This window comes from Pinus tabuliformis, chromosome 5_2 (assembly GCF_031772625.1).
Source record: "Pinus tabuliformis cultivar Carrire ecotype Pingquan chromosome 5_2, CPIR1, whole genome shotgun sequence".
NCBI lineage: Eukaryota > Viridiplantae > Streptophyta > Pinopsida > Pinales > Pinaceae > Pinus > Pinus tabuliformis.
The window spans coordinates 551,553,782-551,625,870 of record NC_142306.1 but is presented as its reverse complement, the minus strand read 5'-3'; the positions used below and the strand labels follow the sequence as shown (position 1 = coordinate 551,625,870).

The 72,089-nt window shown below is 38.6% G+C and overlaps 1 protein-coding gene across 1 annotated transcript; it reads right to left on the bottom strand.

The window, feature by feature from the left end:
* Positions 1-50,817: 50,817 nt before the first annotated feature.
* On the bottom strand, positions 50,818-53,426 carry LOC149160132 (bidirectional sugar transporter SWEET4-like). The gene is made up of 6 exons (XM_089434517.1): positions 53,384-53,426; positions 53,115-53,184; positions 51,982-52,198; positions 51,735-51,896; positions 51,136-51,255; positions 50,818-51,008 (listed from the first exon to the last, which is right to left on the bottom strand). The coding sequence occupies exons 1-6, from the start codon at positions 53,424-53,426 to the stop codon at positions 50,889-50,891; spliced, it is 732 nt and encodes a 243-aa protein (XP_089290643.1). The 3' UTR covers positions 50,818-50,888.
* Between the last annotated feature and the right edge of the window lie 18,663 nt (positions 53,427-72,089).

Sequence of the window (72,089 nt, the reverse complement as noted above, 5' to 3'; positions counted from 1 at the left end):
CACAAATCCCTGGACATGATGTGGGGCCCTGTATAAATACAAATGCTGAAATTATCCAAAGAGCCATGAGAGCATTGGAAGAATTAGAGCACACTAGAGATGCCAAAGAAGAACTCAAAAGGCAACTAAAAAGGTCAGCGGAAGGAAGTGGGCCAAGTGGCACTGGTTCTACTGCATCATCAGTCAATCCGGTAGATGCATCATCATTTTTTGTTTCTCAAACCACCCCTGGTTCACAACCATCTATCGGTTCAATGCTAAAAAGAACTGATAAAGAACAATCTGACAGGTTGATGGAAAAATTTCTCCTCTGGAGTGATATTCCTTTCAGCGTTGTAAGGAATAATCCATTTTTCCAACCTACTGTTGATGCTATTGCCAGTGTTGGCCCGGGGTACAAAATCCCTTCTTATCATGATTTCAGAGGCCGGATTCTTCAAAATGAAAAGCGTGACTGCACCCAAATATTGGAGGATTTTAGGGCATCATGGGCACAAACAAGATGCACCGTTATGTCAGATGGTTGGACTGACCAAAAGGGGAGAACCCTTATAAACTTCTTGGTTAGTTGTCCCAAGGGGACAATGTTTATCAAATCTGTTGATGCATCTCATCAAATCAAAGATGCAAGAACTTTATGTGATTTGCTGGATGTGTTTATTTTGGAGGTGGGTAAACAACATGTTGTCCAAGTCATAACGGACAATGCTGCAAATTATGTTTCTGCTGGTAGAATGCTTATGGACAAGCATCCTACTTTATTTTGGACACCTTATGCTGCCCATTGTATTGATTTGATGTTAAAGGACATAGGGAAAATTCCTTTTGTCAAAGATATTGTTGACTCATCAAAAAGCATCACAAAATTTATATATAATCATACATCTGTGCTTAGCTTGATGAGAAGATTCACCAACAACAAAGAGTTGGTGCGCCCCGCCATTACATGGTTTGCCACGAGTTTCGTATCTCTTCAATCCCTCATGAATTCTATGTGAGATGTGAAGAGAATGTTTCTTTCAGAGGAGTGGCGTGCTTTGTCAATGAGCTGCAAACTAGAAGGAGAGGTCGTATGCAGACTAGTTTCATACCAGGAAGACTTCTGAGCGGGAGTGCAGGAGGTGTGCGCCGTTACTGAACCTTTGGTAAAGGTTATTCGGTTGGTTGATGGTGAGAAGTCCGCAATGGGCTATTTGTATGAAGCCATGGACAGGGCCAAAGAAGCCATTCGGGCCTACTATGATGATAAGGGAGATGATGGGTTTCAGAAACAACTCCTTCTATGGGGAGTGATTGACGAGCGATGGAACAACACACTCCATCGTCCCATTCATGCTACTGGGCTTTTCCTGAACCCTGCATTTTCTTATGCATGTGGGTTTGATTTTGATGTTGAGATCATAGATGGATTCTTATCCTGTGTCCAGAAGATGGTGTGATCTCCAGAACAACGTATAGAGATCTCTAAACAAATTGAGACATATAAGATGGCAGGTGGCACATTTGGCTTTGAGATGGCTATCACTGATAGGATGATTAAAATGCGAGGTATTTTTTAGTTTGTAACTTTGTTTCAAATTTCATTGTCTCTTCAAATTCCATTTTTTTTCTTATGTTTATTTAAAATTTTATTTGTAATTTTGTTGTAGATGCATGGTGGAAAATGTATGGTGGCAGGGTACCCCTTTTGCAAAAGCTTGCCATTCGCATCCTCAGCCAAACATGCAGCTCCTCAGGATGTGAGCGCAACTAGAGTGTATTTAAAAAAATACACAACAAGAAGCGCAACAGGTTAACACTTAAACATTTAAAATATTGCAAACTTCCAAATAAATTTTTGAATTCATTAAACAATATTTTTTTTATAATATTAATTATTAATTATTATTTCATGATCTTTGTACAGGTTGGAGTCCCAGCGACTTAATGACATGGTCTACGTCTACTACAATCTTCGATTGTGGGTGAGGCAACTTGAGAGGACACGTGATGTGGATGCCATCTCATTGGATGGGATTGACACCACTGCTGCATGGAGGGTTGAGGCCGAGAGGCCTCTCATGGATTCTACTGATGATTGGTTAGTGCAAGATGTAGTGGAGGGGGAGGAGGAGCAGGGGCAGGAGGAGGAGCAGGTGGAGGAGGAGCAGGAGCAAGAGCAGGAGGAGGAGGTGACACCGCCTGCCCGGGCTACCACTACCACCAGTAGAGGACGTGGTCTACCTCCTATAGCTCTTACTTCTAGTTCTTCAGCTTCTAGAGCACATCAGACTCCACTACCATTTCCACCAGCACGGGCACCAGCATCTACATCTAGAGGGAAAGGGAAAGCTGTGGCATTTTCTCGCAAGAGGGGCAGAAGAAATCAATAAGATTATACTTTCATTTTATTTTATATGACATTATGACATGATGAGCTACATTATCATATTTTTTGTTGATATTTTGAGGTTGAGTTGGGACTCAGGAGTCAGGACTTACTATTCAGGACATGATTCAATGTTATGTGTGATTTTAGCGCTAGAAATGATATTAAACATCTTATATATTAGTTTTTTAATCATATTTATGTGTCAATGTATTTATTTTATGTTGTAGATGGTTTAGATATTAAAAAAATTGAAAAAAAAAATGAATATTTTTTTACCAAGCTATTTTTTCCCGATTTTTTTCCCAATTTTTCTGATTTTTTCCAATTCGTTCCCCGCGCCGATTTAATCCGATCGCGCTTTTCACAACACTGCTTCAAACCTTCACAACACATAGTAAATACAACTTAAATTTCCACGAACTCTATGCTCAGACCCAATTCCTAGCCTCCCCTCGTTCTTCTGCTCCGGAGGACCACCAAAATGATCGACGCTGGCTTTTGCAGACTACGCATCAGACGTGGCCCACGACATGCGGCGCCGATTGAGGACAAAGAAGAAAGTGAACAACAGTATTGTTGCTAATCCCACTACGATCTCGCAACAACATAGAAGACTCAACTAGCGGTTCGCTCCTTTGATTATCGAACTCATGATACAAGTTAACAATGGGACTCAAGGTGATTCGCTTTGACATAATCAATATCTAGATCAATACCAACGGTGTAGCCTCAAACGCAACTACACCCAATTGAGGCAACAAACCCCATGAATCGAACTTGGCCTCCCCCTATGCCATTCATGTTCGCCATGGTATTGGGAAAGAATCTCTTTCTTTAGGAAAACTCCAATGAAATACACAGCCACGGGCATGAGGGCCTTTAACATAGATGGTATCTTTGTTACACAGCAACAGGTAACAGCAGATTTCTCAATGCACAACAAAACGCTGACGACGCTCCATGCTGACCACAACAACCACACCTCACTAGACCAATCCACGGAGAAACGCTACCTTCGATCCGATCCTCACAGACTTACGATCCAGGGCTCCTGTTGTAATGATCCATTGCAGGCAGCATTCACCATGATCCGGTTCTGCCCTCCACAGGCCACAGGTCACGCAGCCTAGCAGGCAGGCCACCAGACGCGAAGAAGGCAGCAACCAGCATCCACACCAGCGTGTCAGACGTCTCTCCACGCAGTAGCAGATCTCAACACCAGTAGCCACACCAGATTCGCAATACCACAGATCACCAGATCCACGACAGCGTTCCACAACTCTCAGGTGAAATATTGCGGCCACACCAGTGATCCACCAGCGACAGGCACACTCATCCACCACAGCCCGCTATGCACCTACTTCAAATTTGAGCATGCGACAAAACTTTCTTTCACTCACCGTACATAGATATGTCAGTGTCTGCAAACAAAGATCTATTTCAGTCTCTACAACTCCACAGATCAGGTAACAAAGATGCCACGGTCAGACCACTTAAAATTAACCACAGGTTTTGAAAGATGATGGACAAATTTAAAAAAAAACTAAAACAAAATATGCTTTTCTTATTTCCGTCGGCCCGCAACGGGCCAAGCTCTCAGGCCTCTCCTACCATGATATATTTCCATAAGGAAATCTCTGTCACATTATTAATATTATTAATCAAATATGATATTGCATATATAGGAAGTGTTGTTTTAATATAAGAAAACTATCTTGGACACAATTGGTTCGTTGAGAGAACAATTCAACCACACACAAATCTAGGAAACAGACTCTTTTAGATAGAAAGAACACAATTGGGACAAGTAGGAATTACATATTTCGACACATTGATGACTCGGCTGCGGTCTTCATGGAAAGTCTATGTGGTGGCACAATGTATGGTGGATTGACACAAATGGTGGGTGTTATTTAATACCGACAATTTGTTTATTTGTATATATCATGTGATGTGGATTAATGTAGGTTAATGGTTTATATATGGTATATGTCGTGGATATGGATATACAACATGTTTATATATATATAAAACGAGCATTGTGGATCATTTTGTTTTGATACATATACTGTGTTTGCTTATTAGTAGGGTGTGGATTTAATTTATGAGGTATGCTTTTATATATAAAGAGGGGGCGCTTTATAGGTCTCAAACTAGTATGATGGGATTATTGATTCACAATGCAGCCAAATCAAAAAGAGAAATTACAAGGCGTTGCATGGCATGCTAGTGTTGATATGGCCAATGTTAAGAAGGAAAAAAATTTTAGAAGCATAACTTTTAATCTATGTCCCATATTGCTGAAATAATTACATTTTCAAAAAATTATCATCGAGCTAGACATAATCATAACATTAGTATCTAATTCCACAAGTTTTTAGAAAATGGCATTTTTGTAACCCCAATACATTGTCAGTGATTGAGAAATTGAAGTTAAAACATCAATAACACCTTCCACGACCCACATCATTACTAGTGGGTGGTAGGTAGTGTTATATTTGGACCTACTCCTCTAGTTCAATTTTCAATATCATAAAACCTACTATGAAAACTTCATAGGTGCACTCCACTTTCTTCCTCTACTCTTCTATTTTTTATTGATTAAAATCTTACTCGGAGAGATATTATTAGATTTTTCATTTCTATATATGACTCAACAATATAATGTACTATCATGGAAAGATCATATCCCATTTGTATTAGGTTGTTCCTACCATACTAAGTAAACATTTCTAAAGCTTAGTCCCTATAATAGCTAGAGGGCATTACGTGGGGTGAAAAAACCCACAACAAATAAATGACATTTTTGGTAGGAGAGAAATCCTAATAGGATTGGATAGGGACAATGTTTGATCTACAAAAAGTGACCAAGCAAGGACATTTTAATTATTTTATGGTGACCAGGTTTCCCTAATATATGCGATGGTAAGTTTGATGAACAACATAAGATTGAGCCAAAGTATAAGAAGGAAGATAATTTGGGAAGTAAAAAAAGGATATTGATAAAAGTCATAGGTGGAAACACATTATATAGAGGACATCGAAGGAGTGACCTCAAAATTTGGGAAGGTGGATGTATGTTGAAGAATCCAAAGTGAACGTTATGATGGAAAACTATTGATGATATTTTATTACCCTAGTGAGAGTATATATGAGGTTAAGTGCATATGTAATGGGTGTCAACCTTTAATAAAAGACCCACATACACAATGAGTTATAATATGTATATATAAAGGTTAATATATTCATTATTTAGACATAAACTTATGGATTGGATTATAGATATACTTGTGTTACATTACAAAATAAGATATGGAAATACAGTTGAGTATTAAGTTAGCTAACCATAATAAACTTGTCGTTAAGTTAGTTTTGCTTTGAATACTTGGAATCTCACTACATATTTTATATTTATATCTATGGTGTGACATTATGATTATTCGTTTAATTTTTAAATTTAAATCTACATTGTTTATATATAATTATATTTAATACTAAATTAAAAATAAATAAATACTTTAATTTAAATATTAACTTTAACTTATAAATTTAAAGAAATCAAACAAAACACTATTATAGCAAAACACCATCATCTTTTAATAAATTAAACAATCTACTTTTAAACATTCTCATATCTATATCTAATAAATATATTGTATTCTTCACACTTTCCCTTTAAACATTCTTGTATCTATATCTAATCAATATTCTACACAATCTCCCTTTAAACATTCCCATATCTATATCTATATCTAGTCAATATATTGTATTGTTCACATTCCTTTTTGACAATTCCATAAACTCACTCATAATTAGCTCTTCAAAAACATAACCTCTTCAAAATACATCTCACTCAATGTAACACGTGTGAGTGACCACTTTAAATTAAGTTAAATATATTTCAATGTCTTCACAAATCCATAAAAATAAAAAAAAATAAAAACAAACAAAAAACAAAACAAAACACGAATTATTTAAGTGAAGTGTACTAAATAAATATGGAATAATAAAAAAGTAATTTCGTACCATAAAAAATTAAAAACAATATTTAATAATAAATAAATAAAACCACATTAAAAACTACATGAAGCATCTAACTTACATTTACCCTCGCCCTCCTCTCTTCACCAATAATTTTAAGTTTGGTCACTCACTATGCTATTGATTTTAAAATCACATGTTTTCATATTCACAATCTTTATATCTCGTTTGATTTGATTACATAGAAAGTCTTAGGTTATATATATATATATATATATATATATATATATATATATATATATATATATATATTTAATTTTTTAATTTATAATATATTTAATTTTTTTAATTTGTTAAAAAACTTGAAAATATCCTAGAGTTGAACCACTAGTTCGTAAGGCCGAGGGAAAAAGCGGGAAAAATGAGTTGCAATGAGAAAATTTATGGGCAGATGGTCTCGCCTAAAATTTCGAAACCTTGATCCCAAATCAATGGGTCCCACACATGGATATTGTATTGAGTTTATTTTAATTCTAGATTTTGGGAATTTTGAAAATGATTAAATTTTTAACCTTGCTATGGTCAATCTGATTACCAAATATTTAGGGAATCTGCAATCCCATAAAGATGCCTTCAGAATCAGTATCTCAGTACATAGTCATGATACAATAAGCTTCAAGTTGATAAGTGAACACTAATTGAATTAGGAGCCTCCTAATTCAAGAATATATGGCCTTTTTTGCCAACGTTTTCCAAAGAAGAAGAGTTCCGAATAATACTTTAAATGCTCACATAGCTTGGAAAGATAACAATTGGCTACCCTTAAAACCAATGATGAAGTAAAGTCAAGTCTAGGTAATTGCAATATTTTTTTAGCATTGTTTTTCTTGTGAGAAGGGGCATCTTGATGTGGATCCCAAATTTTGAAATATTCTGGAATTTTGTGAAATTCGGTAAAGAGATTAAGTAATTTACCTCTTTCTAAAATTTCAGATTTTTAGGAATTTCGAAAATCTACAATAAACATAAGACATGTTCTAGATTTTAACTTCACTATCAAAACTAAGCACTTTCCCACAACAGATAAAGAAGAGGAAGGAGAGTATATAGAGAAAGACAAGCTTTGTATGGACTCAAAAGAGAGTGACCCCCAAAATCCCACTCAAAACTCAGAATTAGAAGCCGGGGATATTTAAACATTAAGGAAAGAAACCAGTGGAAATTTATGGGTTGCTAAGTCTTTTTCTTTTCTTTTTTTATGGTTAAAATGTTGGAAAATGAGAAAAGGCACAAAATTGACGCGCACAAATAATACAAGTTGTTGCTCTTCTATTGATCACACAAACTTGAATTGAATTACAATGAACACAATAGGGGTATTTATACTTTTTAAGTGGCAACTCGGCTGATACTAGTTTCAACATGAAACCATTTTTAAATTTGACCTTTCCCAAATAAGACTGAAATCGAACTGGCACTCACTTGACTCAATTTACTCACACTGACACTAGTTAACTCAAACTCTAAATTTGGATTGCTCTACATGTGGGAGTAATTAGCTATCTTCAATACTCCCCATTAATTACAACCACTAAACTAATACATGACTCATGATTACTCAAACATGTTTGCTAGTCTAAGTCTCAACTAGGCTTACACCGCCTAAGTTTCCTCTGTGAAACTCAAATACATATTTTTCTAGTGGAAAGTAGTGAATATGTCAGCCAATTGATCACTCGATTTACAAGGCTTCAAATGAAATTCTCATTTTCTCACAAGTTCTCTAATAAGATGATATATTTTATCAATATGTTTTCTCTTTTGATGAAACACATTATGCTTGGATAGTGCAATAGCTAAGGTGTTGTCACAATATATTGTTGTTTATCCTTCTTGTTTATGTTGAAGTCCATCCAAAACTCTTTGTAACCATACTGCTTGACATATTGTTGATGTTGTTGCTACATATTATGCTTTTGTTGATGAAAGTGTCATAATAGGTTGCTTCTTAGATGCCCATGATATCACACCTGAACCAAGATGAAATACATAACCAGAAGTGTCTTTCCTCTCATCCAAAATTCCCGTAAAATCATTGTCATTATGTCCAACCAAATCTTTCTTCTCTATGATTGCATAAAACATTCCACAATTTGTAGTTCGCACTATGTATCTTAGAAATCTTTTACTAGATTTCCAATACGAGTCTTTTGGAGACTCCATAAATCTAGAAATCAAACTAACTCCTTGCATAATATCTAGTCTTTTAGTTGTGAGATACATAAGGCTGCAACCAACCTTTTGAATAGAGTTGGATTGGCATCTAATCCTTCATCACCCTTACTTAACTTTGTACCTATTGCTACTGGTGTAGGAGAAGGTTTACAATTTTTCATTCTGAATCTTTTTAGAAATTCTTTAGGATACTTATTTTGATGAATAAAAAATCCTTTCTCTAATTGCTCAACTTCTATGTCAAAATAATTCATAAGACCAAGATCTTTCATTTCAAATTATTTCTTCAGTGTTACTGTAAACTCATCTAATTCAAGATCACCAATATAAATCATGGCATCGACATACAAACAAACAATCAAAATTTGACCATGCTCATTTACCTTTGTGTATTTGGTTCAATGTTTCTTTTGCAAAATATATTCTTGATCATATAACTATCAATTTTTCTATACCAGGCTCTAGGAGCTTGTTTGAGTCCATAGAGCGCTTTCTTCAATCTGTAAACTTTGTCTTCATGGCCTTCAACTTCATAACTTGGAGGTTGCTGCACGTAGATATCTTCTTCTGGAATGTCATTCAAGAAAGCTGATTTCACTGCCATCTGATACACTTTCCACTTGTTCTGAGATGTTTTTGCTAGGACCGCTCTTACAATATCCAATCTGGCTACCAAATAAAATGTGTATCCAAAGTCTTTTCACAGTTGTTGCGAGAACCCTTTTGCTACAAGTTTTGCAAAAAAATGTCAATTTTTCCTTTTTCTTTCAACTTTGTCTTGTACACCCATTTCACATCAATGATATTTTTATATTTTGTTAAATCAACCAAATTCCAAGTATCATTCTTTTCTATAGGTTTTATTTCTTCATCCATAGATTTCACCTAATTTTCATCTATGATAGCTTCTTCAAAAGATGAAGGTTGAAATCAAAACAATGCAAAATTTGAACTAATATCAAAATCATCATAAATATCTTGCAGGCTTCTTAGTTTTCTCTTACCATTGCTTGATTCATCACTTTACTGATAACTATGAGCATTTCGTTCTGCTAATTTTCTTGCAGATCCATGTTGTTCAGAAAATATTGGAGTCCTTGCTGGTATGACTTTGTTCGGTGTCTCCTCATGTGATCCCTACTGCTCATTTTTGTTGAATAAGAAACCAAATAATGAAGAAAACAAGAAAGCAATAACTGAATAACAATTGAATAGCCAAGACACGAAACTGAATGAATTAATAAGAACTTTTATTGAACAAATGATTCTCCACACTACATTTCATGGGCATTCGATAGTTTTATATCACCAACTATCGTTACATAACTAATTATTCGGTATACAACTGTCTATTTACAATTTTACCTAAAGTTACTAATTCGTTGTCAAACTAACAAACTCCACCTTGACAACAATTTTCCCATTCATCATCTTTCCTGCAAGCCAAGAGAAGCTAAACACCACCGCAGCTTCTCTACTGTAACTGGCTTTTTGAATATGTCTGCACAATTTTCTCGTGTATGGACCTTTTTAAGAGCTACTTTTCCGCCATCGATCACATGTCTCAGAAAATGATACCTTACATCAATGTGCTTGGTTCTGCTGTGATAGGCAGGGTTTGTAGCCAAGTGAATAGCGCTTTGACTGTCACAAAGTACATTCACTTTCTCTTGCGTCCTTCCAATCTCATCAAGCAGACCCTTTAACCAGATTGCTTCTTTACTGGCATCTGAAGCAGCTATATATTCAGCTTCCGTAGTGGACAATGCAACCATGTCTTGAAGCTTTGACATCCAACTAATTGCTCCAACTGCAAGAGTAAAGACGTAACCTGTAGTAGATCTTCTTTTGTCCAAATCACCTGCATAGTCAGCATCTACATATCCGCAGACTGATCCTTCACTACCATTAAAGACGATGCAATGATCACTTGTGCCTCTTAGATATCGAAGCACCCATTTCATTGCTTGCCAATGTTCTTTACCTGGATTTGCCATGAACCTGTTGACAACTCCAACTGCATGTGAAATGTCAGGTCTTGTAGATACCATCGCATACATTAAGTTGCCTACCGCATTTGCATATGGTACATGAGACATATACTGCTTTTCTTCATCAGCTCTAGGACTCAAAACCGAAGAAAGCTTAAAATGGGAAGCTAAAGGAACATTAACAGGTTTCACATTATTCATAGAGAACTTTTCAAGTACCTTCTCCACATACTTCTGCTGTGATAACCAAAGCTTACCATTTTTCCTGTCTCTGTGTATCTCCATGCCCAAGATATGTTTTGTTGCTCCAAGATCCTTCATATCAAACGTCCTAGAGAGTTGAGCCTTTAACCTGTTGATTTCTTACATGCTTTTGCTTGCAATAAGCATATCGTCAACATACAAAGCTAAGATAATGAATATGCCATTGAAACTTTTGAAGTTGATCCGGATTTAAACAGGAACGCAACAAATTACAGAGATAACCATATACACAAAGATGCAGCGGAAATAATACTTCATTTCATTAATGGAAAATACTTAAATATGCTTACAACCAGAAATGGAAATAAACCAGCTAGGGCGATGGCAGCTTATCTCTGAGAAGAGATGTGATGGCTACATGCCTCTGAACTGTGTTACAATGAGGCTCAAAGGCCTATTTATTGTTGAGAAACAATGGAAAACCCTTAACATTCCAAAACCTAACCCTAGGAGATGAAACGCCAAACTGTGGGCCCCGTTTGGGGTAAATTGGTACATCAATTTCCCAGGGTCGTAACTTTGGCATATGATCTCTGTTTGACGCATACAATAGCTCGTTAGAAAGATCTATCTGAGTACTACCATTGTTGGAACGGGCAACATCGGTCCATGGAATTCCATGGACCCATGTTGCCCCCGGATTCCCCAAAAAACTTCATTTAGGGCCTCAAAACGGCTCCGGAAGTTCAGGACCCGAAAAACTGCTAAAAATAGTAAGTTGTGCTATAATTAAGGAAACTGAAAATGCTGAGAAAGACAATGGTGGGGGTCCAGGTGGATTTGGCAAGTGGCCACCAATATCCACCTGGATCATTCCTCCCCCCTTAGGAAGCAATGGTCCCCATTGCATTGAGCTCCTCCATGAGATGAGGAAACTTTTGCTGAGCCTGTTCCCTGGTGAGCCACTTGCCCTGCTGAAGGAGTTGGCCTGCTTTGACAACTCGATACAGTTGGATATTCTGTTGGCGAGTGTTTTTGATCTATGTGTCCATGATCCGATCAGTTGCAGCTTGTTCCATGCAATCTGGATTTAATTCTGTGGGTTTGAGCTATTCTGCAATGTCGGATGTGTCTAGCAATGGTGGAAAGTATGGCCGAAGGCGGTCCACATTGAACACTGGGTGCAGGCCCAGGAATGGGGGAATGCTGAGCTCAAATGCATTGTCTCCCATAGCCTTAGTAATGGTGTAAGGACCATATCGGAGTGGTCTCAATTTCCGATAGGCTCCAGTAAGGCGTTCCTTTTGCAAATGCAACCAGACTTTGTCGCCCACCTGAAACTTGTGTGGCACCCGATGTTGATCATGTCGCTGCTTTTACTTGGCATTTAATTTCTCAAGAATGTCATGGAGCTGCTGGCGAATATGTTGGATGCGCTCAATGAAGCTGGTGGCCTTATCTGTTTCGGACTGGACATGAGTTGAATTCATGTGAGTAGCTGCAAGTGGCATGGCCACATCAATGGGGCATAGTGGCTGGAATCCCAAACCCACCTGAAAAGGGCTATGGCCAGTGGAGCTGTGAAGAGCTCGGTTGTAGCTGTGCTGAACATAGGGGAGGCTCTCGTCCCATGTGCGTGCATGCTTTGATTTATACATGCGCAGAATGTGCACAATCATCCTATTGACAACCTTTGTCTGGCCATCAGTTTGAGGATGGAAAGCTGTGGACTTCGTGAGTTTGGTGTCCAGCATTGACCAGAGACTGGACCAAAATGTGCTGAGAAACCGACTGTCCCGATCTGAGATGATAGACTGTGGGATCCCAAAGTGCACCCACACTCGTTCAAAGAAGAGTTTAGCAGTGGCTTCTGCTGTGATATTCTTCTTGCAGGCCACCATAATGGCCATCTTTGAGAACCTGCTGACGACCACAAAAACACAGTCATTTCCATGCTTAGTGGAAGGAAGGCCTGACATGTAATCCATGGAGATGGATTCCCAAGGTCGACTAGGGGTAGGCAACGGGGTATAGAGGCCGTGCTTCTTAATGGTCGGTTTGGCAATGGCACAAGCAGTACATGATCTGATGTACTTCCCAACATCCTGTCGAAGATTCGGCCAATAGAAATAATTTTGCAGTACTGCCACTGTTTTCTCGACCCCGAAATGCCCAGCAGCCCGACTGTAGTGTGCTTCCCAAATCATCTTGGCACGCTCGCTTGAAGGAACACAAAGGTGACCGAGGTGGCATAATAGGGCATTCTGGAGGTGAAAATCTGCAACACGCCGTCCCTCCAAGAGTGTCTGGTATGTGTGGCCGAATTCTGGGTCGCTTTTGTAGAGAAGTGGCCAATCAGAAGTCTCGTGCCCACAAGAGTTGAGCACGGTGGTTAATGCCATGATCGGTGGTCGACTGAGGCAATCTGCGACATTATTGGTGCTGCCCTTCTTATACTTGATATTCAAGTGGAACTGTTGCAGGTATGTAGACCACTTCTGATGGCGATCATTCTGCAATTTCCCTTGGGTCTGTATGAACTGCAGGGGTCGGTGGTCTATGTGGATGACCGTTTCCTTCCCCAAAATGTAATGCTTCCATTGTCGGCAGGCCTGTACAATGGAATACATCTCTTTATCATAAGTGGGGTACTTCCGGACTGTGTCTGAAAGTGTTTCACTGTGATATGCCACTGGATGTCCATGTTGAGTAAGGACTGCCCCAATAGCATAGTCAGAGGCATCTGTCTCGACCTCAAATGGTTGTTGTAAATCTGGTAACGCGAGCACTGGTGTCGTGCAGAGGCAATCCTTCATCTCCATGAATGCCTTCTGTTGAGATTCAGACCAACAGAATTTTGCTTTCGCCCCTCCCTTGGTGACCTGACTCAAGGGCCAAGAAATATGAGAAAACCCCAACACAAACCTGCGGTAGAAGTTGGCAAGACCTAGAAAGCTGCGGAGCTCTGTTAGAGTGGTTGGAGAGGGCCAATCCCGAATGACTTGGATCTTGGCTGGATCGACATGCAATCCCTGTTCATCAATGATGTATCCCAGATACTGAACCTTGGTCATGCCAAAATTGCATTTCTCCAAATTGCACATAGCTTGTGTTGCCGCAGTGTTTGGAGAACCTGTCGGATGTGGTGGAGGTGCTCTTCCCAACTCTGGCTGAAGATCAGAATGTCATCCAAGTATACTACTACAAAGGAGTTGGTGAATGGCCGCAAGATGTCATCCATTAGCCTCATAAAGGTTGCAGGAGCATTCGTTAATCCGAAAGGCATGACCAACCATTCGAAGAGGCCCTCCTTGGATTTGAATGCAATCTTCCACACATCAGAGGGTTCGATTGGTACCTGGTGATATCCTGACTTCAGATCGATCTTGCTGAAATATTTCGTCGCCTTTAGTTGGTCTAGGAGGTCATCAATCCGCGGGATCGGGTACCTATTACGGACAGTGATCTTGTTCAGCGCCCGATAGTCAATACAGAGTCTCCACGTCCCATCCTTCTTCTGTACCAACACGATCGGGCTCCCACAGGGCGATGAACTCGGACGGATGTGACCTTTCTGCAGGAGCTCCTGAATCTGCCTCTTGATTTCATTGTTCTCCAGAACGGAGCGCCGATAAATTGGTCCATTGGGTAGCGGCGCGCCTGGTGTCAGATCGATGGAGTGCTTGACTTGACAGTGCAGAGGAACCCCTGCCGGGGAGGTGAAGATGTCCTCGTACTCCTCCACAATCTTGTCCATCTGTAGTTGTCGTGCAGAGGGACCCCGTCTGGAGGCCGCGGCCACTGTCTTCTTCTTTCCTTGAGGGCGTATCATCAGGAAAACAAATTTCCTGGTTTTGGAAATGATCTTACTGCATTGTTTTGCAGTAATCAAAGAGATGGCGGCAGGTGGTGCTACCTCTGGTATCCTGAACAACTTATTTCCCAATGTAATAATAACAGCACGGGGCCTTGATTCATACACAGCATGTCGCTTCCACAAGTATGGTTGTCCTAGTAATACATCACAAACTTCAAGGGGAGCAATGTCACACAATACCTCATCCGTGAAGGGCTTGATGTTGTATGGAAGGCGACACTGCTGGCTCACGCGAAGATCTCGTCCTTGGTGAAGCCACCCAATGGTGTATGGTTGTGGATGTGTTGTGGTCGGTAAGCCCAACCGCTTCACGACCTCTGCCGAAATGAGGTTCTTTTGACTCCCGCTATCAACAATGAACTGTATCGTGGAGCCCTTTACCCACATCTGAGAGTGGAAGAGACGCTCCTCCTCCTCTGGATCTTCGGGTTCATTTTTCTGGATCTTTGCGGTAGCAACAGTGGCGCTGGGATCCACATCACTGATCTGCTTCCCTTTTTCATACCCCTTATCGGGTTCTGACTCAGAGTCGGAACATGCATCTGATTCTGAAACCTTTAGCTCAGCCACCAGTGACTGCTTCGCCCGACACTCACTTGTGTTGTGAGTGGAGCTCTTATGGAACTCGCACCATTTTCCGGTGTCCTTTTTCGGCTTCGCGGCGTTGTTCTTTGCTTGCAGCTTCGGCTAGTTGTCTTGGGTTGTCCCGCCTTGGCTTTGTCTTTTGTTCTGTGGTTTCGAGGCACCTTTCCCTTGCTTTGGATTCGCAGATCCAAAGTCTCGCTTCTTTTGTTTAAACTTTTGCTCGACCTTGACGGCATATCGGTATGTTGCGCCGAGCGAGGGGATGTTTAGGAATTGTATTTCTTCCTGGATGTACTTGTGCAGGCAGCCACGGTATTTGAGTATCAAATGTTGCTCCGAATCCTTGATACCCAACTTTGTGCGAAGGGTATGGAAAAGATTGGTGAACTCTGGCACGTCTTGGTCCCTTCCCTGCTGCAGCGTGGTCCACTTTATGTATTCATCCTCATAGCTTCCAACAGGGTAGTACTGCTCTTTGACGGCATCCCGGAACGAATCCCGGGTGGGTGCGGCTGAAAATAGTGAGCCAGTACTTTCATCCTTCTGCTCACAGTAGGTTTCCCACCAGTCCTTGACGTGGGGGGCCGCTTTGAGGAGAGAAAAAACAATCTTTTCCCGACTCGAAAATTCATGAACAGAAAAATATCCCTCTAGCAGATTTAACCATTTATCTACGGCATCTGCGTCTATCTGACCCTCGAATATGGGGATTTCAAAATTAACTTGTACCTTAAAGGGTGTGGCATTTCCAGAGTAGCTGCTGGAAGCCGATGCGCCGCTTCTGGGTAGCCGCTGAAGGATCTGGGCAAAGCTGTCCATCATTGCATTCCGTTGTCGCTCGAGGGCTTCTTCGAGCAAGATTTTGATGGGATCTCCTGCCCCCTCGTCTTTCTTCTCGTCCGCCATGGGAGGCCGTCAGGATTTGCGAGGCTGGTCTTGCAAAGGTTCAACCAGTTCAAGCCCTAACTCCTTATATACCGACCTTGTTGGGGACATGCAAAGAAAAACAGAGAAAAAGCAGACCGCTCTGATACCACTGATCCGGATTTAAACAGGAACACAACAAATTACAGAGATAACCATATACACAAAGATGCAGCGGAAATAATACTTCATTTCATTAATGGAAAATACTGAAATATGCTTACAACCAGAAATGCAAATAAACCAGCTAGGGCGATGGCAGCTTATCTCTGAGAAGAGATGTGATGGCTACATGCCTCTGAACTGTGTTAATGAGGCTCGAAGGCCTATTTATTGTTGAGAAACAATGGAAAACCCTTAACATTCCAAAACCTAACCCTAGGAGATGAAACGCCAAACTGTGGGCCCCGTTTGGGGTAAATTGGTACATCAATTTCCCGGGGTCGTAACTTTGGCATATGATCTTCGTTTGACGCATACAATAGCTCGTTAGAAAGATCTATCCGAGTACTACCATTGTTGGAATGGGTAGGGCCCCGGATTCCCCAAAAAACGTCGTTTAGGGCCTCAAAACGGCTCTGGAAGTTCAGGACCCGAAAAACTGCTAAAAATAGTAAGTTGTGCTATAATTAAGGAAACTGAAAATGCTGAGAAAGACAATGGTGGGGGTCCAGGTGGATTTGGCAGGTGGCCACCAATATCCACCTGGATTAGAAGTACACATAATGATCATACTCACTTCTTATAAAGTTCTGGCTCACCATGAAGGAATCAAACTTCTTGTACCATTATCTGGGAGACTGCCTCAGACCATACAATGATTTCCTGAGCTTGCAAACTAATCTTCTACTGCGACCTCGTACAAAACCTTCTGGTGGTTCCATATATATCTCTTCGTTCAAGTCACCATGTAGAAAAGCTGTTTTAACATCTAACTGTTCTAACTCAAGATTAAGCAACGCAGTTAGTGCCAACACAGTACGTATAGAAACAAGTTTTACAACTAGAGAAAAAATCTCATGAAAGTCTATACCTTCAACCTAAGAATACCCTTTTGCTACCAGTCGCGCCTTATACCTTTCAATACTACCATCAACTTTCCGTTTCAGCTTGAAGACCCAATTATATCCAACAACACTTCTCCCTTCAAGAAGCTCTACAAGATCCCAGGTATTGTTCTTGGCTAAGGAGTCCATTTCTTCTTCCATAGCCATTTTCCATTTCTCGCTATCTGTATCATCTACTGCTTCCTGATAACAAGAAGGTTCCCCATCTTCAGCAACCAAAGCAACAGATGAAGCAGAATCTTCATACCTTTTGAGAGTTTTCCTTTCCCTTGTAGACCTTCTCAGAGCGACTAGTTGCTGAACTGGTTCAGAAACTTGCACTGGTTCAGAAGCTTCAACGGCTTCCTTTGTGTCTTCAACACCTTTGTCTCCAAAAGTCTCTCCTTCATTTCGACTGTCACCGAAAGATCTAGCCTCCAACTGAACTCGTTGACTCGGCGATACCTGTTCCTGTTCAATTCTTTCAACATTTGATTTTAACAAAGAGGATTCATCAAATGTTACATCTCTACTAATGACTATCTTCCGCAATGTAGGATCCCACAACCTATATCCTTTCACTGCATAGTCATACCCAAAAAAGACATAACATTTCGACTTTGGATCTAATTTTGAACACTGATTTTTCGGAATAAGAGAATAAGCATCACAGCCAAATATCCTCAAATGAGAATAGTCACAAGACTGACCTGTCCAAAATTCTTCAGGAATTTTACAATCAATTGCTATTGAAGGTGATCTGTTAACTAAATAACAAGCAGTAGATACTGCTTCTGCCCACAACTCCTTTTGCAAGTTAGCATTGCTGATCATGCTTCTGGCTCTTTCCATAAGAGTCTGATTCATACGCTCAGCAACACCATTTTTCTGAGGAGTATAAAGAGCAGTTTGTGTCTAACTATGCCCTCATCCTTACAGTATTGTTCAAATTCAACAGAAGTGAACTCACCACCATTGTCAGTTCTTAGACATTTAATAGACTTGCCTGTTCTTTTCTCTACCATTACTTTAAATTGTTTAAAGACATTTAATACATCAGCTTTCCTTTTTAGCATATAGACCCAAACTCTACGGGAGTAATCATCAATGAATGTTAAAAAATACAATGCACCTCCATATGACACAACAGGGGAAGGCCCCCACAAATCAGAATGAATGTAGTCTAAAACCTCTTTACTATTATGATTTCCAACTTTAAATCTCTGTTTACACTGTTTTCCATACACACAATGTTTACAGAAATCTAAATTCAAGGATGTCAGACCGGGAAGAGATTTACGTTTCATCAGTATATGAATACCTTTCTCGCTCATATGACCCAAACGCTGATGCCACAGACGAGTACCTGCTTCTTCCTTTTCTGACGCAACCGCTGCTTCACTGACCTGAGTACTTCCTTTTAACCTGTAAAGATTTCTGACCTTTTCTGCCTTCATAACCACAAGGGCTCCTTTAAAGACTTTCAAGACGCCATCCTGACCTGTAAACTTATAACCATATGAATCCAACACTCCCAAAGAGATTAATTTTTTCTTCAAATCAGGTACATGTCTAACACTAGTTAACGTCCTAACTGTGTTATCATACATCTTAATCCTGATATCTCCCATCCCAACAGTCTGACATGACACATTATTACCCATAAACACAGAACTACCGTTTACATTTTCATACGAGGTAAACCATTTTCTATGTGGGCACATGTGATGCGAAGCACCAGAGTCTAATAGCCATCTTTCAAAACTCTGAGAGACATTACATTCAGGTGAAGTTTCATCTATCATACATAATTCTTCAGCAGATAAAACTTCATCTATCATACCTGAATCGACCTGATTCACTTCGTTCTTCGGGTTTTCGAATTCCTTCCGTTTCCAACAGTCCTTCTTCAAGTGTCCAACTTTACCGCAGTTCCAACATTTTGCCTTACACTTCTTACCCTTCGATTTCGACCTAGAAGACCCCCTTGGTTTTTCTCCTCTTTCCTTTGAGCGTCCTCTAGTGACCATGGCTTCTGATGCAGTTGTTTCAGTGTTGGATTTCCTTCGTACTTCTTCAGACAGAAGAGCTCCCACGACTGATTCAAACTTCAAAGAATCAGCAGAGCTAAAGCTGATTGAAGTTACGAAGTGATCCCATGATTCAGGCAGAGAACACAACAAGGTTATGGATTTATCTTCTTCCTGTATTTTGACTTCCATATCTGTTAATTGACAAATTAGTGTATTAAAAACATTCAAATGTTCTCCAACGTTTGAACCTTCTTTCATTCGAAGACTGTATAACTGTCATTTTAGATAAATTCTGTTGGTTAATGATTTTGTCATATAGAGGTTTTCAAGTTTTTCCCACAATCCTGACGTCGTAGTCTCTTCAACAATGTTGAAGAGAACTTCATCCGCTAGGCATAACCAGATGGTACTGAGAGCTCGGGCATCCAAGTCCTCCCAGTCTGAAGTAGTCATGGTTGTAGGTTTCTTAGTTACCCCATCCAATGCCTTGTGCAACCCTTGTTGCACAAGCAGATCCTTAACCTTCAGTTTCCAAAGAGAAAAATTGCTCTTTCCGGTGAATTTCTCCACCTCGAACCTTGCATTCGACATCTTGGCCATTTTGTTCTTCTCCTAGGTTTCAGTCTTTCAGCTATCCTTTTCTTAAAGAAAAAACTTTGTTTCCCTTTTTCTTAAAAAAAAACTGAGCCTGCTTTTTAAATAAACAAATTTTACAAATTTCTTTCTACAATTTTTTTTTTAATTTCAAATCCTGTTTCCTTTCACCCTTTGTTTTTCACAAATTTCTGGAAAAGAAAAATAATTCTTGGATTTCTTTGAGTTGCTTTCCTCCAAACTTCAAATTTCTGAGAAAAAATTCTCAAAATAAAAAAAAATTACCCGGTTCCACAAGCCAGGCCTCTGGCAGCAATACGCAGCCTCAGTCTTTTACGCAGAGAATGTCGTTGCACGCTCCTCCTCTCCTTCACGCAGGACACGCAGCTTCAAGTCACCTCTGGACATTCAGCACACCTCTTGACATTCAGCATGCAGATTCTACACAGCCTCAGTCTTTCATGCAGAGATGGCCTCGCACAGAAAACTTCTACTTTTATCAACGCAGAGAGCAGATTTGCTGGTCTTCCAACGCTCACAGCAATGCCTTCAATGCACAGCCGTCGCTCACAGCAATGCCTTCAATGCACAGTCGTCGCTCACAGCAATGCATTCAATGCACAGTGGTTCTTCAACCAGAGGATTTGCTAGTCTTCAGCCGTTCTTCAACGCAGAGGATTTGCTGGTCTTCCAACGCTCACAGCAATGCCTTCAATGCACAGCCGTCGCTCACAACAATGCCTTCAACGCACAGCTGTTCTTCAACGTAGAGGATTTGCTGGTCTTCAGCCGTTCTTCAACGCAGAGGATTTGCTGGTCTTCCAACGCTCACAGCAATGTGGACAGCAACACGCAGATTATTCCCTGGCAACGCTCACAGCACAGTGGATAGCAACACGCAGATTATTCCCTGGCTTTCAACGCTCACAGCACAGTGGACAGCAACACGCAGAGTATTCCCTGGTTATTCGCTGGTCTTTCAACGGCCTCCTCTCAGAGAAAAAACCTTCACGTAGCACCAAATAGGCTCTGATACCATTTGTTGAATAAGAAACCAAATAATGAAGAAAACAAGAAAGCAATAACTGAATAACAACTGAATAGCCAAGACACGAAACTGAATGAATTAATAGGAACTTTTATTGAACAAATGATTCTCCGCACTACATTTCATGGGCATTCGATAGTTTTATATCACCAACTATTGTTACATAACTAATTATTCGGTATACAACTGTCTATTTACAATTTTACCTAAAGTTACTAATTCGTTGTCAAACTAACAATTTTCTGCTACTTCCTCTTTTTCCATGAGTGGTACTCTTACATCAATTATTTTGTCTATACTCCCATTCCATGACTCGTGTTCTTTAAACACAACATCTCTACTGATTATAGTCTTCTTCTTGACTGGGTTATACAATTTATATGCTTTTGATTACCAACTACAACCAGTAAATATGCATTTTTCACTTTTATCATCTAACTTGGTACATGTGCATATGTTACACATCCAAACACTCTGAAATGAGACACGCTGCAAGGCATACCTGGCCATGTTTCTTGTGGCACTTTGTTCATCACCCTCTTTGTAGGAGATCTGTTTATCACATAAACGACACATGCAACTGCTTCTTCCCAGTACTCGTTTAACAAGTTTCTTCCTTTCAACATGCTTCTTACCATGTTCATAATTGTTTTGTTCTTACTCTCTACTACACCATTATGTTGTGTGTATCTTTTTGTAAACTACCTTCTAATTCCACAGTGTTTGTAGTATGCATGAAATGCCTCAAATCATATTCTCCACCATAATCCCTAGGGTTTATAATATTAATCCCTTGAGTTTATAAAATTCATCCCTTAGGTTTATTGATCTCTTGGGTTTATAATATCAATCCACTAGGTTTTTAATATTGATCCCTTTATGAACATTATAATCACTTATGTTTATAATCCCTTTCTTTTATATATCCATTGGGTTTATTCTATTGATCCCTTTGTGAAAAATGCAATCGCTTCAGTTTATAATCGATTTGGTTTATAAATCCCTTTCCATTTACAATATTAATCTCATGGGTTTACAATGTTAATCCCTTGGGTTTATAATATTGATAATCCTTTGCGGTTATTAACCCCTTGGGTTTATAATATTAATAATTCTTTGGGTTTATAATATTAATGTCTTGGGTTTATTAATTTCTTGGTTTTAAAATATTTGGGATAGCATTTGCAGTTGAAGTTGTGAAGTTTGAAGGGTATAGAAATCTATCCAACATTGCATTTTGAAAAACATTATCACAATGTGATAAGCAATATAATAATGAATGTTGGAATCTTACACTACATTACAATTATTTTCAATGTCACATTATGAAAGCACAATAGTGGTCCGTATTGTGACATTTGCATGGTGCAAAAAATCAATCCAACTTCGTATTGTGACAAACATTGTCATAAGATGACAATTGATTTGATATTGATTGTTGCAATGTTACATTACATTGCAATTTATTCAATGTTTCCTCTCATCATTATAAAAGTAGAGTTTATTAATATCTTGGGTTTATAGTATTAGTCCCTTGGGTTTATTAATTCCTTGTGTTTAGAATATTAATCCCTTAGGTGCAAAAAATCTATCCAATGGCGCATTGTAACAAACATTGTCACAATGTGATAAGTAATATGACAATCAATGTTGGAAACTTACACTGCATTGCAATTGTTTTCAACGTCACATTGTGACAATACAATAAGTCACATTTTCATGGTACAAAAAATCAATCCAATGTCGTATTGTGACAAACATTTTTGTAAGATGACAATTGATTTGATACTAATTGTCGCAATGTTACATTACATTTCAATTTATTCAATCTTGCCTCTCATCAATACAAAAGTAGGGTTTACTAATCCCTTGTCTTTATAGTATTAGTCCCTTGGGTTTATTAATTCCTTGTTTTTAGTATTAATCCCTATGGATTTATAATATTAATTCCTCAATTTTATTAATATCTTATGTTTTAATCCCTAGAATAATCCATTGGGTTTATTAACCCTTGGGTTTATAATATTAATCCATTTGGTTTAAAATATTAATCTGCAGGGTTTATTAATACCTTGGATTTAAAATATTAATTCCTTAGGTTTATTAATCACTTGGGTTTAAAACATTAATCCCTTTTGTTTATAATATTAATCCTTTGGGTCTATAATATTAATACCCTGGGTTGATAATATTAATGCCTTCAGTTTATTAATCTTTTGGGCTTATAATATTAATCCCTTGGATTTATAAATGACTTGGGTAATCCCTTGGGTTTATAATATTAATAATTCCTTGGGTTTATTAATCCCTTAGGTTTATAATATTAATCCCTTGGGTTTATTAATCCTTTAGGTTTATAATATTAATTCCTTGGGTTTATTAATTTCTTTGGTTTAAAACATCTAGTATAGCATCTCGGTTTAAAGTTGTGAAGTTTGAATGGTACAGAAATCTATCCAACAACGTATTGTGACAAACATTATCGCAGTTTGACAAGCAATATGACAATCAATGTTGGACATTACATTACATTGCAATTTCTTTCAATGTCACATTGTCACAATACAATAGTGTTTCATATTTTCACGTTTGCATGGTACAAAAAATAAATCCAACGTCACATTGTGACAAACATTGTCATAAGATGACAATTGATTTGATATTGATTTATTCAATGTTTCTTCTCATCATCTTCTCATCATTACAAAAGTAGGGCTTATTAATCCCTTTGGTTTATTTTATTTTTTTAACAGAATCGGTTACTTATATATTATAAAAAGCCTCAGATACAGAGTTCTAGTACATAGACATGATAAATTTGGGCGATGAGGATCAAAACCGGGTTCGCAGACCCTTTTTCCTCATTGCTACCTCTATGATAACTGAAAGTAAAGAAGTAACGGCTATATTGCCGAACAAAAGAACCACCTAACCAACAAAATTTACAATCCATAGCTCCTAGGGAAGTTTCTGAGTGACCGAGTCATCGGGGAGGGGATCTTTCCTGGCGCTGGCTTTAGTTGAAGCCTCCGCTTGAAAACTCTGAGTGAGAGTTCTGATATGCTCTATGGCTTCCTCCAGATGGCTGCACCTCTCCTTCAAGGCTTCAATTTCTGCTTTTCGCTTCTCCAGCTTCTTCCGTTTCGATCTGCTATCTGCCTGATAATCTTCCTTTAGTTCATTGAAATGCTTGACGAATCTATTGATCATGAATGTATGTGTTTTGCACATAGTGCACTCGTTGTTGTTGAAGATCCTGTCTAAAGGATTATTGGCGGCCTCCTGAGCATTTCACTGGTCTTGCTGATCCGCCATCTTGGTGAACTGGGGAAGAGTGTCTGCAAAATGGGGAGACAGGCAAAATCCGGGGAGGAGGGGAGTACCAGGAAGGGAGGCGATATGAGGGAGGGGATAGTCCAGAGAGGGCAGAGAGACATGGGGAGGAATGAGATGACTACGGAGCAGAGGGATTCGGAGAACGCTGCTACATCCAAGAAACCACCCGTTAGCCAATTTTAAAACAGCAGTAAATAAACCAGAGATTACCACAGTCGGGGAACGAAGATCGAGCTTCCAATGATTGCGAGAAGCTTCAGGAGGAAGCCTATGCTTGATGAGAGCGCAATGAAGAGTCCTTGCAGCATTGAAGAATGAGGCATCGCTGAGGCCCCAGTTGCTATAAATAGAGAGAAGGAGGTTCCTCAGATGCTTGAACCATTGCTGAGAGGGTCGGCTCTTGAAAAGATTGAGATCCCCTGAGAAAATCTTACTGCGAGCGGAGGGGGTACAAAGGGGATGGTCCCGAACGCAAAGCCAGAAAATGTCTGCTGGGAACGCATGAGATTCTATGATGAGGCTGGGTGAGGTGATGTGAACCAATTCAGGGGGGCGGATTTGGTTTTTGAGGTACAGTTTTGCGCAGTCGAGGAGATTTTGAAGGGGATAAGAAGATTTGATGAAGAGCCAATTTCGTGGGGAGTGATGCCTGAGGTGACTCGAATTCTGAGATGAGGGGATGGGGTGGGGTTGCTTAAGGTATGGCTTTGTCATAAACTTCATCATTTTCTCTGACCTGGCCTGTCTGTCTGCTTGTTGCCTTGTTGGCCTGTTCATCTGCCTCCGTATTGCTTCCTCTTAGAACGTGCTTGAAGATGACCCCGCTTAAAATCCTGCATTTGATGTTGTTCAGGGCCATTTGCTTGAAATCCTTCCCAGAAACCATGGCAGCTATGATAATAGCTGAGTCTCCCATAATTAGCAGGTTTTGGAGGCCAAGTTTTCTTGCTATAGAGGTTCCCAGGAGGAGGCTATAGGCCTCTGCCTTGTTATTGGACATAGATCCCAATCCCCATTCATAGGTCACTATGGTTTTTCCTTGGGGGTCTCTGATGATTCCTCCAGCTCCAGCTTGACCCGGGTTGTTTTTTGAGGCCCCGTCGAATTGAAGGGAGGGCCTCCTTTGATTTTGTATCCAATCTCTGATTTCCTCTTTGGTCCCTCTCAACTTCCAATCAGAATTTCCTTTTCCTGTGCTTACTGTTTTTTGGATTCTTGCTTCATAGCTGAATTTACTCATCCACTCTTTTTCTCTTGGGTCTCCCGGTTCCGAGTCAACATGGGTTATTCCATTCGCCCCAATGGTCTCTGAGATGAGCGCAATTGCTTTTGCCAAGGTGCTGGAGATGCTGGGATTCTTATTATTGAAAATGCATTTGTTTCTGGCGTTCCATATCTGCCAGCAGAGGTTTGGGGGAATGCTGTTCCACAACCTTTTAGCCAGGGTCTTGCCTTTTTTGGGATGAGGGTAGCTTTTTCCCCAATTTTTCTGAAGGAGTGTAATCTGGTTGGGGAGGTCGCCTATGATCAGCGGGCTAGTGATGAGTTTCCAGCAAGTTCGCGCAAAGGAGCACTCTATAAAAAGGTGGTTACTGCTTTCTTCCGCTGCCCTACACAAGCAGCAGATTGATGGGCCATGGATACCCTTCTTCCTTAGATTTTCCGCTGTGAGAATTTTGCTGTTGAGGAGGGTCCAATTGAAGAATTTTACCTTTGGTAGGCATTCAATTTTCCAAGCCACTTTGTGGAGAGGCCAGTTGTTTATTGCTAAGGCATTTTGAAGAATTTTATAACCCTCTTTGACCGTGTAGCTGCCACCATTGGAGTCCCAAACATATTTATCTTCTGACATTCTGTTAATGGGAGCTGAGCCTATGAGTGATATCTTGAGATCATCCCAAAGATTCTTAAGGTTGTTGGGAAGGGGGATAGATTTCCAGCCTATCCAACTGTTTTGGTCCCAAGAAGAAATGTCATAAAGAGTCTTGAGATTTTCCTCTATCATCCACCGTTGCAAGGGCCTGAAATTTGGAAGAGCTTCCCTTGCTTCTGAGCCCATTATTCTGTCCGCCCATATGTTGATGTTTCTGCCATTGCCCGGGACTCTTGAGATACAAGCTTTGAATTGAGGAAGAGTTTTTTTGATAAGCTTCCATACTGGGGTGCACTGCCTGTCAATAATGATTTCTGAGATGATATTGGAGTTGGCCTCGTTCAGATATTTCTTTTTGATGACCTCTGTCCACCAAGCTCCTTTTTCATTAAGGATTCTCCAGATCAATTTAAAGCCCATGGCCATATTGGCTAATATTGGGATTCTTATTCCGAGCCCTCCTTTCTCGAAGGGTAGGATGACCCGATCCCATTTTACCAGGCTGAACTTTTTTTATTCTTGCCTTCCTCCCTGCCACAAGAAGCTTCTGATAATTAGTTCCATGTGTTTATGAATGCTGGCCGGGGCGAGAGTAGTTGCAAACTGATAGATTGGAAGGGCTAAAAGGATGGCTTTGATAAGAATTGTTCTGCCCGCCAGGTTGAGCCAAGACACTCCCCAGCTCTGAAGCTTCCCTCTCAGCTTCTCAATTAGCTTGACCCAGATTTCAGTTTTGATCGTTTTCTTGGCTAAGGGTAACCCCAGGTACGTGAAGTGTGTCCAATTCCTTTGAGCAGGGATGTCCAAGATTGTGGAGATTCTCTGAATGATATGCCTGGGAACATTCCATGTGTAGATCATGCACTTGTTATTATTTAGCTTACCTCCAGAGGCTTGAAGAAAGAGTTCCAACGTTTTCTTGAACCTCCGAGCCATGAGACTGGAAGCACCTCCAATTAGAAGAGTATCATCAGCGAAGAGGGAGTGGTTTATCCCCTTGGTTCCCCGAACTATGTCGACACCTGTTATTTCTTTTAGCCTGCGCAGATTCTCCAAGTGTATACTTAGAGTTTCGTCCATGATGATGTAGAGGAAGGGGGATAGCGGGCATCCTTGCCTCAAGCCCCTTGAGCTTTTGAAGAAATTGCTGGGCCTGCCATTAATGAGGGGGGCTGTCCAGGTGGATGAAATGCATTCCATGACTCTACTGATAAAGAGCTCGGAGATGCCAAATTTCTTTAGAACTGCTTGGAGAAATTTATGATTAACTCGGTCAAAGGCGTTCGCCATGTCTAGTTTGATGATCATGCCCCTTTCCTTTCTATTTATGCTGTTGTGGATTGCCTCCTGAATAAGAATAACATTGTCCGTTATTTGTCTTCTAGGGACGAAGCCTCCTTGGTTCTCAGAGATGAGGGAAGGGAGAAGTTTTTTTAACCTGTTAGCTAATATCTTGGTGATGATTTTATAGGAGACATTGCACAAGGATATAGGTCGGAATCTATCAAAGGATTGGGGATTGGGGTCTTTGGGAATGAGGGCTAAGTGGGAAGATTTGATGCTGCTGCCCATTTTGCATTTCGTAAAGAATTTCTTTGCCATTCTGATATAATCCTTTTTGATAATTCCCCAATGATTTCTGTAAAATGCCACTGTGAACCCATCAGGGCCCGAAGCCTTGTCCAAAGCCATGCTGAAGATTGACCACTCGATTTCCTCTGTCGTGATCTCTTTATCCAACTCGGCATTTTGAGCTTCTGAGATTTTATTTTCAATTATGCTAAGGAAATCCGAATTTTCAGTATATTGAGGATCAGCTGTTAGGAGAGCTTGGAAATGCCGGGACGCTGCATCCTTTATTTCCTCTTACTCCCTGAGTTCACTTCCCTCCATCATTATTCTCTCTATATGATTCCCTGCTCGCCTGAGCTTAAGGCTGTTGTGAAAAAAAGAGGTATTTTTGTCTCCGGATTTGAGCCAAAGACAACGAGACTTTTGCCTTTGCTCTTCCTCCTCCCTTCTGTTCTGTTTATACAGCTCTTTATACATTTCATTTTCTTTGGCCTGATCTTCTTCTGTGTCCTGGCCTCTTTCTTTTTCTTGGTTCCATTGTTCCAACTTCGCTTGGAGGTCGATTCTTTTTTTGCCTTCCTCTGTTGCATGATTTCTTGCCCATTGTTTAATGGCAATCCTGAGAGATTTGAGCTTAGCTTCCCAGATGAAATGAGGAGAGCCCGAAATTTCTTTTGCCCATTGTTCCTTTATCAGGTTTCTGAATTCTTCGCTGCTGTCCCAGGCCTTGTTGTATTTAAAAGGAAGCGGTCCCATGTTTTTCCCTTTATCCAGTGTCAAAGCCACTGGTTTATGATCTGAAATGTAACCTTGAATAATTTTGCTTTGGATACTTGGGTAATTTGCCACTATTCTCTCTTGAGCCAGGATACGGTCTAGCCTCTCCTTTATGTTATTACTGCCTGTTCTTTTATTCGACCAAGTGAAACGTCCATTTTGCGGAGGTATGTCCACTAAATTATGAGCTTGAATAATTTCTTCTAAAGAGTCTCTTGAGGGATCAGCAAAGAAGTTTCCTCCCAGCTTCTCATCAGCGTTCCTTATAAGATTTAGGTCGCCTCCCAGGAAGATGTTCCTTCCCTGAGCAGTCATTAGATCTGAGGTGATTGAATCCCAACATGAGGCTTTATCTCTATAGTGGTTGGGTGCATAGATGTTGTATATTGAGTATTCTTCTGTCGTGGCTCTATTTTGCATGTCTGATCTTATCCACCATCTGTTCTGCCTTTGATCTTTTAGTTTCCATTTGTTTTTGTCCCATATTGTCCCTATGCCTCCTGAGGCACCAGCTGCGCTCGATGTTGTTCCTTCATAACTTCTGTTTTTTTTCATGTTATTTTGAAACTCCTGTTCCCTGATTTTGGTCTCCTGGAGAAGGAGAAAGTCTGGATGTTCAGATTTGAGAAGATCTCGGACTGCATTTGCTTTTAGGGAGGAGCCCATCCCCCTACAATTCCAGGAGACCAAAATCATCATTTACCTTGTTTATTGTGAGTCCCGCTTTTCTCTTTCACCTTTTCTCCACTTCCTTTAGTCTTATCTAGATATGTGTCCATTGGTTGTTGGGTCCCGGTAGCCATTTCTTTTGCAGCATTCTCATCCCTTATCTCTTTGTTAGATTTCCTTCCAACTTTTCTGGGAGGGTCGGTGGAGAGGTTGTTTTCCTTTGATTTGTTCTTGATTAAGATTCTTTCCACTGTTGGGGGAGGGGAGGGCTGGGGGGGAGAGATATGGGAAGGGGTTACCATGGGGCCTCTCGGGGATGGGGGGGGGATGGGGGTTCCTTTGCAGACAAGGATTCAAAGGGGTTGGAGGAGGAAGGGAAGGAAGGGCCAGATCCAGAGGGTTGGGAGAGGGGAAAGGGGGTTTCAATGGGGGGCTTTGAGGATGTGCCTAGAGGGGGGTTTGATTTTTTCTTTTTGACTATTTCCCAAGCTTCTTCAGGAGCTTCTACATTGCCTTCGGAAACATTTGATTTAGATTTACTACATCTATTGGAAAAATGCCCATATTCGTGACATACCTTGCACTTGAATGGCAGTTGCTCGTAGTCCACTTGCTGTATGTGCGTCCACTGATCAACTTTGAGTTTGATTGCTTCCGGCAGTCCCTTACCCAGATCTACTTCGACACATATCCGTGCACAGGCATGCATGTTCTCCCTTGGTTCAGATCTGTCAATATATTTCCCTATGGCTTTCACTGATTCGTCTCCCCAGCAATGAAGCAGCAAATGAGGCAGGCGAACCCAAACGGGGACAGCGTTGGGGACGTCCATCTCTGGATCAAAATCAGGGGTCCATCTGTTAAGATAAAGGCCCCTGGAGTCCATGAAATAGGGGCCGTTTCTGAAAATGAGATTACGATCCTCCATTGATTCAAAAAGGAAGGTGAAAAACCCCCTCCCACAGAACCTGATTGCTATTTTTCCTTGCACCATCGAGTTCCAGTTTCTCTCGACCCAACGTTGAACTGAGCGAGGAGAAGGCCATAATCCCGTGAACTGACCGACCAGGCCACGTTCTGCTAAGGCGACTGCAGCTCTCCTCGGAAGGGTAGGAGGGAGCGAGACTTCCGGGATTTCATCTAGCTTCTTGATGAACTTAGAAGCTGTAGGGCGGATTTTTCCAGCAGCATTCTCCGGGATGAGAGAAGCGAACGATTTTTCCAGATCTTCCTGTTCTTGAGAAGGAGGATCCATTTCAGGCATGATCGAAGGGCTCAAGCGGAGCACCAGCGGAGGCCCCGAGGACGGGGAAGGGCAGGAGGCCCAAAGGAAGAGAAGGGCAGGAGGCCCCAGACGAAGAGGGGATCAGCAGAGGGAGGGCGCAAGCCTAGCAGCAACGCTGCCAGGCGCAGGCGCGCAGGGAAGATCAGGTCAGGGGTGAGTGCAGCAGAACGCCGAATCGCCAGAGCTCCATACCTGAGATGCATTCCTTTTGTTCTAATCCCTTCGGTTTATTAACTCCTTGAAATTATGATATTAATCCCTTAGGTTCATTAACTCCTTTAGTTTATGATAATAATCCCTTAGGTTTATAATATTAATCCCTTAGGTGGAGAAATCTATCCAACATCTCATTGTGACAAACATTGTCGCAATGTGACAGGAAATATGACAATCAATGTTGGAACCTTACATTGCATAGCAATTTTTTTCAATGCCTTATTATGATAGTACAATAGCGATTTGTATTGTCATATTTGCATGGTACAAAAAATTAATCCAACGTCGTATTGTGACAAACATTGTTATAAGATGACAATTGATCTAATATTGATTGTTGTAATGTCACAATACATTGCAATTTATTCAATGTTGCCTCTCATCATTACAAAAGTAGGGTTTATTAATCCCTTGGGTTTATAGTATTAGTCCCTTTGGTTTATTAATTCCTTGTGTTTATAATATTAATCCCTAGGGTTTATAATTTTAATCCATTGGGTTTTAATCCTTGGGGTTTATAATATTAATCTCTTGGGTTTACCAATCCCTTGGATTTATAATATTAATTTGAGTTTAATAATCCTTTTGGTCTATAATATTAATAATTCATTTGGTTCATTAATGTGTTGTGTTTTTAATATTAATCCCTTAGGTTTTTTAATTCCTAGGGTTTATAATATTAATTCCCTAGGTTTAGTATTCCCTTATGTTTTTAATCCCTAGGATAATCCATTTGGTTTATTAATCCCTTGGTTTTATAACATTAATCCATTGGGTTTATTAATCCCTTGGTTTATTAATACCTTGGGTTTATAATATTAATTCCTTGGGTTTATTAATCACTTGGGTTTAAAATATTAATCCCTTAGATTTATAATATTAATCCTTTGGGTCTATAATATTAATACCTTGGGTTCTAATATTAATTCCTTCGATTTATTAATCCCCTGGGTTTATAATATTAATGCCTTGATTTTATTTATGACTTGGGTTTAAAATATTAATCCCTTGGGTTTTTAATCCCTAGGGTCTGTAATATTGATGTTTTGGGTTTATTAATCCACTGGTTTTAAAATATTAATATAATGAGTTTATCAATCCCTTACGTGTATAACCCCTATGATTTATAATATTAATGTCTGCAGTTTATTAATTCCTTGGCTTTATATTATTAATATCTTGTGTTTATAATCCTTGGGGTTTATTACATTATTCCCTTGGCTTGATAATATTAATGCCTTGCATTTTCAATTTGTTGGGTTTATAACATAATCCCTTGAGTTTACTGATCCCTTGGGTGTATAATATTAATTTGTTGGTCTTATTAATCCCTTGAGTTTAAATATTTATACTTTGTTGGGTTCATTTATGCCTTGAGTTTATAATATTAATAACTTGGGTTTATAAATGTCTTTCGGATTAATCACATCATTAGGATTTGGTCGACATTTCGAACCAACTAATGTGGTTCATCCTCGGGACAAGGTGAGAAAATCATATAATCTTCATGTATAAATAGGAGGGATGCATCATGGTCCAAGGTCAGCTGATGAAACTAGTCGTTGGAAATTAGTTAGACAAATAGGTAATCTATCTATTTATATTTTTTATTTAAAAATTATTAAATAATGAATACTAATAATAGTAATAAAGCTATAGATGAAAACTAGCTGTTGGAAATTAGTTAGATAAGTAAATAATTATTTATTTATAGAATTAATTTAATTAAAAATTATTAAATAATCTAAATGTTGAAAAATAGATATTATTAGATGTAAATATATTGATAAGAAGGTTAAGAATAATAAAATAGTGTTTATAAATAATAATGCTTTTTAATTAACATCATATTGTATTCATTAATATTTATAATATAATATTTTAATTGAGTTGCCTTTATATTTTTAACCCCTTATGATTTTATGTCTATAAATTTATAATACTTATTAATTCCTATTCCTTTGAGATTAATTTGGCCCCTTTTTTCACCTTTTAAGTTATTTTATGGGTTATGTTAAAACTAATCATGGTTATATATATATATATATATATATATATATATATATATATATATATATATATTATTTTTAATTTTTTATAATTTTATTATTTTTAAATATCCCTAGTTCGGATTAATATTGCCCATTACTTATAGCTTTATTATTATTTATAAACACTATTTTATTATTCTTAACCTTCTTATCAATATATTTACATCTCATAACATTTATTTTTCAACATTTAGATTATTTAATAATTTTTAATTAAATTAAAAATCTATAAATAAATAAATCATTTACTTATCTACCTAATTTCCAGCAGTTGTTTTTCATCTTATAGGTTTATTACTATTATTATTATTCATTATTTAATCATTTTTAAATAAAAATATAAATAGATAAACTACTTATTTGTCTAACTAATTTCCAATGGCTAGTTTTCATCAGCTGACCTTGGACCATGATGCATCTCTGCTATTTATACTTGAAGGTTGTATGATTTTCTCACCTTGTCCTGAGGATGAACCACATTAGTTGGTTCGAAATGTCGACCAAATCCTAATGATGTGATCAATCCGAAAGACATGTATCTACAATGTGGATCACAAAAGTCTTACATCTAACAACTCGGGTTTTTAATCCCTAGAGTTTATAATGTTAATCCCTTAGGTTTATTGATCGCTTGTTTTAATAATCCCTAGGGTTTATAATATTAATACCTTAAATTTATAATATTGATAATCCCATGGGTTTATCAATCCCTTGGGTTTTTAATATTAATCCCTTAGGCTTTTAATCCATTTGATTTTTAATATTAATAATCCTTTGGGTTTATTAATCTCTAGGATTTATAATATTCATGTCTTGGGTTTATAGTATGAATCCATTTTGTTTATAACATTGATCTCCTTATGAACAATATAATCTCGAGGTTTATAAGTCCCTTAGGTTTATAATATAAATCTCAAGGGTTTATAATGTTAATTCCCTATGTTTATGATATTGTTAGTCCAACAGGTTTATTAATCCCTTGGGTTTATAGTAATAATACTCTGGGTTTATGAATAATAATAATATATGTAGGTTTAGAAAACCCTTCCAATTCTCCATGTGTTTCTAATGTTCATCGTGTGGGTTCTTAATCCCTAGGTTTATAATATTAATGCCTTAGGCTTATTAATCTCTTGAATTTAAAACATCAATCCCTCGGGTTTTCAAAGCCTAGAGTTTATAATATCAATCATTTGGGTTTATAATATTAATATATTTGTTTTATTATTAATAATAATAATTATTGTTATTAATATTAAATATTTTTATTAATTTTTATTAATTAATTATTGTTCTTATTAACTATTGTTAATTATTATTATCATTATTATTACCAATATAATAAAACAATATTAGGTTGATATTACAAGTTGTTGTTGCTGTTGTCTCCCTTTCAAATTCTCCATCTATTTGTAATATTAATCCCTTGGGTTTTTAAGATTAATCATTTTGGTGTTTAATTATTTGGATTTATAATATTAATTCTTTTGGTTTATTAATCCATTGAGTTAAAAATATGAATCTCTTAGGTCTTTAACATTTAACATTAACACTTTATAATATTAATCCCTTGGATTTATTATTTAGTATTATTATGATTTTTTTTTACTTTTCTGTTTTAATTATTTTTATTATTAAATAATTATTATTTTGTAATTATAATTATTAATTAATTAATTAATAATAACTAATTATAGTAACTAATATTTATAATATAATAATAATTGTAATAATCATTTTATCATAATTATAATAAAATAATTAATAATATTTTAATATAATGGTTATTTTTATATTATTATTGTTATCTATTTATTAATATCAACTACTATTAAATGTATAATGCATATGTATAGTATTAATTATTATTATAATAAGTTAATTAATATTATTAGTGATTAATTAATATTATAAATTTTATTATTACTTAAATTCATTTTTATTATTAAATAATTATTATTATTATTATTATTTATTTTTAAAAAATATAGCTAATAATGTTATTGCCTAATAATAATAATATTAATAATTATCATACAATAATTATTATTATAGTTATAATAATAATATTTTTTATATAATAGTTAGTTTTATATTATTTTTGTTATATATTTATCTATATGAATTTTAATAGTAATATTATTGGTCTATTTCAACCATATTTAATAATGTGGTTGTGCATGTCATTGATATACAATTATCGGCCTATACCAACCATATTTATTAATGTGGTTGTGCTAATTTACTAATAGGTGATTAAAAGTTGAAATATAAAATTCTAATATCTTATTGTACCGCGTTGTTGTCCCAGGTGGTTGGGACGGTGCAATATTGCCCTCCCCACCCGCGTTCGAAACACGCATTTACATGTCGGGTTGTTGTTCGCAACGATTGTATGGATTTGTTGGGTTGTTGTCGGTTGATGCAACATATGTACGGATTGTATCATGTTGTAATGTAAAGCTTCTTCATTGGGGATTTCCAAAAATAAATAAATAAATAAATTCTAATATCTTATTATTTAATTTTTTCTAAATTTTATTGTTCAAAACTATAATTTTTAGTTATTAGATTTACAATTTCAAACAAGAGTAATATGCATGTTGTTGCTTAGTGTCTGCCTCTTATGTAAAAAGTGATTAATAGCAAAAATTGTTTTATATATATATATATGCCCAAAAAACTTTCAAAAAATAAACTAAATAATTATTATATGTATTTTCTTAACATTAATATTATTATTTTAAAAACATATACATATCAATAAAATTATTTAAATATTACTTTTTCAATATTTATTAAATTATTTACATGTTCGCTAATTTTTCTTTGTGTTATTATCACTAACATTAACATGTTAAAATTAGTTATATATAATGACTTCCACCAAAATGTGTTAAATTTTCATAATAAACATAATGAAATCATAAAATCACTCTTGAGTTAAATAAAATTTGAGCTATCAGAGTCTTGGGAGAAGAGTTTGTAGTTGTAGAGTTAGAGATTATGGCAACCTAAAGCCTATTTTGTTACAATATATTATGACCAATTATAGTATCATTCAATGTTTTTTTCGAGGAAAACAAATGAATAGAATATTTATGTTTGCACATAGGAATTTTGATTGGATGCCCATTTATTAAAGGAGTATGGAGTAGAGAATGGAAATATCATATATTTTATTTTAGATGGGATAAATTTATTAAGGAAGTATGGAGTTAAAAATGGAAATATGTGAATTGTTGTTGTGATGCTATAAAGGAATTGGTATTGGTTATTGGTGTTAGGAAATATCATCCAATGTTTTTCTTAAAAAAATAAATAAGAACAATCTTCTGGTTACCCAAAAGAGATTTTGATGAGATAAAATTATTAGAGTATAGTGTAGAGAATAGAGAGGTCTCAATTAAATACTGTGATGTTATAAAAAGTATAGATAACTATAAGATAATATATATATAATTTAAATTATTAAATTTTATTATTTAGATTAAATTGATTATTGAAATAATTTCAATTAAAAAATTAAATATATTTGTCAATCTTAATTGATATTTATTATTAAGTTTATTTATACAATGCTTTTTTATATTTGATTTTATTTATGTTATTTAATATTAAATAAATTTAAAATAAAAATTAATATTATATTTTAAATATAATCTAAAATAGTTAATTTTTTTAATAAGAAATAAAAGTGAATAAACTTAATTAAAAAATTGACAAAATTATATATATATATATTTATATAACAAGATTTTAGGATGAAAATCATCGTCCAATATTATAAAACTATATCAAATATATACTTTGTATGAAAAAATATTCCCACAAAATGATTTAACTACTTACTTTTTTAATTTACTCAATCCTCCACATCACACAGTCCTGGTTTGTTGCATTTGTCATTCATAGTCATTTGATATTAAAAAAAAGGTTTATGGTTGCTCGAGGATAATTCAGTTGACGGTGATTTGATATTGTCTCGTACAACCATTCAAGACGTTCACACTCCAAATATTATATACATGGTTTGGACGATGCGAAAAGTAGGTACTCATTTTATGTATGAAATAAATTTCATAAAATTAGTTTCGTTAGTAGTTTTACCAATCAAAAAATAGAATTGAAAATTTTAAAAATAATTTAAATTTTAGAAAATTAATTTTAATATGATAATTTAATAAACTTTATAGATTATTTAAAAAAAAATAAAAATAAATGAATTACAATATAACCTATTTTCAAACCAGTGTAAAAATTTAAATAAGATTCTCTATTTACAACTTCCATAATTAAAATTAGATTTAATAATTATTATAAATTTTAATGAATATTAAATAAAAATCTCTCAATTACATATTTAAACTATTTGAAATTATTTCTACTTATGGTACCAAAATTATTAAATATATTGAAGAGAAAAAAGGTTCTGCAATCTGAACTAGGGTTTTGTATTAAGATTTTGTCGTTGGTCACCATGGCGGGGCATGGAGGAGGGAGTTCAGCTCCCTCCTACAGTCAAGTGGTTGCAGACAAAAGCAAGGGAGTTGGATCGTATCACTTCAAGAAACCAATGGTCATGGACAGGAAGAGAATCATGAGGAAGCTAGTAAGGAGAAGAGGATAGAGGTTAGCAGTCAGAAAGTTGCTCCTATGAGTACAATAGGGGTCTGTAAACCCAAGTCGACCACTATTCCTCGGGTTGTTTTAAGTGACCCAGCGCTACAAGTGCACAGAGATCACATGGCGGAATATGCGGTTATCTGCAAATTTATGGGGATTTGGCCAACGGAGAAGGCTTTGCAAGCATGGATAAGGAACCACTGGAAACCAAAGGGGAAATCAACCTTCACCTTGGGTCCAAGGGCTTCTTCACGGTGGTGTTCACAAGCTTAGAGGATAAAGACAGAGTGTTCGAGGGAGGACCCTATTTTTATGCTTCTGCAGGCCTTTACATGCGACCATGGGTGATGAACTTTGTCCCAGAACGAGAAACTTTCACATCGGTACCGGTATGGATAAGACTCTACTCCCTTCCTTTAGATTATTGGCTGCCGGAGTCTCTAAAGGCTATCGGCAACAAGCTAGGGCATTTTATAAAGATCTCAGATGCTACTCTAAGAGGCAAATACACTTCCTTCGCCTGGATATGTGTGGAAATGGACTTATCTAGGGCACTTCTAGATGCAATCATTTTAGAAGTGTATGACGAGGAATGGGTGCAGGCGGTGGACTATGAACACGTCCCATTTAGGTGTTGTAAGTGCCATGAACATGGTCACCTATATAGGGATTTCCCATTGAACAAGCTGGAGAGCAACACGAAAGACACTACATGTAAAGATCCCAAGTGTCATGCCCCTACACCTGCGGTAGTCTTTCAACCGGTTATAGCGAGGTGCGGCATCACCGAACACTTTCTTTTCACCAATACTTATGTTCATGGACTACGCCTAATTCACCTTCTCCTACTTAGTTTGTGTTTCGCAACCAAGTATTATTATGTGTTTAGCCTTTATACCAATGAACACCCATACACATTCATTATCAACAGCATTAACCAAAAGAAATGCACAACAGTATAAAGGGAGGGGCAACTCCCTGCAATATGAGTCTGCCCGAATCAATATATTATACAATCTTTACTTTTACAGTGTACAGACTAAGTCCTTGGGAAACCCAAAATTTACACTTAGCCAAATTTTCACAACTTCAGCAAACTCGGTTGCCCAGCTCGTTGGCACCTCCGCACGGTCGTCGCACGACTCACCAACCCGTCGTTCACCTCGTCGCACGTCTTTGCCAGTTCACTCTTCGTTTGGTCGCAAACGCCCAAACCGTGTACACCTGCCCACACGCAGTCCCGCTTGCCAACTCTTGAAAAACGCCCAAATTGTGTGAACAGCACGTAGTACCGCCTGCCCAACTCTACGACCTCCGGTTCCAACCTTTTTCTCACCTTCATGCACACTTGCACGGTGGGCGGGCGCTCACCTGAGTCGCCAAGACACCCACGCCAAGTCGTCGCACAATGCGGGCGCCACACACTTGTGCACGCCTTTCTCCAACCGGTGGGCGACCCTACCCGCGCCCTTCACCCAAGACTAAGATGTGCGTTCATCCATGCGGCTTCGCCCAAGAACGGGCGCATCACCAATCTGCACCTTTCCTCTGCTGCGCCTTCACCTTCCTACGCACTTCTTATTGAGAGATGAGTGAGTTGGATGATTGTGGAAATGTCTCAACGCATCTCCAATATATACACAAGCGTGGGTGAAGTCTAGCTGCCTAGCCGACTCACCCAACGCCCAAATGCCATCGCAATATACCTCCTAAACGCACGTCGGCTCCTTGTCAAATATAGGTCGGCCTACACGCATGTTCACCCATGCACCACGCATATAAACCTGCTCAGCTCCTTTCTCTTATGTGCATTACTCCATCGCACAATCAAGGAACTCACATAATGTTTAACCGCAGTCGCATGACCGTCACACATCAGTCGGTCGCTCCTTCGTTCGGTCGTGCACGCCTTGCCCGTCGCACTTCCAACATGCGCCCGTCGTGCGCGCGCGCCCGCTCGCCTAGCGTTTCGACCGTCGCACAACTCGAAGACCTTACATCCTCCTCCGTGACCTTAAATCGTTGTCGTCCTCGACAACATATCATCTCGGTAGCCATCCACCAAGATCATCAATTTCCATGATGTCAACTCCTTCACATACTGCAACCATTTCTGCAACATATGTAGAACCACTGTCTCCATCATGTCTCCCCTCGGCAACCATCTGTCACCAAGGTAACCATACCAAGGTATACACCTCATCGGTATGTCATACATCAGAGATCATCTCAATCCATGATCATCGACCACCCTGTCACAATCTCCACATGCTGCTCCCCATCATGGAAGGCTGGCCCCTCCATCCAAGCTACATGCTCACTGCAACATCTCGTGTCGACCTCATCATGTGTCATCATGTGAACTGCTGCCATGATACTCCAACATAATGCTAACACATCTCTGCACACTACTAGTCCCCATGGCTGAACTAGTTGGGTAGCTAACCCAACCGTCACGCTCAAACCATGAGAGTGAACATCCTCATGCCACCATCGGTCGTCTCTCATAACATCCTGTCACATCCTCAACTCGATCAAGAATCTATCTCCATATAAGTAAGCCATGCTCAGGTCCATGAAGTAGTCCTCATCTCATCTGCAACATGTTGTCCATGATGTTTGGTGTCAATGTGCTACATGAAATCAGTCATATCTATCCCAACATCATCATCCATATGTGCATCTCCTCCATATGAAGAGACCATCTCATCCATCTCCAACTCTCGGTGTGTCACATCCAGGTCCATGAAGCAACCTCCATCATATCCGCAATGTGTCATCCCTCAAGTCTGCCATAGAAACAAGTACACACCTGTCTCATCTATCCATGTGCTGCCCATGATCATAGATCAATCAGCTCCCATGTCAAAAGGTAGTTGAGTCTCGGCTCAACCCACATGCACAAAGCCAACCTCGGGTCACAACTTAGCATTTTTGATACGGGCTCGTTCGCCCGGGCACGCCCTCGCCCAAACGAGTTGCCACCAAGGCATCATCATCATCGTAACTCCATCACTCCAAAGTGTCTCATATCGATCCTCCACATCAAGTCACTCTTCCAAGCCATTCCCATACATGTACTTGAAAGTATGCACCCCATCCTGCATCAAAGTCTCTGACCTCAGCTCCTCAATGCATCAAATCCTCTAAGTCCACCATGTATGAAGTCCCCAAAAGTCACAACAATCTCATGTCATCATGAGCCCCATAAGTCATCCCCAACCAACATCTCAGAAAGCATACAAGTCTCGACCCAAAGGTCTCTGCAAGATGCCTCAGCTCTCCATGTAGTAGGAATGCTCCATAGTTTGCTCACAACTCCATCCAAGTCCATGGCCTTGTTGTACAAGAGTGCACGACCTCCCCATCGGCTCATAGGTAATAAGTCTCCATGTCACACTAGAAAATCCATCTGCACAACATCCTTGCCTTGGCACTCCTCATTGGATGCCCATAAGTGACACCTCTACAAGTGCTCCTGCACAATGTCCCTGCATAAGACTGCCATGCTCCATGTCTCCAACCTGATGTCCATGACTAAGTTGCCCCTGTAGTCCAACCAAGTAGACTCATCACAACAATCGGTCATCCTCATCCAAGTCTTCAATCTTCGGTCTAGTGAACTCGGTCACCCAACCATATCATCATCACATGAGTCTCTCCACCATAGCTCCTCCACCAAAGGTTCCACCAAGACTTTCTCTTGGTCTCGGCCATGAGAAGTCCACCCAAGCAACTCAAGTGTGTGCCCTTCAATCTGTCCATGAGCCATGCCGGGAACTTAGCCAAAGTAGCTAAAAAATGACCCAATCCTCCACAACGATCATCATGTTCCTCCCTTGTCACGGGCCTTTGTACCTTCTACCATAAGGCCACAAACAACCCTAACAAGTTCTGCAACAATCAACAATCCTTGCTTCTCCATACAAGGTCTCATCATAGACATCCATGGTAAGATGCTCCCTTGCATTGGCAAACTGGCTTTGCCCTTCCCTGCATACGGTCCATCCACCAAATGCCCAAATGAAACACAAGTATCAATACTTACTTCATCATCATGAGGTTCCTCCATGAGAGTACCCTCATCCATACATGTCTACAAACTGCACGATCCTGGTCCAACTTGATCAATCTCAAGCTCGTCCTCCATCATGATCATGTCTGCAACATCTTCAACTATCACGACTTCCTCTTCCTTGTTTGCACAATCTGCAACTTCACCTTGCTCCATTGTCCAACCAAGTTGAAGAAGTTCGTCTTCAACATTCTTTTCCAAGACTTCAAGTTCCTTTCGAATCCAGGGATTCTCTTCTTTCAACCTCTTCAACCTGTATAAGGTAAGCAAGAGCTTCCCTTCGCATTCTTCCAAACCTGCCATGCCTTGTCGTTCAGCTTGGTCCAAGCACTAAGCTTCACCTCTGCTAAACCTGTTTCACCAGCTTCACCAAGTTCCCTGCAACCATGAACCGGCCCTTGTTCCACTTGTATGTGAAACTAGCTTCCTTCACCTGCAAGTACCTGCTTCCACTGTCATCAACTGTCAAGCTTCTTCAACCCTGAATCAGCCTGCTCTGATACCACCTGTCACGCCCCTACACCTGCGGTAGTCTTTCAACCGCTTATAGCGAGGTGCGGCACCACCGAACACTTTCTTTTCACCAATACTTATGTTCGTGGACTACGCCTAATTCACTTTCTCCTACTTAATTTGTGTTTCGCAACCAAGTATTATTATGTGTTTAGCCTTTATACCAATGAACACCCATACACATTCATTATCAACAGCATTAACCAAGAGAAATGCACAACAGTATAAAGGGAGGGGCAACTCCCTGCAATATGAGTCTGCCTGAATCAATATATTATACAATCTTTACTTTTACAATGTACAGACTAAGTCCTTGGGAAACCCCAAATTTACACAGCCAAATTTTCACAACTTCGGCAAACTCGGTTGCCCAGCTCGTCGGCACCTCCGCACAGTCGCCACACGACTCACCAACCCGTTGTTCACCTTGTCGCACGTCTTTGCCGGTTCGCTCTTTGTTTGGTCGCAAACGCCCAAATCGTGTACACCTGCCCACACGCAGTCTCGCTTGCCAACTCTTGAAAAATGCTCAAATCATGTGAACAACACGTAGTACCGCCTGCCCAACTCTACAACCTCCGGTTCCAACCTTCGTCTCACCTTCGTGCACACTTGCACGGTGGGCGAGCGCTCACCCGAGTCGCCAAGACACCCACGCCAAGTCGTCGCACAATGCGGGCGCCACACACTTGTGCACGCCTTTCTCCAACCGGCGGGCGACCCTGCCCGCGCCCTTCACCCAAGACTAAGATGTGCGTTCATCCATGCGGCTTCGCCCAAGAATGGGCGCATCACCAATCTGCGCCTTTCCTCTGCTGCGCCTTCACCTTCCTACGCACTTCTTGTTGAGCGATGAGCGAGTTGGATGATTGTGGAAATGCCTCAACGCATCTCCAATATATACACAAGCGTGGGTGAAGTCTAGCTGCCCAGCCAACTCACCTAATGCCCAAGCGCCATCGCAATATACCTCCTAAACACACGTCGGCTCCTTGTCAAATATAGGTCGGCCTCCACGCATGTTTACCCACGCACCACGCATATAAACCTGCTCAGCTCCTTTCTCTTATGCGCATTACTCCATCACACAATCAAGGAACTCGCATAATGTTTAACCGCAGTCGCATGACCGTTGCACATCGGTCAGTCGCTCCTTCGTTCGGTCGTGCACGCCTTGCCCGTCGCACTTCCAACATGCGCCCGTCGTGCGCGCGCGCCCGCTCGCCTAGCGTTTCGACCGTCGCACAACTAGAAGACCTTACACCAAGGGTTTTACTAAGGTTGGGGGTAAAGGGGAAGGAGGCAAGTGGTACCAAAAGAAAATTAATGAAGACGGACAACCGAGCCACAATAGTGTCAAGATCTTAGAAGAAGAAATTGGGAACAACGGGACAAACCAGGAATCGGAGAATATTCCCACTGAGAATGAAAGGGATGCTAACATGAAGGATATACCAGAGAACAACCAACAAAAGGATGATATGCCGAGCATAATGGAGCTCAGCAGGGACCATGAGATGACCCCAAGTGAGGCTGGAACGTAAGACCATGAATTGCAGGAGATTCTAGAGAGGGAGAATTTAGATCTAGAAAAGCTTCTGGAGTAGGGAATCACCAAAGGGGTAGACTCTCTGCCAAAAGAGGAGCTTGACAGGGTTCAACAGCTCTTCCTCTGGAGATCACAAATGAAGGTTTTTGGAGTCAAAAGAAACCATGATAACTAAGAGAATAGAGGGGTGAAAACGATGGAAGATACACTGATGCATTCTTCCAAGAACCCGGGTAGGAAAAGAGGAAGAAAAAAACAGGGTGAGCTTATGACCGAATGTGGGAAACTTATGATTAACTCAAGTAAGATGAGGGACCTTACCATTTACTCCTTTACAAACCTTTCTTAATGAAGCTTACAACCTGGAACATTAGGGGTCTAGGAAGTAAAAGGAAACAAAGAAATCTTATTCAGTATAATAAAAGAAGAAAAACTAGATATGGTTTTTATTCAAGAAAAAAAATGTTCGATGGACATGATCAGAGAGAAACACAGAAAATGGTTAATCAAGTGTGAGTATCTAGAGGTTAAAGCAGACAATTCGGTGGGTGGGATTCTTACGCTATGGGATCCTCAGAAACTTGGAATCCTGGATGTTGAAGCTTCTAGGAACTATCTATCGTTGGTTATTCAACCTTTGGGTGAGAAGGAGATCTACATGATCACTAACATCTATGGTCCTCAAAAACTAGAAGACAAACTTAAGCTTCTCACCTCCCTTGAGGAGCTGAGAGAGAGATATCCTGATATGCCATGGATTCTGGCAGGGGATTTCAATATGATCAGATCTCTTACAGAGAAAAAAGGCAGTACCAGAAAACTAGGCAGAGACTCCATTGCCTTCCGAAAATTCATGAATAACATGGGGCTAGTGGACACTGAAACAGTAAATGGCACTTTTACTTGGAACAATAAGAGGGGAGGGGCTTCTCAAGTCGCCTCTAAACTAGATAGATTCATAATCTCAGAGGACCTCCTTCTCACAGGCCTTGATATGTCAGCTTTAATCCTTCCCTTCAGAGGCTCGGACCGAGCTTGTCCAGCTTGAAGCTACTTTTATGGGTACACCGAGGAACAGACCTTTTAGGTTTGAAAATGTCTGGCTCTCTCACCCTGACTTCACTAGCAATATTGACAAATGGCGGATGGAAGATATATCCGTTCAAGGCACTAAAATGTTCATGTTACCAAAAACTTCGGGGGATTAATCAGATCATCATCACAGAAGGTTTTACCGAGGAACGAAAAATTCAGGCTGACTCTCTTCAGAACGAATGGGAAGATCGATGCATGCAAGAGGAGATTTTCTGGAGACAGAAATCGAGGGTGCAGTGGATTAGAGAATGAGAAAGAAACACGAAGTTTTTTCATAGATCAACCTTGGATCCGAGATCACATAACAAAATTTCAAAACTTAAAGATACTCAACGGAAAGAGCTCGTCTCTCACAAAGAAATGGAATATGTCCTAGTTCAACACTTCCTTAGCATAGCAAAGGATCCTCTTGTCGACAAATCTTGGTTCATTAAAAAATTCACAAAGTTCATTCCTAAGCTTGTAACCAGGGAAGACAACCATAATCTTAACAGACCAGTGTCTAAAGAGAAGGTCAGTGAAGTTATCAATGAGATGCAAAATGGGAAAGCTCCTGGCCCTGATGGTTTGAATGTGGACTTTTTCAAAGCTTGTTGGAAAAAAGTCAAACAAGATATCCTTGATGTTGTGGAGGACTATAGAAGATCCAAAAAAAATTTGAAGGCTCTTAATGCCTCTTTCATAGCTTTGATTCCAAAGTAGGAAAAAGCTATGATACTGGACAGATTCAGACCCATAGCCTTATGTAATGTGGTGAACAAAATTATTTCCAAAGTTATCGCTAACAGACTCAAGCCCCTTCTTCATGCTCTCGTCTGAGAGGAGCAAACTGGTTTTGTGGAAGGAAGACAGATTCTCAACAACATCATACAAGCTCACGAGGTGGTACACACTCTTAAGAGAAATAAGCAAGCTGGTATGATCATGCAGCTTGACCTAGCAAAAGCTTATGATAAGCTAAGCTGGTCTTACATCAAGGCAGTGCTAAGAGCTTATGGTTTCGACCACAACTGGATAAGATGGGTTATGGCCCTTGTATCCACGGCTAGCTTCTCCATTTTGCTTAATGGCTTTCTCTCTAGAACCTTTATGCCTTCTAGGGGTCTTAGACAAGGGGATCCGCTCTCCCCCTTCCACTTTGTTCTCATGATGGAAGGGCTAGGCAGAGTGATCAAAATAGAAAATGCTGAAGGAAGAATCCAGGGTCTGAAACTTACCTCGGATGGTGATGCTTCCACTCATCAAAAATTTGTGGATGACACAATGCTGCAGGGTATTCCCACGGTCAAGGAAGCCAGAGCTTTCAAACAAATCTGAACGACTTTTCTTTGGCCGCTAGTATAGAGGTAAGCCTTGACAAATCAAAGGTTTTCTTTTTTAACATTGACATTTCTATTCAAAGGAACCTCACCAGAATTCTCGGGTTTCAAAGGGATCAATTACCTTCCAAGTACCTTGGAATGCCTCTTACAGACAAACCTCTAAGCAAGGGAGTGTGGGAGCCAGTAACTAATAAACTTCAGGACAAAGTCAGGAAATGGACCTGCAGGTCTTTGAATTTGGTGGGGTGTCTTGTGCTTACAAAGGCTGTCCTGTACGCTATACCCATTTTCATGTTTTCAGCTCTTCCCACTCCTAAAGGAGTTATGCAACAGATTAGGAGTATTCAACAAGATTTATTTGGGGCAAAGGGGAAGAGAAAAGAAGTGGACTTTGGTAGCTTGGGCCAAGCTCTGCAAACCAAAGGCCCATGGTGGTTTGGGGCTTCATGACCCTGAAACCCTCAGCAGAGTTTCGGGAGCCAAACTTTGGTGGAGGTGGCTCAAGGAATCGACAACCCCTTGGGCCAAGCTTTGGAAATAGAAATATGCAAATAATTAGAAGAAGAGGGATCATATCCGAATGTTAGGGCTCATCAAGGGCTACCACATTTGGAACCTTGCTTGGTATAATATAGCCATTGTCTAGCAGCACAGTTTCTGGGAGATCCGAGTTGGGAACCTTGCACAGTTTTGGGAGGATAACTGGCAGCAGGAACCAAATTTGTTTAGAGAAGAACTAACTGCTCTCAAGAATGACACTAACAACAAAGGTTTACTTATGGTAAGTGACTTCTAGGATCAGGTAAGGGACAATGGTAAATGGAGAATGTGGAAGGATCTTGGTTATAGTGAAGAGAGTCCTTTGAAGGCCCAGGCGGATTCTCTTGCTCTTGACTTGGAACAGAGGAAGATTTTGGTGTCATCCTCGTCTGACCAACTGAGATGGGGAAGAAACACTAAAGGAACCTTTAACCTCAAAGAAGCTAAACGAATGGCCCTAGGTTTTGATTATCAAAACCCTGATCAGGTTTGGAAGGACCTTTGGTAGAACCCGCAATGGATGAAAATCAAGTTGTTTATGTGGTTGGTTCAACAAAAGAAAATTATCACTTGGGAGAATCTTCTGAAAAGGGGATTTGTTGGCCCATCCAAATGCCATCTATGTGGCTTACAGGAGGAGACGATGGAACACTTACTCAACCTCTACCCATTCACCTCTACCTTGTGGGATTGGGTAGCCTCAATCTTCAGGCAAACTGACAGGGACAAACTCAACATCACCAACACTTTGAAGAATTGGAGGAAAGACTTCTCAGGGATTGAAATCATCAACAAAGCTTGGACTCTAGTTCCAAGCTTTATTATCTGGAATGTTTGGAAAGAACACAATGGCGGGATTTTCAAGAACAAAGAAGGCTCGACCCAGAACATCATTGCCCAAATATTACGACATCTTAAAGATACAGTTGGAGCCCTTATGTGGAAACTTCCTGAGAACCCTCCTTCGCCCTAGGATGCTCACATTCTGTTGCAGTTGGGTCTACATTCTCTGGTTCCTGAGAGCACTAACAAGGGTATGAGCAAAACAACTGCTCGTAAAGATATCTAGCAACCTCCTCCTCATGTTTTTTTTAAATCAATATAGACGGAGCCTTTGAGGGCAACTCAAGGATGGCTAGATTTGGCGGTGTCATAAGAGATGAGAAGGGGCGCCTAAAGGATATCTTTCATAGTCATTTGGGGACTGCCACTAATAACATGGCAGAGCTCATGGCCTTAGAGTAGTGCCTAGAAACCCTGATCGAGTCAAATTTACACAATGCCATCATTGAAGTTGACTCTGAATTGGTCATTAATGCGGCCAAGAATATGTGTAATGGAACGACACTTGGAAAAGTGTGGAAACGTTGGAGGCTATCACAGGTCTTTCAGCATATTCATTCCTACTTGCGAACCCTGTGAACTGTCAACTTCGTTCATGTGTGAAGAAAAGCCAATATGTTAGCTGATCATCTGGTGAATGAAGGAGTGCTATGTAAGGAAAGTTATATTAGGTACGATTGGGATTCGACACCCTCGGGTAAACTGTGTGATGACTGTCAACGACAGGCGGCCAAAGATATGGAGTACTTCCAGACCATGAGGAATGAGTAGGAGGAAGACTAGCGGAAGTAGGAGAGTGCCGCAATAAATCCTAACCGTCGATCCCGCAATCAATGCGTAAGTCAAAGCTAACTACAGGGGATGAGTATTTGGTAAACAACAGGCTAGTTGAAAGGCCGCAGACCATAGGCTTTGATGGCCTTGGTTATCGAATGGCTATCAGGTTTGAAAATGAATGGAGGTTAAGTTTACAAGCGGACCCAAAGATTTATAGATCAATGGTTTATAATCTTTATCAGCTCCATAAAGTGGGTAAATGTCGCACTATTTTCTGATCTGATATCATTTAGGACCGTCGGATCAAAAGGGGCTTAATTGAATGGATATCAGGTTTTAAAAGTGATCAGAGGTTAAGTCTTAGAGCGGACCCAAATTTTTATAGACCAATGGCTTATAATCCTTATCGGATACGTGAAGCGGGTAAGAGTCGCGCATGTTTCTAGCGCGATATCATTAAGGATAGTTGGATCATTTGAGTTCTTGATCGAAAGGATATCGGGTTTCAAAATGGGCGGAGGTTAAGTCCAAGAGCGGACCCGAAGTTTTATACACCATTAGTTTATTTTCTCTGTCGGCTCCGTATCCAGCTGACTGCCAGGCCAGCAGGCTCTCGCTAAATCTATAATGGAAAGAGCAGAGAAAGAAAACACCTACGCAATGGCAATAGAGCCCTGACAGAACACTGTTACTACAAAGGATTACCCATAAGCACCGTTCTGGCCGCCTTCAGTATCTAATAATCATGCGGGTAAGTGTCACGTAAGTTTCCGATGCGATTTCTTTAAGGACCATCAGATCATTAGGGTTCTTATCGAATGGCTATTGGGTTGTAAAATGGTCGAAGGTTTATGTGTAAGGTTTTGGGCTTTGTTGACCCTGTTGACTATTAATCATCAATGGGTCTATCTTTTGTTGGTCTTTACACTTGTAAAGATTTGTACCATATGTAATCTTTTTTTCGGTTAATTGAAGGCTCCACTCTTACTTGACCAAAAAAAAATTATTAAACATATTTCATAATTTTACTTATGACTTTATTTTACTATGGATCTCCTCGAAGGCTGATGTGACATCCAATTTTCATCAAACCCTTTTATTTTATACTGATGTGACATCCAATTTTCATAAACCCTTTTATTCTATATCATACACTGATTTGCATATTGTAGAGTCATAAAACTTACGTAGTCTATCAAACAAGTAAAGTCACAACGATTTTTTTTTTTCCGTTGTTTACCAAGTTCACAATTTCATTTGGACGGTGCTGCACGAATGCAGTAAAAAAGATTCAAGAAATATATTTTTGTGAGTGTTTGATTTAATTTTTTGATAATAGAAATAGATTCAGTACTATCAATAATTTCTCAGATTCAGTACTATCAATAATTTCTCAGATACTCAAAATCTTGAGGGTTGTAATCTAAATTTCTAAAAAAATTATTAGATTTTTTCAAAATCTTATCAAAATTTCCATTGTTTTCCCTGCAAAATAATAGCCTCTTTAAGCTACAAACTTTTTTAAATGTAAAACAATCACTATGATAGAAAAGAAATAAGTTATAACTAAAAGTTAAAATCATCTTTAACTTAAATTTATTTATTGTTTTTTTGTTTGTTAAGTGGAGTGTTGAGTTAATAACAATTTTTTTATTGGTTAAAAATAATCATTTTTATATTATTTTTAATATTAATATTTAGTCCGTGAGTTAAAATAGTCTTTAATTTAAATTTATATAGTGTTTTTTTTGTTTGTTAAGTGGATTGCTGAGTTAATAACAAATTTTTTTATTGGTTAAAAATAATAATTTTTATATTATTTAAAATATTAATATTTAGTGCTTTGGTAAAATACTATGTTGTGTAAATCTTATTAGTTTGAGAAAAGGTGTTCTATTAAGGTACTATTTGGTGTAAAGCTCATTAATTTAAAACTCTCCAAAAATTTAATCACTCTGCTTAGATACCCTTTAATACAATTACTCAAACCTAGCTAACCTATCAAAACTCACATTAGCTGTTTTTTTAATAATATTTAATAAAAATAAAATAATATTAGTGTTAAGTTAATACTGATTTTTCTATTATTTGTAATATCAATGTTTAATAGAAGTAAAATAATATGTGTTCTATGAACTATATTACATATTACTTTCCTTTAATTTACTTTACTTTGAAATTTTTGTTCATAATTTTTTTTAAGTTTTTGTTCATAATTTTTTTTTAAATATGTTTTTGATGGTTTTTATTGTTAAGTAAATTTCTTTAATTAAAAAAATTCCACTCACAAAAGTATTTTTTTTTACCAGAAAGTTTATTCGGCCCTGAAACGGTGGATTAAAAAAAAAAATTTACTTCCCAAATCACTTCATATCATTAGCAAGAAAACTTCAGATTAATCCTTTATCCTAAATGATGCAAGATTGACGACTTTTAGTTTCCTCTTCTTTAAGTGTGATGAGATCTAATCATGTGGGTTGATTCGTATATGAACATCCAGATAGTACGCTCAAATCAGCGATGAAAAAGTGCCGTGTAATATCTAATCAACCTTTTAGTGTCGGCCTTGGTTGAATTTTAACGAAGTACAGAAAGTTCTTCTCGAAGTTTGTGTAAGGGTGTTTAGGAGGAGGAAGGGTGTAGAATTTAAACTAGGAAATTAATATTTTGAAATCTTAGATATCCATTAATGTAATACCTTTGCCAATTCAAAATGAACGATAACAAGAGAGACGCCATATTTTTCAGGCACTCAGTTGCCGCAATATCTACCTACCAAAGAGTTGGAAGCGAGCAATTTTACACAGGGAAAATCCTTCAAGTCAGCAACCTAATAAACCTTCTGCTGTTGCTAGCTCGTATTGCCCCCTTGAGTTGAGTTCATGCAGGACCTTCGACCTTGTCCACTTCCTCGTCGTCTCCCCATACTGTTGTTTTGTAATATATTCCGTACAGTATCAACTGCAGGGCGCCCAGAAAGGCTCCGAGCCCATTAGGAATCTGCACATTTTAAACTTTGGCATAAGCTTAGCTTAACATAACACTATATCACATCAGTTAGTTGAGATAAGAGAAGTTAACTTTGACATAACAATATAATTAGCCACTCAAGGTTACACATAATTACAGTGATAAAGATGTCAAAATGTATGCATGCGTAGGCCATCCAGATAGCTCCGTTAGCGAAGGAAGCAAGAGAGAGGGAAAATGGCATGTACTTCACACTTTTGGTCCTCACGACGTTCCTCTGCCCAGACAGCAATCAATAAATTAACTTACTTTAACGGCACAACGTTAATTTTAACTGAATTCCAAATAACAATTGGCCGGTACTGAAAACATGACTCTGCCGCCCAAAAAAACGGGCGAAAGCAGTGAATTAATTTTGCGAAAAGACAGAGCACTCCGCAGGATTCGAACCAGAAACCAACAACAAATGGGTAAGAACAAAATTTGCCGATACTGAAAGCATGACTCTGCCGCCAAAAAACGGGCGAAAGCAGTGAATTATTTTTGCGAAAAGACGCAGCACTCCGCAGGATTCGAACCAAGACCAACAACATATGGGTAAGAACAATATTTTTACACCATTGCATAGGCTAAACAAACGACAAACACGCCATAAGGCACTATTTCGCTATTTGGACACGGTGCAAAGGACGTCAAGTGTCAAAAGTATCGATCTTTAAGCTCAGCATCTGTGAGAGGACGGAGACTGATACTTACAATCGCAGCCAACGGGGCCGCATACATACAGGTGCCGAACACCACGCAAAGAAGTCCAACAATTAATGACCGCTTCTCGTGCGTGTGCGCCAACGTCAGCGTGAGCACCACTACCGCGGCGAAGAACACCGCCGCTACAGCCAGCATTTTCAACACCCTGGGCTGCAATTAGCGAAGGAGATCAATTGAAAGATTGATGAGTTCCCGTTAAAAAAATACACGGTGGGAATGACAGAGTCGTGCTTACCCTGCTGTCTTTACTACAGTAAATGACGAACATCGTGACGTAAATGACCTCCAGAAAGACTCCGGTTCCGTTGATTGTCACCACCAGAATACTGTTGGGATGCACGATAGGAATGCCGTAGAACACCCAGAGCATGCAATTGAGCAGCGTTGCGACGTACGGGATGCCTGAGTACTTGCGTGTGGATTTCCATTTCCAAATATTGTAAAAGGTCGCCCTGCAAACAAAAAATTCAAACATTCCGTCAATCTACACTGACTAACCTCGATTTCCAAGTATAACTCATTGGAATTTAGGTGAAAATAAAACAACGACAATAAATTCAAACATTTCGTCAATCCAATCGGATGAAGTTTGAATCCGAAAACAACAATAATTTATCCGAAAAGGGAAAATGATGACGGAACTTTAAATATTCCGTAAAATCCGAAGGGGCGAAAAGCTTTAATCCAAAAAAATTGCAATATTTCACCTAAAAACAAATGATTTACGCAAAAAAATTAAAATGATCTTCAGACTTTCCTTCAAATTTAAAGGCCGAAGCTTGAATCCAAAAATATGGAAATATTTCACAGAAAAATAAATTATTTACACGTAAAAGGAAAACGATCACAAATATTTAGGACATTATGTCAATAAATGATGATGGAAACTTTAAACATTCCAAACAGACGATTCTTGAGCTTAAAATATTGCATTATTTCAACGCGAATAGAGAAAATAATGACGAAAACCTTAAACATTCCATAAAATGCAAATGGAAGAAACTTGATTCCATAGAATTTGAAACATTCGATAGAATCCAAGCTGACGAAGCTTATTTCAGCGAAAACTAAAATAATTTTAAGCGAAAAGAGAAAATGATAGTGAAAAATTCAATCTTTCCGCAAAATCCAAATTGAAGACGCTGGAATTTAAAAATATTGCATCTTTTCACAGAAAATATATTATATACGGAAGCATCAAATGTTCTGTGAAATACAAAGGAACTGAGCCTGAATCCAAAATTATTATACAGTACTTCACCGAGAGAGAAATTGTTTACGCGAAACAAAATTACTATTCCGTAAAAATCCAAACGGACGAAGCTTGACTCTTCACAGAAAAAGAAACGAAAGACGAGGGAAACTTACGCCGGGGACAAGAAGAGGCATAGCGAAATAATGTTACCTGCAAAGATACGGCCGTTGTCAAAGACCTGACCTCAAATTTAAATTCAAACAACATCCAAAACGAATAATCATTGTGGAATGCGCAAAACGAGATTCACCGCGCGCATTTTCCATAATCTTACGCGATTCTTGACTGAAATCTCGAAAAACAAACCCTAGGGTAAATAAAATGCATGGATGGGGAACGGCATTATTCTTTCATTGTTCTTGTTATTATTTATTATCAATACCGATAATGCCGAGCACGGTACGAATCATATCTCCCATCGCCATTGCTACGGAAGCACAAACGAACAAAAATCTAAGCAAGAACCGTGGAAAATAACAGACTGAAAAGCACAAATTTGGAACGTGAACAGACGGAAAATACAGTATCTTCACAGAGGCCACTGAGAGCAAAAGCTGGGGCGTTTGGAGCTTTATAGTCCCATCGGTTCTGGTTACTGCTTTAGTTATGACTAAAGCGCGAGGTTAATTTTGTCAGGGTGCCAGTCCATCCATTTTTCTCATCCGCCGCCTCGACTTTCTCAACCCAATTGAATCGCCTGCCGCTATGCATCGTATAACGGGCGTGTCCGGGCAGCAAAAGTGTGATCGTAACGAAATGCGTGGCTCCGAAGACAATCTCTGGCGACGTAAGCAGGAGATTCTGATTCTTCCCGTGACAACAAGGATACAATCCGGCGAGGGTTTTGGCAACGTGGCGGGTCGAAACAAATACATGGCGAAAGACAACGTGGAGTTGTTTTTGAACTGCGTGCCGTGCACTGACCGAAATAATAGCGGACGTGGCATAGTTTTCGTACAGACTTTGCTCTCGGGTGGCGGACTCTTTATTGATTGTTTGTCAGTTGACTTGGTCACGCTTGCATGACCCCATTGGCCGATGAATTTCGATAGGCACGATTTCCGGCTGGGTAATGAATGTCGCTCTGTTTCGCGATCTCAAGTTTTGGATAAGATGGAATCGTGCTGCATTAATTGATTTACCATTTGAAAATTTCAATGAAATTTCGACTATCCTATAATCAAATTGAGAACTTATCACAATCAGATTAAAACAAAACCCACATTGAGTTTTGGTTGAAAATAATACAAGAAACCAGAGACACCCATAAAATCCCATGGCACAATAATGATGAATGTCATGTTAAACATTACTTATTAGTTGAGCTCAAATACTTGGACTTAGATTAGACCATTTGTAGGGGGGATTATGTGCAAAGTTGAGTTCACTATTTTGGGTCATGGCATAGATGTTTGAAACATGTCCTTGTTACCAATATTGTAGTGCACTTGAGTTTTAGTGGTTAGGAATGTGGAGTATGATATTGGGGTTGTGTTTGTGTTTAGGATTATAGAACACAATTACAAAATAACACATATGCATTGTATTTCTAGTGTGAAATAATCGACATAGGTATTTTGGTCTTCACAAAAAAAATTAAGTATTTTCATAGAACAATAATGCATATGCATTGTGTTTGACAACAAAACCCACTCAATTCTTCAATGAATTCTTTCTATGTCATCTTATCCTTACCAACTATGGAGACTAATCTTATTCATAATTTAAAAGACATAAAAACTATTACTCATGACTAACATGCTACCTTGTAAGATGAAAGCATTGAAATATATTATGTCTTAACATATGCCATTAATAAACTTAAAGAAGAATATATGAGTATTGTTATTAAGACCATGAGCTTTGTTGATACAATATATGACTTAGGACGAAAGATTCCATACATGTTCGATAAAAATAAATGAGACATCTATCTATCACTATAAAGTTTGTAGGAAATCTCTCATCTCTATGTGAGAATATGAGCATTGTTAGGAGGTATTATATATCATAGGCATGTATCAAGGTCGTGACATTGGTTAGGGGATGAACTCAAGGGCCTAAGGACCTAAAAATTCTTCTTTGTCTTGAGGACCATGGACGAGGCATCAACCTACCAAACATGTCCTCTACAAGGGATCGTTGGACTCCCATTGAGAATATGAGTGCCATAAAGAGGTCTTGTGCACCAAAGACATGTATCATGACCATGATAGTTGTGAGGAGATGAAATCAAGTGTATGAGGCCTTGGATGTGGCTTCAAAAGCTCAACATTCATGAACATGGCCTCAAACCACCACACATGACCATTAGAAAGGATCTTTAGCTTACAAATAAAACTACACAAGGACTAGTAGGTGGTATTGCACACCATATTTAAATGTCAATGCATTCACAATACTAATCGATGAAATAAAGGGCCTTAGATCTTGAATGATGGTTCTCAAGGTCAATGACCATGGAGGAAGCCTCCAACTACCACTCATAATTATGTAGTGGACCTTTGCATTATGACTAAGACTATGAGTGTGTACATGAGGTATTGCACACCATGGACTAACCTGATATCCTTGACAATAGTTGGGGGATGAAAATAATTAAATTTGGATTTGAAATAATTCTCTAATGTTTGACACACATGTACAAGGAATCTAACCACCACCATAATTTATGTAAGGTATCTTTCATCTCTACATGGGAATATGAGCGTCGTTAGGAGGTATTCCACACCATAGTCACATATTAGGGCCATGAGATTGGTTAGGGGGTGAAATCAAGGGCCTAATGATTTGAATAATGCTCCTCAAGCTAAAGGGCCATGGATGAGGCATCAAACAACCAAACATGAGTTCTACATAGGAACTTTGGTATCTCATTTTGGGTGTGAGCACTGGAGTTATTGTGCATCACAAACATATATTAGAGACATGATAATGGTCGAGGGATGAATTCAAGGGCCTTAGGCCTTCAATGAAACTTCATATGATTAATGTTTATGAATAAGGCATCAAGTCATGCCACACAATATCATTTTAGGGGATCTTTGGACCCTTACTCAAATTACATGAGCATTAGTAGGAGGTATTATAGACCATAGGCATGCATAGATGCCCTCATAATTCAAGGGATGAAATCAAGGGCCTTGGGCCTTGAATGATGCTTCTTAATATTGATAGTCATAGAATAAGCCTCTTACCACTTGTAACCTATGTAGTGATCCTTGGACTTTGACTAAGACTATGAGTGTGGTTAGGAAGTAATATGAACCATAAACATCTGTGTAGGGGATCTTTATTTTTTGTATGGAACATGAGTGCTATCAAGAGATATTATGCACCAAAAGCATGTCCTAAGGTGAAGACAATGGTTGGTGGAAAAAATTAAGGGCCTTAAAGAAATTGAAATCCATTAGCTAGGCATAAAACTAACACATATGATCACTATAGGGGATTTTTAGTCTCCCATGAAGAAAATGATTATTGCTGAGAGGTATGATGCACCATACCACCAATCACTACACCTTGACAATGGACAAAGAATGAAAAAAATTGACTTAGTACCTAAATGAGGTTTCTCTAGCTCAATGGCCATGAACAAGGCCTCAAACCACCATACATGACTTATATAGGGGATGTTTGGACATAAATTAAAATGTATAAGTACCATTAGGAGGAAATGCATGCCACAAATAGGTATTGATTCCTTCATAATGTTAAGGGATGAAATCAAGGGCCTAGGGCCCTAAATAATAATTTTTCACTTCTATGGTCATGGAAGAGGTTTCAAACCACCAAAATTAACTAATTAGGGAATATTTTTACTTCCATTGAGAATTTGATCATCTTTAGGAGAAATTTCCCACAATGGATTGATCTCAAGGCCTTGATTTTGGTGGAGGGAATGAAATCAAGGGTCTATGGCCTTAGTTAAATACCATTGAGATCAAGGGCCATGTATGAATATTAAATCCACCATAAATGAATATAAGTGCATCACTTAGTTTATAAAGACATCTCATTTAGATATTGATAGGACTTTTCTACCATAGATTGATTTTTAGGACTTGACATCGGTCAAGGGATGAAATGAAGAGCCTAAGGTCCTCAATAATGTTCCTTGGGCTTGAGAACCATGCATGAGGCCCCAAAATACCACACATGACCTTATTAGGGTATATTTGGACTTTGATTTAAAATATGAGTGTTGTTAGGAGGTATTGTGCCCCATAAACACATATTAAGGCCATGAAATCATTGAAGTTGGGCCTTCAATGATGCTTTATGGGTTTGATATCCATGAAAGAGGTCTCAAACCACCACACATGACTACTTTAAGGGATCTTTTAACTTCAACTGGAAATACATGAGCAATGATAGGAGGTATTGCACATCGGAAATAGATAAGGAAGCTTTCATAATATCAAGAGATGAAACCAAGGGCCTACGTTTTGAATGATGCTTCTCTAGTTTGATGGCATTTAAATAGGTCTCAAACAACCACATGAGACCTATGTAAAGAAACTTTGGAATCTTTCTAGAATGAGATTGTCATTAGGAGGAATTACCTGCCATGGATTGATGTCAAACCCTCGACATTAGTTGGGGGATGAGATCTAGGCCTAAGGCCTTGAATGATGCTTATTGATCTCTATGTCCATGGAAAAGGCCTCAAACCACCACACATGACACTAAGTGCATCGCTTAGTTGTATCTAGGCTCTCTATCAAGAGAAATTTGATAGGACTTTCCCACCATTGATGTTTCTTTCTAGAATGTGTATGTGATACCCCACTACCTACATCCCTATTCTAATCATCCTAATACTTTTAATCCTTATATACTTTATACAACCCCTTTAATATCACCAAACTATCTCTCTAACTTTTGTTTATGCTACAATTACACATCATTTTACAAATGCCACCATACTCTCTCTCTCTCTCTCTCTCTCTATGTGTGTGTGTGTTTGTCTTTATGTTTTCCCTATGCACCCACTTTATGTACTATTCTCCTATCACTAACCTCCTACTTTATATTATCATTAGTTATATCTTTCTACATGTGTCAACTTCCACCCTCTAATAGTACTCTTTCATAGTTAATTAATCATATTTTTATTTCTATTACTATTATATAATATAATCTATTTGTTACCATTATATTTTATATATATCACTTATAAACATCTATTTTTACCATTTGTATTATGTGTTATATTTTATATGTTACTTTTTGATTCGAATTTATGAAGGGAACGAAATGATATACAAATTTATAACCAAAACATGGAGATACAATGAAACTAGACTTCTATTAATAAATGGAAAATACTAAAACTGCACAAATGTGGAATGAAAATGAACTAGCATGACTGGTGATAGTTTATCTCTAAGAAGATATGTGACCACTACATTCCTTTGTTGAGCTATGTTACAATGAGCTTCAGAGGCCTTTTTATCATAAAGAAGCAATGAGAAACCCTAAACATCAAAAAACCTAACCCTAAGAGATGAAGTGCCAAAGGCTTGTGGACCTCAATAGGGTAAGTTGGAATGTCAACTTCTCTAGGTCGTAACTTTGGCATATGATATCCATTTGGAATGCATGATAGCCCCTTGGAAATTTATATCCAATAAGTACATTTTCTAACTGCCGAAAAATTCTACGATTACTATTAACCTGTTTCCCTAAAAAATGTTGTTTAGGGCCTCAAAATGGATCTAGAAGTTCAAGACCTAAAAATTGTAGAAACGTTTCCAAAATAGAAAATTATGTTATGAGTCAGTGGAATAGGTGGGCGATATCCACCTGGATCAGTCGGGTACCCTTAGGAAGCAATGCTCTCCATTGTGTTGAGCATCTCCATGAGATGGGGAAACTTCTATTGAACTTGGCTCCTAGTGAGCTACTTGCCTTGGTGTAGGAGTTGGCCTACTTAGACAACCCGACACAACTAGATCATCTATTGGCAAGTGATATTAATCTATGTATCATGATCAATTACAACCTATTAAATGCAATATAGGATGAGCTCTACCGATGTCAACTACTATACAATTTATGATGTGTCTAACAAAGGTGGTAAGTATGGCCAAAGGTGGTCCACATTAAACACTGGGTGTAGGCCAAGGAAGGGGGATATACTTAGCTTAAAATAATTGTCACCCACAATCTTAGTGATGGTTTAAGGTCCATAATAGAGTGGTTGAATCTTCCAATGGTCCCTTGCAAGACGTTCATTCTACAAATGCAACCAAACATTGTCTCCCACTGGAAACGTGTGTGGCACCCAATGCTAATCATGGTGTTGTTTGCACTTACCATTGGATTTTTGCAAGATACCATATATCTTTTGGTGGATGTGTTGAATTCATTCAATAAACCTTGTAGCTTTGTCAGTTTTAGATTGAGCATGTGTATATTTTTCTTGTGTAGTTGCAAGGGGTAGTGCGACATCAATGGGACCCAATGGTTGAAATCCTAGGCCCACCTAAAAGGCGTTGTCACCAGTAAGGATTTGGATAGTTCTATTGTAGTTTTTTTGAACATAAGGGATTCTCTCATCCCATGTTCATAGATGGTTGCAATTACATGTGCACAAAATGTGCATGATCATCCTATTGATGACCTTTGTTTGGTCATGAGTCTATGGGTGGAAAGCAGTTGATTTGGTGAGCTTGGTGTCCAACGATGACCAAAGGATCAAATAGAATGCACTTAGGAACCTTCTATCCCAATCTAATATGATGTCCTGTGGGATCCAAAAATTTACACACGCTTGTTTGAAGAAGAGCTTGGCAATGTCTTCTACTATGATACTCTTCTTGCAGGTAGTCAAAATGGCCATGTTAGAAAATCTATCAACGACCACAAACACACAATCATTACCACACTTGTTAGAATGAAGGATAGACATATAGTCAACTGAGATGAATTCCCAATTATGGTTAGGAGTAGACAGAGGGGTGTACAAACCTTACTTCTTAATGGCTAGCTTGCAATGGCACAGGTGGTGCAAGACTTGATATACTTTCCAACCTTCTGTTAAAATGTTGGCTAATAAAAATATTTTTTTAGTAATGCCACTATCTTCTCCACACCAAAGTGCCCTACTACCTGACTATAATGTGCCTCATAGATTAACACAACATGTTTTCTTGAAAGAACAAAAATGTGTCTCAGGTAGCACAACAATGAATCTTGGAGATGGAAGATTGGAACTTGCTTTCCTGCCGTCAACATCTAGTGTGTGGCAACAAATTTTGAGACATTATTGTATAACTATGTCCATCCAAATGTCTCAAAAATGTGGTAAGTGGCACAACCGAGGGTTGACCAAGGTATTTTACGACATTATTGGTGTTACCCTTCTTATATTTGATGTTCAGATGGAATTGTTGTAGGTATGTGAACCATTTATGATGGCGGTATTTTTGTAACTTCCCTTATGTCTACATAAATGAAAGAGGCTTGTGATCTATGTGGACGATTGTCTCCTTCCCCATAATATAATATTTCCATTTTCAACAAGCTTGCACGATGGAATAAATATCCTTATTATAGGTGTGGTATCTCCAGATAGTATCAGAGAGTGTTTCACCATGATAGGCCACCAGATGTTCTTATTGAATGAGGAATACACCAATAGCATAGTTAGAGGCATTTGTCTCAATCTCAAACAAATGTTGCAGGTTTGGAAATGTGAGGACTAGAGCAAAGCAAAGGTGATGTTTTAGTTCATCAAATGCCTTATGTTGTGACTCATACCAAAAAAACTTTGTGTAACACCCTCCTCCTACATCTACCCAAGTAACCAGACAACTGGGGTAAACATGTGATGAGAGGCTACTATGATTGGATTCAACCTCCTATGTGACCTTAAGGAAGTGGAATTGATAGAAACACAACATACAGACCTTCCATATTAGCTACAGGACTCCCAAGAACCATCCCAACCACTCAGGTAGCTAGCCCTTGGGTCCCAGTGAGGTTTTTGACCACTTAACCTCTGGACTCTCCCACGAAATGGGCCTGACAGTGTCTAGGAGGCTCTGGACGCTCTCATGACAAGGCATGCTAGCATACAAGGGCTATTTTTCTCAGTGTTGTGCTAACGTCCTCGGGATTTGAGCCACTTTTCCAAGACCAAACCCTAGGTCACTACCCAGAATTGAATGACACATTCAGAATAGAAAGATAAAAAGGATACAATGATGCAAATGCAAATACTTGAACAAACTCTTAATCAAAGCCCTACTAGCCATGATAGGCATTTCATCAAACATATCACAAATATGTAATCTATAGGTGTAATCAACATATTTAAGTATAAGGGTCTCATACTTATCTGAGAACCGTTGTGAAGCATTGTTCCCTTATATCATTTGTTGCATTATCATCTATTAGGTCATAGACACATTGTTTATTCATTTACAAATAGAAACATGAGGAGAGCCATACATCATCACTGTCAGAATACATGCTCATAACCAGCAACATAATAACAAAAATACCATGAATACACTAGCCATAGAATCCATATATAAACCAATACCTTTATATATGAAAAACCAAGGGAATTAATTTCTCATTAATGAATATAAAAACCAACTGTGGATGGGACTACCATGTTCCACCTGACCATAGATTGGCTAAGCCAAATCTCTCTTAAGAAAATCATCCTCGTGCCATATTCCAAGCATGAATGTGGGACTCATAGCCAACCAAAAAGAACCAAACAAGCATGAATGCTACCGGAGTTATTCGCCTACATCGTGAGGAATTTTAGTGCCTCCTAGTCTCTCAGGATTTACCGTAATCCATAGTATGATCCAAGGATCACTAGGCCCTACACCGAGACCCACTCTTGACACTTTACCATACATCCCTTCCCAGGACTACTAGGCCCAATGGAGAGAAATCCACCTCTTGGCTTTACTGTATATCCCGCCATTCACTGACAAGGATTCCTAGGCCCACCGAGGCACACAATCCTGGCTTTACCACAACCCACATTATGGCTCAGGGGTTACTAGGCCAGTGGCTTTACCGTGATCCACGGTCTAGTTCAGGGACCATTAGGCCATGTGTTTGTCATTTCGGATATCCACCTCACTCAGCCTCGAATTCATTCAGCAATCCAACTCAACCAAAGTATGAGAACCCATCTCATCAAGGTTATCTAGAAATGGCAAGACTAGGTTGAAAACACTATCAAACCTGGAAAATCCCATGGCATGGCATAAAAGAACCACATGCAATACCATGCATGCCAAATCTAGCAAGGAAATCACACATGCAAATCAATACTTGCAAAGAATCATGTTTTAGTTGCTTGATCCTGATCTTCCTTGCTTGTTCCTTCCTTCTTCTTGCCTTCGTTTTCCTTTCTTGCTCCAATGCCAAGTGCTCCAATAAAACTCTAAGTTTCCAAGAGTGAGAGAGAGAGAGAGAATAATGAGAGAGCCCCAAATCTAAACTAACAAAAGGTTACAAACTTATCCTCAGAATCCTTTTTATCAATTAGGCCTCTATTTTCTTCATTTTCCATTATTTTCCTTCAATTTCCTCCTCACTTGCAACATGTTCCCTTTCACCTTAATTTTCTCCTAATTTCCATTATTTTCATAAATAAATGTGCCAAAAATGCCATTTTTCCTTCCCAAAGCCTTAGCCATTTCCTTTGCCAATTTCTGTAGCCATTAATAAACCAAATGAACACCCACTAGGATGTTTTTCCCAACAACGTGGAATAAGTGTCCCATCAACCATGGTTATTATTTTTGCCTTTATTAACTTTTAGTACATGGAATTTTTCACCAGGGTTGTTACACTTCGCTTTTTCTCTGCCCTTAGTCACTTGACTTAAGGGCCAGGAGATATAAGAGAACCCTAACATGAATCTTCGGTAGAAGTTAGCGAGGCCAAAGAAGTTGTGAAGCTCTATTGGAGTCATCAGGGGAAACCAATCTCAAATGAATTAAATCTTGGCTGGAGCACATCCACAACTTTCTCATCAATAATGTAGCCTAGGTATTTGACCTTGTTCATGCCAAAGGATCATTTTTCCAAGTTAGAAAATAGCTTGTGTTGCCACATAGTGCAAAGGGATTTTTGAATATCTTGCAAGTATTCTGCCCAACTCTTGTTGAAGGTGAATATTCATATAGATGTATGACCACAAAATATTTGGTGAAAGGTCGGAAGATATTGTCCATCAACGTCATGAAATTTTCTAGGGCATTCGTCAAACCAAAAGACATCAACAACCATTCAAAAATAACCTCCTTGGACTTGATAGCAATATTCCACGCATTAGTTGGTTATATTAGAACTTGGTGGTAGTTGGACTTTAAATCATCATTATTGAAATATTTTTTCCCCTTGATCTATTTAAGAAGGTCATCAATCTAGGGAATCAGGTACAAGTTCTTGAAAGTGATTTTTTTTGGGGCCTGATAATCAATTCTTATTTGTCATGTCCCATCTTTCTTTTGCATGAGTACAATTGGGATTCTTAGTGTGACGAACCATGAGGGCTTCACTGCGGGAGCAATAAAACACCACATGCATTCATATTGTGGGATATATATTAAGGAAAAAATGATATAATATATTGGGGGATATATATGGGGTAAAGGGTTTTTATATTGGTAGGCATAAAAAATGGAATTCAAATTTAATGAAAAAATATAAAGGGGTATAAAAAATGTTAATGAAAAAAGGATACCTACAATATCTAGTGAAAGTAGGGGTTTTTTAAATTGGGAAGGTTTATTAGGTTCGTATTGGTAGGGAGTTAAATAATGTGACTTTTAGAGGTATTTTCCAATATGTAGTCAAATTAAGGGTATAGTTTAGTATGCCACGAACACACATGAAATGTCAGAGGTTCATTGCATGAAACCCCTATGTGAGGAACTTGGTTAGATATTCCCCTTTTCGAGCAAATCTTGGATCTGTTGCTTGATTTCCTCGTTTTCTAGAAGAGAGTGGTGGTAGATTGTCCCATTGGGTAGAGGTGTGTTGGAGGTTAGATCATTTGAATGCATGACCTGACAATGTAGACGTACCCTAATGGGTGAGGAGAATATGTATTTGTATTCTTCCACGACCTTATCCACTTGCCTCTACTATGTGGAGGATCCCGATTCCCTATGTGGAGGTCATGGATGTGACCACAATATTCTCCTTACTATGAAGGTGAACCAGGAAGAATACAAATTTCCCAATCTGGGAGATGACGTTATTGCATTACTTAGCATATATCAAAGAAATCGCAGTATGCAAGGCTACATCTGATATCCTGTATATTTGTTCATCCAAAGTAATATCAACACTATGAGTTCTAGACTCATATACAACATGTGGCTTCCATAAGTATGATTGGCATAACAAAACATCACAAAATTCAAGGGGAGTAACATCACATAATACCTCATCCTTGAAAGGCTTAATGTTATAGGGAAAGAAACATTGTTGGCTGACATGAAGATCTCACTCATGGTGGAGCCACCTGATGGTATATAGTTGCAGGTGTGGTGTTTTCAGTAGGCCCAGCTATTGAAAAGTAACTAGGTCCAGCCTTCATAATGACATGTGTAACTGTGATTTTATGTAATTGATGAAAATAAGAAAAATAAAATTGTTATTGTAATGCTTGTCTCATGGGTTTCATGAGCAAGGAATTTTATTTTAGTGATGGCTCTCAATGTGAGCCTTAGGATTTGTCATCTAGTCATAAAAGTTAAATTGAGTCTATGTCATTTATGAAGGACCCTTCTTGAGTGTGTTACATTGTGTATGATTCATTAAATTAGTATGTAAGCCATCCAAGGCCAAACACAAACAACTCCTTCATGTCTACTACAAAATGGAGTAAATAACCTACTCTAAGAGACATGTCGGCTCAAGCTCTTTCATGTCGACTAATTATAGAGGAAAAACACTATAAATAGGTAGATCAACCTAAGTTTAGGAAACATAATTTCAGAGACACAATTCGGTTAAGATTTGAAGTGTGAGGGTCATCAAGGGAGCCTAATTACCAACAAGGAAGAATGAAGTAGAATTGAGGTATCTAAGTGTTGATTTGGGACTGTTTTGTGGGCCAACTAACCTCCACATGTGTAAGAGATCTTTGTTGTCCATTGCAGGAAGAAGGCTGAAATATCAGTCACTATAAGGAAAGTATTTTGGGTGAAGAACAAGGGTGACATCAAGCCGAGTTGACAAACAAGCAATCTCCACCTAAAGTGAAGGGTATCAAGGACTCAAAGGTGACACTTCACACATGTTAGGATTTCTGAAGGAACCCAAGAAGTTGCAGATATGAAATTGTTATGAAACCAGCTCAAGAAAAGATAGAAAAGATAAATCCACGCCTTAGAATTCAGCCTCTTCGAGGGGGCAACCTCCTTTACATTACATAAATGAACAATTCTTGGATGATACAATTGAAAATACCTCCTTTCTATATATAGGAGTCTAAGTGGTCCCAATACAATCAAAGCCTACATAACAATAATATTGTAGGGCACAACAGTAACAATGGTGGGCTTCTATGTGGCATAATAGTAACAATATGGGCACTACATGGGTACATCAATATAATAAGTGGGTTGTACTAATAACAATAAGGGGTTACACTAGTAGTATACGGGCCTAACATGCCCCTCTCCTTCAAAAAGCGTTGTCCTCAACGCTTGAGTAGTTCTTGATGCTTCTATATAAAATTCTTGTCCTCCCATGTGGAATATTCAGCGGGTAAGTTCTTCCACTTGATGAGATACTCTGAAATTGATCGATTTCGTAGTTGTCGGGTTCTTGTTTCTGTGACTGCTCCAGGTTCCAATATGATTTTTCCTTCCTCTTCAATTTCTGGCAATATTGCTTGAATTGGGATCTTTTGCAACTTTTGAATAAGTGGCCATACTTCTTCGTTCTTCTTCCATTCATCCGCTGCTTCGTTTATCCAATTTGGTTGGATAATATAAATAGCACAAAACAATGGTTCCACATCCTCATCCTTGAAGCATCTTCCCATTCGGTAAGGTCGCCATTTTTTAAGTGCATGTAGTATTGCCAACATTTCCTTCTCATAAATAGCTTGCTTGAGATGTAGCAATAAAAATACCCAATCACTCACATCAAAACATTTTTCACTACGATGTTGATCTACCTGTTGTTTCATTTGATTTTGCACCGAAGTGGCGTTATCCTTTAAAAGTTGGAGAACTTGTTGTTGATGCTCGATATGATCTTTCTCTACTTGAACCTTTTTATTCTTGATATGTCCTTCTATCTTTTGAGGAGCGGTAATTTCTTCCAGTCCTTTACAAGATATGGTCGGATTCATTTCCTGATGCTCGATGTGATCTTTCACTTCTTGAACATTTTTCTTCTTGATGTGTCCTTCTATCTTGATAGTTTGAGGAGTGGTAATTTCATCCATTGAATTACAAGATATGGTTGGATTCATTTCTTCTTTCTCGATGTGATCTTTCACTTCTTGCACCTTTTTCTTCTTGATATGTGCTTCTATCTTGAGAGTTTGAGGAGTGGTAATTTTTGCCAATGCTTTACAACATATGGTCTGATTCATTTCTTCTTTCTCTGGGGTGGTGTCCTGACGTATATCCTCTTCTTTTGATGTTTCTTGATCATTTTCTTCCTCCTCTTCATATTCTATGTAAAATAATTTCTTCTCATCACACCTATGACCTTTAGTGCATTTGCTATCACAATTGTAACAAAGCCCTTTTTCTCTTTTTTCTTCCAATTGTTGTGGTGTAACCCTTGTAGGTTGTGGAAGGCTGGGAGAAACAACACTTCCATCTTTATAGTTGTGAGGGGTATGCTTCCTGGTTTCCATAATTTTGCTTTCCATTATGTCACAAAGCCCTTTTACTCTTTCCAATTGTTGTGGTGTTGCTCTAAAGAAGGTGTTGCTCTTTATATCCTCATAATATGCTATCATTTCCTCCGTGAAAATTGACCACGTAACAAGTTTTTTACGAGAACAAAGCCCTTTGTACCATAAAAATTGATCTGGTTCTAAATATGAAGATGCAATACATACCTTTTGTAACAGTTGTACACCATGTATATCAAAATATTGCTCCATCTGAAGTATCCAATTTACCGGATCCTTGCCATCAAACTTCCTCATCTTGCTTTTTCTTGATTTTAGGAGCTCTACCTTGAAACGACTGTAACTCTGTACTTTCGGATCTTTAAGTTCTGAAGTTGTGACCTATAGTAGCCCTCTGTGTCCTCTTTCCAATGCCACAAGTCTGATCCAAATTGGATTCCCCAAGAAAAAGTTATGCACAATCTCCCGCAGTGACCTGATTATAGACTAGTTCAGTAGAGAGAACTTGTATGAAGTGCCACGTGTCATTGTTTCAACCTTTGACTCTGAAAAATATATAAACAGAAACTGCAGTCCGTCCTCTTTCTGTACCTTCTTACGAAATTTCAATCCGATGCTCAGAAAGAAAGTTATGACGATTTTCCCCAGGTCACATGTTTTGAGTGTAATTCAGGAGTCTGCAAAAAGACCAACTTCCGCAGATCATATCTCCGAAAATATCGCGCGAAAAGATCTGAAATTCAGACCCAAGGTTCAACGCCAATTCTTCTCAAATGGGTTTTGTTTTCGACTTCTGAAACGTCACAGAAAAAAAGTTATAGCGAAAATTCCACGATGACCTGTTTGGAGCAGCGAAACCCTAGAATCCAAAGCTCTGATACCAAATGTTATGAAACCAGCTCACAAAAAGATAGAAAAGAAAGATCAACGCCTTAGAATTCAGCCTCTTCGAGGGGGCAACCTCCTTTACATTACATAAATGAACAATTCTTGGATGATACAAATGAAAATACCTCCTTTCTATATATAGGAGTCTAAGTGGTCCCAATACAATCAAAGCCTACATAACAATAATATTGTAGGGCATAACAATAACAATGGTGGGCTTCTATGTGGCATAATAGTAACAATATGGGCACTACATGGGTACATCAATATAATAAGTGGGTTATACTAATAACAATAAGGGGTTACATTAGTAGTATAGGGGCCTAACATGCCCCTCTCCTTCAAAAAGCGTTGATACCAAATGTTATGAAACCAGCTCAAGAAAAGATAGAAAAGATAAATCCACGCCTTAGAATTCAGCCTCTTCGAGGGGGCAACCTCCTTTACATTACATAAATGAACAATTCTTGGATGATACAATTGAAAATACCTCCTTTCTATATATAGGAGTCTAAGTGGTCCCAATACAATCAAAGCCTACATAACAATAATATTGTAGGGCACAACAGTAACAATGGTGGGCTTCTATGTGGCATAATAGTAACAATATGGGCACTACATGGGTACATCAATATAATAAGTGGGTTATACTAATAACAATAAGGGGTTACACTAGTAGTATAGGGGCCTAACAGAAATAGAGAAGAGGAAGTCGAGGTTTGGAAGGAATAAATAAAGGAGGATGAAGTTTGACTTTCTTTGAAGGAAAAGGAAGCTTTGTGGCTTGGTCTTGGAGTGGAAAATAGGTCAATGGTTTTGGTCTTGGTATTCATCAATTGGAATCTCTATAAGAAGAAGAATTTGTTTGTGTTTTCCTCTCAAAGAGTGAGAGGTTTTCTCCCTAGATGATAGCATATATTTTGTGTCTCTTGTCTCTTTATGGTTAATGCATTGGTAGATGTTTGATGGAGAATAACACTAATAACCTAAGTAAAATAAGATTCAAATCTAAAGAAGTAAAAAACACTCACAAGCAGTTACTAATAGAAGAGAAATCACATAATCACTATGCCCTAGATTTCTCAACATGGTTTTAGAGCTAAGGTGACTAAGTCAAGGAAGGGAATCTTATCACGGGACACTCAAGGATCAAATCTTGAGGAAGGCATCAAAGTGAAGATCATCTTGAAGTCAAAGGAAGCATCATAACCCTAGATCAAAGAAGTATAAAAAGAAGTATTAGGGTCATCATCAAGAGGGAGAAGGAAAAAACCCTACATATACTCATGTTAAAGTGTTTTTAAGACTATTCATCCAAATAAATCTAGACCAAAAGGCAGTGTCATCTCACCCTCTGTGGGATCAAGGATCATTCTTGAAGAAAACTATCTTCATCAAGGAGAAGTTTTATATCCTCTATATCATCACCAACATCAAGAAAGAAGCAAGAAGAAGGAGCATCCTATAAAGTAGGTATATCTATGTCCACATTTGAATCTGTCAAAATTTCTTTTTGCAAGGAAATAAACAAATTGGTTGGGGCTTCAAACTATATTTCATGGAAAAAAAGGACAAACCTGAATCTCATTTAAAATGAGGTGATGGAACATGTCAAAGGATCTATCACAAATCCAAGAGAGGAAGATTCTCAAGTTATTTCCAAGTATATGAAAAGGGAAGTTAGGGTTCAAAGGATTCTCATAGAATCCATAAAGGATCTCCTCATCCCACATGTATCTAACTCAAAACTTCAAAATAAATCTATGAAAAACTGGTAGAGGTGTAAACCGTAAGAACTATTGGAGAAGTCATCTCATTAAGGTAAGAAATCTATAAATTTAAGATTTTTAGGAAAGATGGAATAGCCTCATACTTTATGAGGATATCTGAGATCCAGGATCAACTACAAGATTTGGGAGAAGTCATGTATGATAGTGAAATGACTACAATTGTATTAAATGTATTATCGAAGGAGTGGGGTAATTTTACTTCAGGTATTTATTGGAAGAAATAAGCTACTCCATTCTAGGATCTATGGTCACTATGCAAGATTGAATAATCTAGACTAAAGGCCAAATCTGATGTGGGAGTAGGTGAGTAAAGTCAAGCTTATGCTACAATGACAAGAATAAAAGGAAACTTTGGAAATTCTAGTTCTTGGAAAAAGAAAAGGTACATGTCTAAGATTCATTGTTATGGGTGCCAAGAATATGGTCACTACAAAAAAGATTGTCCTAAGGTCAAGAAGGACAACAAAAGAGGAATAGAAGAATCCCATATCGCCAAATAAGTAGAGGAAACTGAAAAGTTCCAAGAAATAGGAAGTAAGAGATCTCTATTACTAATATAGTCTTACTCACCCAATTTCTTCTCAAATTGCTAAGTCTTCTGTTGTAAGATATGGCTATCACAATTCACTAAATGGGATGCATCAAGGCATCATAGAAGAATTGAAAGCAACATCTCGGGACATCATCATAGAGAACCACGAAAGAGGGTTTGGAAGTCAAGGATATAGCCCTTGGGAATATAATTGGGAACATAAGTGGCAAGGTCATCTAGTACAATGTTCATCATACATTTGTCAAAAGGAAACATCTATTGATGGGGATACTTTGGATCCTCAAAATTATCTGATGGAATCTTCAATGAAATTTTCACCGATCACCAAGAAAAGCAAGTATTTCATCAAGAATTCCAATCTTATGGAATTCATGGGATGATAGTATGATGACATAAAAGTGAAGAATATCAAGGGATTGAAGCTCTTTCAATCAAGGAAGCTGCTACAGGAAGTCTGGATGACCCAAAGGAAAAATGAGGTATGTATGCTTACATTTGATATCGTGGAAGTAATGTCATATGGTTGCAGGTGTCATGAACCAATGCTCTATCTTAAGAGCATGATCAAAAGAAAGGATCTCCTCCCTCAAAGGAATTCTAGAATGCATGGGTCACACATTCACTAGATGAAATAAACATAATATGTACTCACATGAAGTATGAGGTGGTTGACTACAATTGAGGAACTTTGATTGGAATCTCTTGGGATTGAAATGTATGAAGAAAGGAAGGAAGAGATCATGGAATATTCCACCATGGTAAAGGCAATCAACATCAAAAATACCAAGAATATTTGACAAGGATATATCCATGGAAGATATGAAGACTCTGATGGAGTTTGAAAAAGAAAGAGACCCTTGAAAGTATATATCTTTGGGAGATGTGTCGATATGAATGTAGGATGCTGATGCAAACCAAAATATGCCATGATGAAATACCATCATAAAGGTAATGTTGATTTTAATTTTCATTCCTTTATTTTTGAACAAATATCTGGATGGGTTTATGTAGGGTTGTTGATGAAAGATCCATGGATGTCTTCCACCACCGATGCACATGTAATAGGATGAAAGATTCTTAAGTAAAAATGGCATGAAGGAAGGCCGGGTATGGACTGATGGATCACTTTCTGATGATGACATGACTGACTCATGAATGAAAGTGATGGGTGGTCAGTGCCCTATGTGGAATTCCCAAACATGAAGACTCCTAGATAATGAAAAGAAGTTCGTGACATCGTGAAGAGGATTTCTTCAAGAAAATGGAGTTGTTGTAGGTCCCTAATCAAGAGGGAGTCTGGAAAAACGTTTCTTACCTGGAAGAAACTTGGAAATTCCTAAGCCAAGAGGGAGCTTAGGTACATTCCTTCTGTAGGAATGAGAACATTCCTTTATTGGAATAGATATGTCCTCCCTAATTAAGAGGGAGAGATAGACACATCATTCTTGTCTTCACTTGGGAAGACAGAATGGAGGATTGGGTAAAAATTTGGCATTTGATGCTTTTTGAGGATGTATTAGGGAAATATCCACCTAAAGCGAAGGGTATCAAGGACTCAAAGGTGACACTTCACACATGTTAGGATTTCTGAAGGAAGCCAAGAAGTTGAAAATCTAAAATAGAGAAGAGGAAGCTGAGGTCAGGAAGGCAACAGTAAGGGAGGATGAAGTTTGAATTTTGTTGGAGGAAAAAGAGGCTTTCTGGTTTGGTCTTGGAGTGGAAAATAGGTCAAGGGTTTTGGTCTTGGTATTCGTCAATTGGAATCTCTTTATGGTTTATGCATTGCTATTTGTTTGATGAAGAAGAACATTAATAACCTAAGTAAAAGAATATATGAATCTAAAGAAGTAAAAAACACTCACAAGCAGTTACTAATAGAAGAGAAATAACATAATTACTATGCCCTATATTTCTCAATGCCAATTGCTTAATGACCTTTACTGAGATGAGTTTCTTTTGACTCTCTCTATCGGAAATGAAACAT

Excerpts from the sequence above, each read along its gene's own strand:
- LOC149160132 (XM_089434517.1), bottom strand. The coding sequence starts at position 53,426 with ATGGCGATGGGAGATATGATTCGTACCGTGCTCGGCATTATCG. Across the intron at positions 52,199-53,114 it reads TGCCTCTTCTTGTCCCCGGC|GGCGACCTTTTACAATATTT; the intron begins GTAAGTTTCCCT and ends TTTTGTTTGCAG. Across the intron at positions 51,897-51,981 it reads ACTGTAGTAAAGACAGCAGG|CCCAGGGTGTTGAAAATGCT; the intron begins GTAAGCACGACT and ends CGCTAATTGCAG.